The following is a 72,089-nucleotide window of genomic DNA, read 5'->3' on the forward strand; positions in this document are numbered from 1 at the left end:
TAACTTATCTGGATTCAGGTCACATTTAAAAACCAGGTGTAAATGGGGTGTTAGTGTAAAAACTAATCAAACGAGGGTCTTTAAGCCACTAAATCTGGACTGCTCTGTATTTATTTTCTCAGAACTGGAATGCGTGTTCCATCATCAGATTCACTCCCAGATTGCGTTCTGGCCCCATGAGACCCAGTTAGCCTAGATAGGGCGGTCTGCCGGGAAGTCTCCGGGTAGTCCCGATCAGGTCCCAAAGGCCAGTCTCTCCCTGATAGTGCGATATGTAGGCTACATTATTTTAAATGATGGCTGTTATAAACATCACAAACCATGCATCCCATTGAAAGAGAAAACCTTTCCACAAGCATCAACTGGACCAGATCGTTCCAGTAAACAGGTTTTCTCTTCCCTCACAAAATGCTTGAACTGGACAATCCCCCCCCGCCCTTTTTTTATCAAAGGTTAATTTTGGTTTAATTTAATTTTTAATTTTCATATGGACTGGGAGCCAGTTGCACCTAACCTGACCAAGGTTAGGTTGCTGGACTTAAAAAAGGTAGGAAATTGGCAGGGGCTTGGGGCAAAATTCCCATGAAAAAAATCTAAAATTGCTCTTTGAGTTGGGATGAAGGGGGCTTTTAAGTATTAAAGGGTTTAATACTTTCTGTATTTTAATGTTTTTCTATATTTGCAAAGTACAACTTGAAAATGGCCAGCTAGGCAATCGGTACCTGCACAACCACCGCCCCCTCCTCCTGCTAGCATTATTTACCTCAGTGACAGACAGCGTAAGCTAGCTGGCCAGCTTAACCTCGCGTCACCAGGCTCTGGTACCCATTACCTAAGGTGCTTCATCTGGTGGTCTTTCTGCTTTGCCCCCTAAGGATGGTTTCATATGGTAGTTCATTGTATTTTTGTAGCTACATGGTATATGGTAGTTCATTGTATTTTTGTAGCTACATAGCTACAGTAGATAACGCGCATCACATTTATTTATGTTACTATGACGCCCTGTTTTCAGAGCAGAATTGTTTTTTGGACTCATCGTTGTTGTTGTGAGAAACATGGCAGTGCCATTGCCAGTTAATACTCTCAATTACTCCAGGCCAGAGCAATTTAGAGAGAGAGTGGCGTCAGCGGAGGACCAAAATGTGTGACTCATTAGCCAATGAACAGCCAGGAAGGGGTCTCGCGCTACTTTTGAATGCTAAAATAAAGCTGATCATGTACAATTTGATTTAAAAAAAAAACTTTCAAAGTACAACGCAAACTGTCCATTTTGCTGCAACTCGACAGTGCTGCTTAATCCAGAACCTTACTTCCTGGAACTCTTGAGAGTAAAAAACTGGTCCATTGGAGGGAATGGAGATGTCGCGACTCTTCTATATACATGGCTCTGCTCCAGGCATTTTGGTAACACAGTACCACAGCCCAACTCTCCTCAACATGTAATGCATAGTGAAGTGACATCTATTCTGTCTGTGTTATCTGTTGCAGGCAGCTGGGGTGGTTGGCCTCCTGGTGTTTCAAAACCCAACCCGTCCATACCCGATTCTGAATCAGTAGTAGCAGCCCTATGGCCCTATTCAGGGGGACAATCAGGGATTTTCCTGGCGCTGATCCACAGAAAGATGCACAGGTCCTGAGGAAGGCCATGAAGGGCATTGGTCAGTGCTTTGAAATACATCTGAAAACACACAGAAGTTCATCAGTCTTTGCTATTTGTTAGGTCAAAGCAGAATGAACTGCATGCACTTCACTTTCTGCACCGGAGTTATCTCAATGAAATTAACACTGCACTGGACGTAGTCTAAGTGGGAACATGTGTTGTTTTTCAGGTTGTATGTCTGTGTAACTTAAGGGTATTTGGTGATATTTTTATAAGCAATGGGAAATGAGGGCTTATTTTTGATCTATGAACCATCATGTTTGATATTGTGCAGGAACGGATGAACAAGCCATCCTTGACTTACTGGGGAGTCGCTCCAACAAGCAGCGTTTGCAGATAATCAGTTCCTTCAATACCGCCTATGGGAGGGTAAGAATCACCATCATGCTTATTGCTAAGTTTATGCTGCCGTGTGTGTGTGTGTGTGTGTGTGTGTGTGTGTGTGTGTGTGTGTGTGTGTGTGTGTGTGTGTGTGTCTGTCTGTCTGTCTGTCTGTCTGTCTGTCTGTCTGTCTATCTAGTCTTCTAGCTATAAAAGGGAGCATCTGTGCAAAGTTTCAATTTTTGTCCAACTGATCAGTGATGTCATAAGGGAACACACACACACACACACACACACACACACACACACACACACACACACACACACACACACACACACAAGGAGGCATTGTGACATCACTGATGATGTCATCAGTGATGTCATAAGACTGATGATGTCATCAGTGATGTCATATGGGGCACACACACACACATACACTGATGATGTCATCAGTGGTGTCATATGGGGGCACACGCACACACAAGGAGGCAAGCAGACGAGCTGCGGGCGAGGCCGCACAGCGGCTGAGCTCCGTATGCGAGTTCGGTGAGCGAGCCCGCGTAGTGGGCGAGCCTAGGTCCTAGTATTATAGTTCCGGCCGAGCAATTTGATTGGACAAGAGGGATCCTAGCCGTGCTGATATTCGTAAGCTTACTCTGGAGTTACTTCCAGTGTTGTTGCTACGCAACGCGAGGGATACGAGGCTCGCTCTCTTATGGGTTACGCCCACTGACGCCAAACTCAAAAAACCTGAAAAAAGAAAATGTGTATTTCTTTAAAAATTATTCTTACAATCGTGGGCGCCATGTTGAAATGACGTCAAATGACGCGCTGGGAGCAACTGGGGGTTGAGAAATCATACATTATTTGAATGGTAAATGGTAAATGGCCTGCATTTACAGTATATAGCGCTTTTATCCAAAGCGCTTTACAATCAGTAGGTACATTCACCCATTCATACACGGATGCTGTTTGGCCTTTACTTGCTCCCACTGGGTCTGCTCATTAGTAGTTTTAATATCACTTACCATCTGTATGCGGATGACATCCAGCTCCACTTCTCATTTAAACCCAAGGAGGCGAAACAACTATCTCGCCTCCTAGATTGCATTAGCGCCATTAGTGCCTGGTTGGCGGAAAATTTCTTACAGCTAAATGCTGACAAAACCGAGGTCCTGATCATCGCCCCAGATAATGTTGTCCCTGTGATCCTTCAGAGCATTGGCACTCTCTCATCTTCAGTCCGGTCGAATCTGCGTAACTTAGGTGTAATTTTTGATCAATCTATGTCATTTGACCATCATATAAAACAACTCTCAAAATCATGTTTCTTCCACTTACGTAGTATAAGTAAACTCCGATCTTTAGTCTCCACGACAGAACTGGAGATGCTTATTCATGCATTTATTTCATCACGTATAGACTATTGTAATGCCCTGTTCACCTCACTTAGTAAATCTGCCCTCGGCCGCTTGCAAGCAATTCAGAATGCTTCAGCAAGACTCCTCACAAGATCGAATAAATACTCTCACATTACACCCCTTCTGAAATCACTCCACTGGCTCCCTGTTCCATTTAGGTATCAGTTCAAAATTCTCACACTCACCTACAGAGCACTCCATGGTCAGGCTCCAGCTTACCTGGCTGATCTACTCATTCCCCACTCTTCTGTTCGCTCCCTCAGGTCAATTAATCTTCACCTCCTGTCTGTCCCACACACCCGCCTCGTGACCCGTGGTGACAGAGCTTTTGCCGCTGTTGCCCCTAAATTGTGGAACTCTCTGCCGCCTGCTATTAGGTCTGCCCACTCTGTTGACTCTTTCAAGGCCCAGATTAAAACTTACCTGTTCAAACAGGCCTTCACCTGACTCCCTGCGTAGTGCACACCCTGTCGTGCACTTATGTGTACTTTCGCCCCATGCACTAAGCACTTATTACTGTATTTTGATTATTGTGTTCTTGCCATATCTTGTTTGCATTATTTTTAGCTGTGTATTGCTTTCCATTTGTGTGGCTTAGTGCCTTTTTACTCTTATTTTTTATGTCTATCTATGCACATGTAAAGCACTTTGTGACTTTTGTCTGTGAAAAGCGCTGTATAAATAAATTTACTATGGCGGCAGGCTACCACGCAGGGTGCTTACACACCATCGGGAGCAATTTGGGGTTCAGTATCTTGCCCAAGGACACTTCGACATGCAGACTGGAGGAGGCGGGAATCGAACCACCGACCTCTTTCATCCAAAGCGATTAGTGGACAACCCGCTCTACCTCCTCCGCCAAAGCTGGGGCACAATAGTCTGCCCAGGGGGGGGAAGAAAGGAGAAGAGGGGGAAGAAGGGGGAGAAGAAAAAAAGAGAGAAAGGGAGGGGAAAAGAGATGAGAAAACACTTCTGTATTGCCAATTTTCACTCCTCTGGCTTTTTTAAAGTCTTTATATAGGTTTTGTATTTTCGTTGAGAAAGATTTTTTTTTTCATGTCTGCATTGTTTTGCATTTCTTTGCTTTTATGCAGTTTTTGGTGGCCAAAACTTTTGTTGAATAATTGTTTATAATTATAAACTATATATATATATATATATATATATATATATATATATATATATATATATATATATATATATATATATATATATATATATATATATATATATAATGTGTGTGTAATTAATTTAAAACTAATGAATTTAAAACTAACCATAAAAATGTACATGAATTGAAACAGTATTGTTGACTTTTTAGATAGTTAATTAAGAGAAAACAATATTTGATTTCCTCAAATTGCCACAACAATAAGCAGGACGCTGTAGGGATTTGAACCCCATTCCTGGTAAAACCAGGCGTGCCAACCACCAGTGTCTTTGTGCTAAGCTGGGCTTTTTGAGGATATACTGTATGGCCGGTAAAGCAAAACCTGCATAAGCAACATTGACCAGGTAGAACACGGCACTGGAGTCAGAGAAGAGGAGAGAGAACACCATTACTTCAAATTACATTTAATTTGTGCTATATGAAGTAAATATTTCTCTATTTAAAATGGGTACTGATATAATGCTGCACTGGAGTCAGAAGAGGAGAGAGAGGAAGCCACATACACACAACTTTCAAGTTGCCTGTCCCTCTCGTCTTGGGATGGCGGTGGAGGTCACAGAGCCGGATGAAGATGGTCTCAATCACACAGCAGCAATCTGGCCACTGGGGAAGCGGGGCAGTAGTTGTGAGTGCCTCTGCACACTCTCCACCCCTGGAGTGAACTCCTTCCTCTTTACCTGAACCTCCCCATGCCCAGCCTGGGAGGAGACAGAGAAGCTCGGCTGGACACAGTATCTTCCTCCAAGCCGTCATCCACATCCCTCTGAGTCAGGGTTCACGTTCAGCGGCTCCAGGCTGACTCAGCAGGTAGTCAACACCAAGCAGCTCTCCTATGAAAAAGGAACACAGACAGACAGACAGACAGACAGAGGTGTTATTAGTTCTATTTAAAGCATTCTAGATCATGGCTGACCAATTTGGGGCCCAGGGGCCAAACTTGGACGACGCTCAGTTTGTTTTGGCCCTCCATGGTTTTGAAATGGGAAGAAAACATGGTGATACTTTCACCATATGAAACTAGAAGACCTATTTTAGACTTAGAATGTAGATTGTCTATAAAATAAAAATGTAATGTAATTTCAGATAACGTCAACATTTATTTTTTAGCCCACGGCCCATCCATCCAATTACTTTTGGCGCTTAATAGGGAAGAATTTGGGCACCTCTGTTCTCGATTGTTTAATTTTAAATATGAGAGTTGTATATGGATCATGTTATGAGTGTATGTTTTGCTTTGGCCATGGGAATGATACAAATGAAGCCTCGTTGAACTTAAGTTAGAACACTGAAAACACACAAACCGAAAGTGTATGCTGCCAATATCAATTAGACATACCAGTATATTTGGCAGGTGGCTTGAAGGTTGATCCAAATGCCCAGCTGGCCAAACACCTTCAGGCTGTTGGTGTTGACACAGTGGGCCACATCTAAGGAGTAGGTGAGGGATGATGGCTTGCTGGTCACAGTGGAGTCCCTGATCGTCTATATGACTGGTTGAAGGCTCAGGACTGACTATGCCTGACTGATCCTGGACACAGACTGGAGAGAGAGAGGAGAGAGAGAGACACACACACACACACACACACACACACACACACACACACACACACACACACACACACACACACACACACACACACACACACACACAGGTAAGGTGAGAGAGACAGGTCAGGAGACAGAGCGACATGTAGTTTTAATATCATGTAGCTTTAATATGTCACTGTAAATATTAGATTTAGTGAAATAATTTGCAGAGGTGCAGTGCAGCGCACTGACATATTATCTTTGAGTTAAACTGAATATAGTCATTTAAAAAGCCCAACTGGCAACCGTGTGATGATAAGGATACATGTGGTTATCTGAAATAACCCAGGTTAGCTAATGATCCTCAGTCCCTGAAGCCAAGCAGCTGGAGTCACTTATTAGTCATAATGTACTACTACTACTGTCCCATTTTTGGGTGAAGTAAATATGCAAGCAAGAGTCACACATGCCACACTTGACATGTCACTGTTTTAGTGTTGATAGCACAGGGTGTTTAGCCTTTGCTGGTGGGGAGACAGGCATACATATACTTATGCAGGCATCATAGTAATGTAGGCTACTGAATGTGATAATGCATTGAGCTGTGACAATGCAGCACCACATTTATCAATAGCAATCATAATAACGTTAATGTCACGTTACCTTCGGCAGCTTGTTGACTTTGAACCGTAGTTGGGAAGAACTATTAGCTAGCCTGGGTTGTTTAGCTACTGTAACTAGCCTTTAGCCACAGCCGCCCCTTGTTTGCTGTCAAAAGGGTGTAACTGCACATACGCCCTTTTGACACCTAGCAAAACCCCACTTTTGACACTGACCAAGCCTTGTGGGTAGAGGATTCTAACAGCACTTAGCTCAGCTCAAAATGCATGCTGACATACAGTAATTAATGCTAGCATGATGGCAGCATGATCACATAATTGCCTACTATCCTATATTCTAATTTGATTTTTGTTAGTAGCAACTGTCAATTTGCCACTTCCCAGTTATAAACGAATGCAGCATTAGACAACAGCATCACTCCCTCTCTTGTGATATTGCTTAATTATATAATAGCAGTAAACTTAATACAGTAACTTAATGACTTTGAACCAAGTGTGTAGAATGGCCCATGTTGTGTGAGTGTGTTTAGTGTGAGACTGCTCTGGTGGACTCAAGACAGACAGTTGTGTCATCTGAACAGAAGAGTGACTGACGACCGTCGTGTAGTGTGATTGTAGAGCTCACTGCAAAGACAGTAAAAGTAGAGTTTGTTTGCTGTCAAAAGGGTGTAACTGCACGTACGCCCTTTTGACACCTAGCAAAACCCCACTTTTGACACTGACCAAGCCTTGTGGGTAGAGGATTCTAACAGCACTTAGGTCAGCTCAAAATGCATGCTGACATAAGTAATGCTAGCATCCTATAGCTATAGCTATCCTATATTCTAATTCATATTCTAGGTCAATATTAGATGAATGTATGGGGCGTCCGGGTAGTGCCGTGGTAGATTCCCTGCCTACCAACATGAGGGCCTCTCTGTTACCTCCGGCTTGCTCGGGCGTCCATACCAGTGGCGTAGCCAGAAATGAAATCGCAGATGGCTGAATAAAAGTGGATGGGCCACACAATTGATTCCATAATTGACATAATTATTGCTGTTGCCTCACAGCAAGAAGGTTCCCGGGTTCGAACCCCGGTCCGTCCCAGGTCCTTCCTGTGTGGAGTTTGCATGTTCTCCCCGTGTTCGTGTTCGTGTGGGTTTTCTCCGGGTGCTCCGGTTTCCTCCCACCATCAAAAGACATGTATGTTAGGGTTAATACTCCTGTCAGTGCTCCTGACCAAGGCAATGGCAAAGGAACTGGAGTTGGTCCCCGGGCGCTGCATTGCGGCTGCCCACTGCTCCTAGTTCTAGGAAGGTTCCCAGTAGAGGATGGGTCAAATGCAGAGGATGAATTTCCCCATGGGGATAAATAAAGGATAACTTAACTTAACTTAATAATTGACATTACTTACGTCAAATGCACGAGCGTGTGCAGAATAAGGTGAGAGTCCAACCAAAGAAAGTGATTGAAATCAGTGTTTACATTACACAATTTTACACGTGTTAACCCACCCACCCCTCCTATACCAGACACCAACTCTTGTCTTTTTTAGGACAGGGGATCTTTAGGATGAGAGAGCAGGTCAACAGTATATGCCATATCGAAGTAGTAAATGTCATCTGAAAGCTGGGAACCTGAATTTCTTTTAAAGGGCCCATATTTTGCTAATATAATGTATTATTATTTTATTGTTGGCCTCCAGTAGAGTAACTTATTGCATCAGTCATAGTTTAAAAAACTCATTGTTTATCTTGTACTGGCTCTCACTGCCCCCTTCAGTTCACCCTCTGTCTGAAACGCTCTGTTTTTAGGTCCTGTCCCTGAACCCCCACCCTCCGGAAAATACTCCAGGTGGGCAGCGCGAGGAGTTTTTGCGTTTGCAAACTTCTGCCCAGAGAGCTATCGCTGTAGAAGCGACTGTCTGTCTGTCTGACTATCTATCTATCTATCTATCTATCTATCTATCTATCTATCTATCTATCTATCTATCTATCTATCTATCTATCTAGATTAGATAAGATAGATAGATAGATAGATAGATAGATAGATAGATAGATAGATAGATAGATAGATAGATAGATAGATAGTCATGCATAACAGAAACAGACAGGCGATCTCTGCTATGGCTACCAAATTTGGTAGTTGTAAACAATTATATCAATTATAAAGTATATTTAACATGTACTTTTATAAAGTGTACTTCAGAAAAGATGCCATTAAGGTCAATTTAAATGTACTAAAAATAAATATACTCATTTTTCCAATACTTAAAGTGGTATTTTAGTTTACTTTTAAAAAGCGTACTTTCTTGCAAGTGTATTATAAATTGTACCTAAGTATACTTTTAAAATAGTATACGAAATTGTAAATACTTAAAGTGGTCATATATTGTACTTATAAAAAGTATACTTATTTTTAAGTAAATTTTAATAAAGTATTAGTATACTTTATCATAGTACACTTTAATTGCTATTATTTACACGTGCATTTAAGTGTACTTTAAAAAAGTGCACTTTAATATAAGTTCATTCTAAGCTGTATTTTAGTGTACTTTTAAAAAATATACTAATTTGCAACTACGTAAAGTGGTAATTTAGTATACTTATGAAAAGTACACTTATTTTCAAGTCCATTGTAATACACTATTAGTATACCTTATTCTCATACACTTTAAGTGGAATTATTTATAAGTGTATTTAAGTGTAATTGCAAATAGTACACTTTAATATAAGCTCATTCTAAGCTGTATTTTAGTGTACTTTTAAAAAGTATACTAAATTGCAACTACGTAAGACCCTATAGTTTTTAGACAGTGGGGACAAAAGTTGCTCCAAAATCATTTATTTTTTTATTTCCTACATTGAAGTAAAAAGTAATTATATTACAGTTAGTAATCCAAGTAATTTCAAGTTACTGCATTACTTTCTCCAGCGCTGGCATAGTGTTGAAATGAAAAGTGGAGATAGGTCTGGCTTTGCAAGACTAGTGTTGCCAGATCATGATTTGTTTTTGTCCTATATAGGCAAATAAATAAAATGTATGACGTTTGGCTGATTGTTGACGTAACAAGTACTTTTGAAACCAAGTAATAAGTAAAGTAATTGTATTACTTTTTAAATGAATAATCAATAATAAGTAACTAATTATACTTCCCAAACACTAATTCTGAGAATGTTTGTAAAGCTAGCTGGCTCACATTAAAATAACATGTCTGTGTGTCTGTGTGTCTGTGTGTCTGTGTGTCTGTCTGTCTGTCTGTCTGTCTGTCTCCGTCCGTCCGTCCGCCTGCCTGTCTGTCTATCCGTGTGAGAAGGTAGCAAGGTGACATTGACATTTAGGATCTTAAAATTTACTTTTTCTCTCTCTCAGCACTGATCCCTATTTGTCTGAAATATTCAGCTCTTCAAATAAGATCAGTAAGATCAAAATTAGCCTGCCCTGCACAAACACAATCATGTGTCTCAGACTCAGTGATCAAATTCAAGTATCAGCTCCATGTAGCCTACTGTATTCAGTTCTCAGATAAAATAGATACCACTAAGCAAATAAAACAAGGGTAAACAATAAAATAAGTAGTGAAGTTATTAATAGCCCATACAATTTTTTTTTAAGACATGTGTGGTATATGGCCCATTGACCCTTTAATAGTTTATATTATCTTATATTTTATCATTAAGAGAGGAGTGCAGTTATGAAGTGTAGTGTTAACTAAATCAGTGTTAACTAAAGGGAGTTGAGGCTAGTGAGGCAGGGGCAGGCAGGCTCCTCTTTGAAGCATTGGAATGGAGCAATAAATAGACAGCTGAAGACACACACAGGAGTTTTAACAAAAGGATTAGATAGCATCTCAGGGGGTGACTAGGAGAGTGACACACAAAAGTACAGTTTAGGGGGTTACGCACACACAGAAGAAACAGAGGCTTGTTTATGAGAGGATGAGCGCACCTGCTCAAAGGCACTCAAGCAGTGACATGCAGCATTCTGTTGTGACACTAGATAGTGGCTTTGTTTGTGAGAGGACAGGAGAAGGGGGAAATAACCCTGCAAGCCATCGTAAACACAGATAACACCATTTGGTGGGGCCATCTAAGCAGGAAAGAGCAAGAAGCTGTGTAGGCCCTTTCAAAGATGAAAGAGACAGCTGTCAGATGGGGGTTTGATTGATAGGTGACACACTATAGTGGTTCGACAGACAGCACATACACATCTAAGCAGGGAGATGATTGGATGATAAAGCATTAAAAGTGGGAGTTGCCCTGAGTGGAGGAAGTTTTCATATACAGAGGACGAAGGTTGAAAGGGCAGAGAAGGCACTCAGAGAACACACCCAAGACCCTCTCTCCATGGCTTCAGCCATGCCAAACACCACAACTTGCTCTGCAAATAAAAAGACTCTTCAAATAGACTTCATCATGTTTCTCCATTGTTTCCTGTGGTTCATCTCTTCTTCTCTCGATGCATTTGAAACACGACACATGAAAGCGAGGTACTCCCGGTTCTGCCTATAAACGCAAAGAAGAAGAAGAAGAAGAAGAAGAAGAAGAAGAAGAAGAAGAAGAAGAAGACACTATTATGTTTTTGAGCACTTTGGGTGGACATCGTTTTTGTTTTTCCCACACTGTGAATAATATTGTGTAACTGCTAAAATTCAGAAGGTGGCGGTATTGCACAAAATGCTGTTTGCCAACCGCCATTAAATATCAGAAGAAGAAGAAGAAGGTACTTCCGGAAGTGATCAGGGCCAGCCAACATGTTTCGTTTGAAATTCGAGCGGGCGTCCTGCCGCCCGGGATACGGTAATATTGACAAAACTAGTTGCTTATCATGTATTTAAAACTGTATGTCTTGTATAAGCAGACGGTACCAAAGTATTTTGGTGTACCCCGAAACGCAACATTATGTGCGTTTTTCTATTAGCTTGCATACGTTAGCTAACGCTAAAGCAGATTAGCTTGCGTTAGCGCTTATTCTCTGTATAGACTGCTTTACACAACGTTACCAGCGTTAGTTAACGCTAGGTTAGTCTGTGAGACTGATGTAACGTTAATGTTACGGCAACAGTTGAATCGTTTTTAGACTTATTTGTGAATTACATTTACTCAAAGGGTGAACAGTATGCTACAAAACAATGCTAGCTGACGTTAGTGTGGGGAGTCTGCTTAGCTAGCTAGCAGCCAGAGACAATCAAGTACTGTATAACGTTAGCTGCTAACTCGATGCTAGTTACAACTCTCTCCTGTTCACATTGGTAGGCAGTCATGTCGGGAGGATTTTGTCTGTCTTGAAGGGGTGATCATGAAAGGCAACGACAGAAGGTAAGAGGAATAAGGTTACTGTTCTTCCTCACACACCCTAAAATAGTAAATGGTCATGGTAACCTGTCTATTTTGTCATGGTTTATCACAGAACAGATATTATTTTCTTATATATATATTGCAGGGGATTCATCCCCCGGGGAGCAGAGTGAGAACTGCAAATTCCACACAGAAACTCCTTTTTGATGAACACCCACCTGGGCAGTAGGCAGTGAGGACATGGGGACAGTTAGCCCCATAATGTGACACTGCTACTGTACTCCGATAATATTCTCGTACAGCAGTCATCGTCACACAGCGTTTGAATCCTCACTAGGTAGAAAACGGTTACACCCTGCCTTTTCGAAACCCCCCCACTCCGAAGATCGACCTCCATTCTTCGTAATGGAGGGGTTTTCCCATTTTTTTAAAGGCACCCCTATTCCGAATGGGGACATCCCCTCCATTTCGAAACCCCCCCACTCCGAAATTGATTTTCAAGTCCATATTTCTCAGAGTTTCCTGCATCAAACACTGCAACTCATTGTTTTTTATTGAAAATATGCATAGGCGGCGCTAGACCATCGGGAATGGGGAAGCTAAATTTCCTCCGATTTTCATAAAACAAAATCAATTCAACCCGACTGGCATTCACAAATAAGAACGTCCACATCTTGCTAATATGACTCAATGAACCTTATTCAACTGTGAGCATTTGACTCAAAGTTACAATTATTTTTTTTCAAACACTTGTCAGGGTATGAATGTGGGCGTGTGTAACAGCTCACCTTTAGATGTGTAGAAAACATCATTTATGATTAGATCCTGTCGGCGTAAAAATAATCAGTTGAATATGCTGCTGTGGAACAGATCCTTGCGCTCTCGGATTACGCATTTGACAAATTTAACAAACTGTATGGCAAGACAACATAAATTAACAATGTTTAGTGATTGTAGAGAGATATCTCTGTGCACCTGCAGAAAACTGCGAGCCAGGAATGCGCAAGACCACACCTGGTAGGCTATTTAGACCAGCAGAGTGGAAAGTCTGTGTGCCAAAAAATAAAAACACAGCTCCGGGCCCGATATGCGGTTAACTAGAGTGTGCGTTGTCAAGGTGTAGCCTATTTCTTTGCGGAGTGGGGGAGAAAGCAAGCAGGACAGCTGTGCCCAGTCCCTGAGCAGCGGCTCGCACGATTCTGAACAACACAGAGTGCAAACAATGTCTGTGATCCACAGCTGATTTTAGGATGTATCCAACATTCACATTCCTGTATCTATCTGAATGCAGCAGGCTCGTGTTTACTGCTATAGCGAAATTATATGAAGACAGTGACATATAATAAAAAAAAACAATGAGTTGAAACATTTATTTCAAGCTGCAGGAATGCAGGAAACTCGGAGAAATATGGACTTGAAAATCAATTTCGGAGTGGGGGGGTTAAATCTATTTCAATTTCGGAGTGGGGGGGTTTCTGAGTGGGGGTGTGTCGGAACGATGGTGTTTCGGAATGGAAGGCGGTCCCCGCTGAAAACGCTGTTAAAAAAGCTCTCCTACCCGTATCCGACCTCCGATTGCAGATCCGAAGATATGATAGTCCGCCTAGTGAAGCCAGTAATTTAACCGGCGCTGTTAAAATGATACTGCTTGCATGAAACACCCGTTTAGAAGCAGTCTTTGCACAGCCTGTGCCGTATTGAGGACAGGAGAAGCCGACAGGAACCTATTTCATGACATGTTTTGCTTCCCAGGTGCGCTGGATTTGCGTTGATCACTGACAGCCGCCGTCTCCGTGTGACTGCATGTGTTGTTTGCTCGCCATGTGCAAGCGGTGCACCAAGATAGTGAGATCAAACACACCCTGCTGTAAATTCAGCGCAGGCTGTACAAAGACTGCTTCTAAACGGTTGTTTCACGCAAGCAGTATCATTTTAACAGCGCCGGCTAAATTACTGGCTTCACTAGGCGGACTATCATATCTTCGGATCTGCAATCGGAGGTGGGATACGGGTAGGAGAGCTTTTTTAACAGCGTTTTCCACCTATTGAGGATTCGAACGCTGTGTGACGATGACTGCTGTACGAGAATATTATCGGAGTACAGTAGCAGCGTCACGTTATGGGGCTAGGGGACAGTCAGCTTCTTAGTGTATGTAAAATTCTGACACACTGGAATAGTGAATTACAAGTGAAATAATAGACTGTAAACTCTCAATTTCATGGACCCTCTCTTAATGCAAGTGTGTGTGTAGAGAGAGCTATCTCACTCTCTTTCTCCCTGCAGAATCATATTAGCTTCCCCGCGGCGTGGCAGCAAATGCTTTATGGACCGGGGCCCGGTGGGTGGGAACCACTGGTGTAGAGGTAAAAGCACTTGCCTACCACCGCGGAGTCCCAGGTTCAACTCCTGCCAGAGGTACCTCTGGCTTGGTCAGACATTCCTAAAGATTGGCCGTGTCTGCGGGTGGGAAGCCGGTAGGGTATGAGTCCTGGTCGCTGCACCAGCGCCTCATCTGGTTGGCCGGGCAACCTGTTTCGGGGAATGGGCACTGGGGGGAATGGCATGATCCTCCCATGCGCTACGTCCTGCTGGTGAAACCCCTCTGACCCGCGCAACGACCGTTATAATGGGGAATTGGCCAAGTACATTTGGGGAGAAAATGTGAGAAAAATCCACAAAAAGAGATTCTCCAGAAGATGCTGAAAAAAAATTACACTCATGAGTACTACAGATAGAAAATGAAGTTTTCTCACTGCAATCTTATCTGACTTTGTTGTCCAGCTTAAGGCAGTGTGTCCAGAGGCTGCTCTGTGTGCGCTGCATCTTCACTACCCATCTACTCCTCGTAGAAACTCGACATCACTCCATCGACAACAGATACAGCTGCCCAGAGGTATGACAGTACAACTGTATTTTTTTTTTTTTTAAAGCTGAGGGACCTGGTGCTTGCATGTGGTTGGAATACAGTATATATAATATGTTCCTGTTTGTGATTCCCAGAGCGGTCGTGTCACCTGTCAAGGGCCTGTACCAGCCACCCACCCTCTGCTGGGATACCAGCCATCCAGCCGCTGCTCAGCGCTGCCCTGTGTAGAGCATCCTGCCCACTCTCAGCAGACTTTCCCCAAGTAGGGCTGAAATAGGAAGAGACTAAGGTAGAGTCCTGCTCTGGATGTCTGTTTTTATTTGCACAGCTCCCCATGTCTTATCTTAATCATGGAATATTTCAAATGTGATACAGTTGCCATACTCTTCAGGTGCTTCTAAAAGCTGTTGGGAGTAATTGTTGGTGTGGGTGTGTGTTTCTAGATGTGCCCTCTGGTGTCTTTGCTCCAACCTCATCTTCACTGAACATCAGATCATCCTCAGTCTGACTGACCTCACTCAGCCTCAACGGAAAGCACACGCCACTAACGGACTCGTCAACATCAGTAGGTGGGTTATCCCTTTTTATATTACGGTATTATTTTTTCTCATTTCCCCCAATTGTACTTGGCCAATTTCCCTCTGCTGCCGCTCTCGCTGCTCCACCCCCTCTGTCGATCACATTTGCCAGCTGCTTTTCACCTGATAGCGGGGAGCTTCAGTCGCTGGAAGTAGCATGTGGGAGGATCACGCTATTCCCACAGTCCCCTTCCGCCCCGAACAGGCGCCCTGACTGACCAGAGGAGGCGGTCGTACAGCGACCAGGACTCATGCCCTTAATCTGGCTTCCCGCCCGCAAACACAGCCAATCGTGTCTGTATAGACGCCCGACCAAGCCGGTGGTAACACGGGGGCACGGACCTGCGACCCTCATCTTGGTAGGCAGGGAATCTACCGCTACACTACCCGGACACCCAGTAGGAGGAAATATTAAGCAGGAAGTACAGTATATGCTCATTTATTTGTCTGCTCATAGTCATCTAATTCCAGGGCTGGCCCGAATAAAAACATTTGGGCTCCGGATATTCGGTGGTAGGTCAACAGTGAATATTTGGATATTTGAGATGCAACACGCATCTTGGTCTCCTTTCGGTTTTGCGTTTCTCCCCCAGACCATGCTGCCGCTGGGGAAGAAACGCGCACACACAGTGGTTATCCTATAGAAAATGACTGAAAGATTATGTAAATATATTAGGCTATACGCTGTGTTGTGTTCTGTGTGCTGTGAACATGACTCTGGAAGGAATTAACTGCAGCCACACCGATCCATCAGAAAGGATAGATTTCTGTTGTTTTGGAATGTCAACGCCATTTAAAAATAAAATAGAAAATGCCTCTAATTTGCGGTGACAAATCTGTCCATCCAGAAAGAAGATGTGGCCTGTGTGTTTCAGTAGCAAGCAGACTACTGTCTCTTCACACCCAGCACGTTCTCATTCTCATCCTAGTTTGAGGTATAGTCAGGATCCCATGGCCCACTACCGATGTTAACAGTTCCATTCCTCCGCCGTTAAGAACTAAAGTAAACACGTGGGCCTCTATCTTCCGACAGGCGCTTTCCCTAAATAGCGCTTTGCGCACTGTTTGCGCGTGCATTAAGGCACGGACGATAGCGTTCCGCCTTGCCTCCCCCACCGAGCAGCAAAAAAAAAACATCCCCACCTCACGGGAGCTACTGGTAATGATTTATACAGAAATTTTACTGTTTCAAAGTGATATAATTGTCTGGTAGACGTGACCTCCCTGATTTCTAAGTTAAAACAGCCCCGAAATATGTTGGGGATGCAATTCTCGGCGGGCATGCGGAAACAATTCTGCCAAAAATCATCTGCGCCCCAAAATGGTAACTGTCTGCCTTTCCGAAGCTCTGCCACTCCGAACGTTAACTTCCAGTATTCGGACTGGCGGTCGTTCACCTTAGAAGCCGCAATGCCGACCTTAGGTTTAGGCGTGGGGGTGGGAGAGGTTAGGTTTTGGGTTAGGGTCTGGGGGAGGTTAGGTTTGGCGTGGGGGCTGGGAGAGGTTAGTGAAAAACGGGGAATATAGAACCTTTTCTGAGTGCCGATATTTTGGAGTGGCAGAACGTCGGAGTGGCAGCATGTAACCCCCCAAAATGCCCGCGCAAACGGGATTTGGGCGGTCTTAACTACCAGAATTATTCACAGGCGTGACCGGGCAAGGCTGGCATACGTCAATCAAAACCAATCAGATTCCCGTCTCACAATGGTTGTTTGCGTGAGGTTGCCTCACCGAGGCATGCAATATGCTGTAATTATCTCCATGCGTAATAGAGTGTACTCACTCCTGCGAGGACAGAGAGAGCTTATTGACAGATCGTCTGTGGTGCCGACCCTTCGGGTTATGAAGGTAAATAGCCTATGTCCATTGTCCCACAAGTGTTCTCAATTTATTTCCCTCTTTGCGATGTGATAAAAGTTTCTCAGTGAGTTATAGTTGATTGCCTCACTGAATTATCTGCTGCTAATACCCAAATATATATAAATATATATAAATATCCAAAAGTAATTCCACTTTCCACTCCGCAAATACCTCTCTGCGCTCGGAGCGCAGCCGTAATCTCTGTGCAGAGCGCAGAGGTCCTTTTCATAGCTCTTAGCGCAAAGTAATTGCGCGCTGCTGACGATAGGATAACGCCATCTATCCCACATTTTAGCGCTGAAACGCCTGCTTTGGCTTGTGGCAGCCAATGCCCAGTACACTTATCTCACAGTCATGCGGTTGTGTCCGCCCCCAATTTGCATTGCGCATGGCGTTAAACGAGCGGAAAATTAGCGCTTTTGGGAAGATAGAGGCTAGGGCTGCACAATATGAGGAAAAGCTGCGATGTGCGATAACTGTTCAATATTGTGATGACGATATGACCTGCGATAAATAAAAAAATGCTATAAAAAAATATTAATGGGTAGGGGTGCTCCGATCCGGCTAAGCCACGATCCGATCCGATTCCTATTCCTGGCGTCACGATCCGATTCCAGAATCGATTCTCGATTCCAACGATTCTCGATTCCAGAATCTAGAATCGATTCTCAATTATGTAGTTTGATATTGCAATAACACACAAAGGTAAATCTAAGACAAAAAATGACAAATGTATTAATGCTGAACTTCAAATTCAACTTCTGAAGTATTACAGTGAGGGCCTAAATTCATTTTGCAATACGAGTATGTTAATTTAAGCATATGTATCAGTAAGTGGCACGGGATTCTCAAAGCCTGTGTTGAGGGTCATACGAACAAAAATGCACTCTTGAAGCTAAAAAAAATCCAAAACCAACAAGTTAATTATTTACATTTTTACTTCAATGTAGAACAGTCATTTCTTACACATGAGATTACTTTTAGTCATAACGATTATTGAAAGATATTCCATATTCCAGACTGAAATGTTATAACAGAAGTGGAGTATTGGCCAGAATGACATGAACATTTGGACACTTATTCAGCCGGTATCTTGCATGTTGCGTTCATGTGCACTGTATTTTTTTTTTTTTTTTGCGATAACACGTGACTTTTGCGATGTGTTCATCGCGCATTTTCATATCGCGATGGCGATGAAAATACGATAAATCGTGCAGCCCTAATAGAGGCCGTGTAGTGCCGTTGGTTAGGTTTAGGCAACAAAGCCACATTGTTAAATTTCTACCTCTTCTCTTACAGTTCCTTGACCTCTGCGTTCACTATAAAAGCTTGTCTTGCATTAATTTGTCTTTTTCTTTTCTCATCCCCTCAGCCTTGTCGGCGGACAGGTCTTCCACTCCGGTGCAGAAGGACAGCAGCCTATGGGAGCAGATCACAGCCTGCGTTGTCAACCAGCCTGCCTTCAGGACTGTGGCTTCATGGTTTAACATTTTGGTTATTTGGCTCATCGGACTTACTTATGTCTACTACCCCTCCTGGGGTATAGGCCACCAACAAGGGCTTTCCAGCCATCGGCTCATCGGACTGATACCGATATATTCAAGATCAAACATCAGCTGATAGCCATATGATTGCTGATATATTGTGCATCGCTACTGGTAACTGTTTTAATTTCTTACATACATTTGTATTACCATAATATTTTAATGTAAATAAAATGTGTTTTTCTCATAATTGAAGTGCAATTGGTCATTGAACAAAACGGCACATTTGGAGTGTACTAAAATGGCACCATGTGAAGTGTAATAGTGATGTATTGTGAGTATACTTCAGGAACATTTAATACAGTACTTAAAGTATAACAATGTTCTATTTAAAATACACTTTTATCCTGACGCATAAGCAATGATGGAATACACTTCAGATACACTTTTAGTCAATTATAGTACACTTTAAGTACATGTCTTTATTATGCTTAAATTGTGATAGAACTTCACTATAAATACATTTCTTATTAACAATAGCACACTTTAAATGTACTAATTAAAATCAAAAAGTGCATTTGAAGTTTATTTGAAATATTACTGAGGCATGCTAGAAGAATATTAATAGTATGATAACTGTATTTAAAGTATACTTGTAGACTACATCAATTGATCTATAATGCCTTTTTAAGTATACTTTCAACACACTGGTGATATAATACAATTGTACTGAAAGTGTGTTTTGAATGCTCACGAATCATGCTTTTCACTGGTGTACTTCAGTACACTTAAAGTTTATAAAAAGTTGTTCCAAAAAAGCATACAAATTACACTTAAAAGGTGCTCAAGGAGTCCATAAGTACTACTAAATGACTACTTAAGTACACTTAAGTATAACTTAAGGGTGCCAAATTAACATATGCTAACTGAAAGTGTACTTAGTACATACTGTGAAAAGTATAATTTAAGTATAATACTTTTTCACCTGGGTAGGCTACGCTATTTTATGGAGGTTCCTCTCGTGGCTCAGGCTGATCGAGTGATTGATGCTTGGTGCTCACGGGTAAACTCAAATTGACAGTAGCCTAAAAGAGCCCATGTGTTTACCCAATCTGTCATCCGCTGCATGTATCTTTGGGATTTGCCCCTGGTAATCCGAAATAGGCTAAAAGCGCACTGTGAGCGTGCTATTTGTTTGACAGCCTGACCTGCAACATGTTCTCATATCAGACACCATTGTAGCTGGGCCACTGTCAAGGTAACCACGAGAAAACATATTGTTTCCGGCCAAGACTTTCAGAATAAAAGTCGAAATTCATGTTGTAACCAGCTACGCAGTACTGAGCTCTGCGTGCTTTTATTTTTGATGGCAGGCTGAGGCAACGGAAGTAATTGTTTGTGTGCCATGTCTTTCTTGACACTTATCCTCGTGGTCGAGAGCAACTAGCTGGGTTGCACAAGGTGGTGTTCGTTTTGCAAATATCAACAGCTGCCTCCGTGTTCTTATTCTACAAAGAGTACAAACTGCAAAGCCAGAGTCGGTCACAGTGGTGGTGGCAGTGTCGAATGGATACCAATCGCAAGAGGAACGAGCGGGTTTGTTAGAGTTTCAGGTAGCTAGCCGTAGCAATTTAGCTAGCTTGTGGCAGCTAGCTTGTTTGTTGTGTGTGCGTGCATGGTGGAGACCTGTCGCTACAGTCACGTTGGTTCGGGAAGTGAAGAGCAACACAAGTGAAAAAGGACGAGAGCTGGACCCGCCGGAGAGATCGAGCAACGCGGGCCGTGGGGAGGAGAGGGGAGAGGCCAGACTGTTTCCCCCAGCTGATACAGACAAGGGGCACTGGAGAGCGAGTCCTTGCTCCAGGGCAGACTTTGGGGGGACATGTTCACAAACTTGATAAATAAATGTGCTTTTATAACTCCAATGATGGTCTTCACTGATTACCTATATATTTTGAATTGTTCTCATGACTATACTGTATAAAAGTGATTTCATGATCAGCATCAGCTAATGATTTGTGAGGATATCATTATGTCGTGACTTTACAATATGTGGCACAAAACTATTAATTAATACATAAGTATGTCGTGACTTTGCTATTTGTGGCACATAACTATTAATTCATACATAATGATATAGGCACTTGTGAGGCACAACACTTAACTCATACATATATATGTGGTTCTTGGCATATAGAGCCTACAAGACATACATCCAGTGTTTGATGTCTGTTGGAGATGCACAGTGGATACAACGTCAGAGAATGTGTTGGAGTTGGTCTGGTTCGGGGCTACTACACGCATAGCCTATATCAGAGCAGCAACATCGGAATGATAGCTACTACAGCTGCTGAAATAGCCGTACCCGGCTAAGAGGTTCTGAAGGGGTCTCGGCCGGAGGTGTGGGACCCAGGCAAGGTGAGGGGCAGGGCGGGTAGGGGTTGGGTGGTGGTAGCCTGGGTAAACCCAGCCCCCAGTGACCTCGACCTGCTCTCAGACAGACCCTGGGCTGCCCTGGGTGTCGGGCCGGGAGAGAGGCTCTTAGCCTGGGGGTGGCTGGCCTGCTGGGTCGTGCATTTAGACACCCGGTAAGATAGGCACAAAACACCGGCCACATGTTCTGTGGACCAAGCTTCGAAGAGGAAGGAATGCCCATGATGACCTGCTGAAAAAACCAGCATAGACCAGCATGAATTTCTTGCTGGTCTATGCTGGTTAGTGCTGGTCTGATGCTGGTCAATGCTGGTTAGTGCTGGTCTGATGCTGGTGCCACCAGCTAATGCTTGCTGGTGAAGCTGGTAAACTACCATGGCCTTGCTGGTGAAGTTGCTGGACCAGCATGGTGAAGCTGGTGGACCAGCATGGTGAAGCTGGTGGACCAGCATGGTGAAGCTGGTGAAGCTGGTGGACCAGCATGGTCATGCTGATGAAGCTGGTGGACCAGCATGGTGAAGCGGGTGGACCAGCATGGTGAAGCTGGTGAAGCTGGTGGACCTGCATGGTGAAGCGGGTGGACCAGCATGGTGAAGCTGGTGAAGCTGGTGGACCTGCATGGTGAAGCTGGTGGACCAGCATGGTCATGCTGATGAAGCTGGTGGACCAGCATGGTGAAGCGGGTGGACCAGCATGATGAAGCTGGTGAAGTTGGTGGACCAGCATGGTCATGCTGATGAAGCTGGTGGACCAGCATGGTGAAGCTGGTGAAGTTGCTGGACCAGCATGGTGAAGCTGGTGGACCAACATGGTTGTGCTGGGGATTGCTTGACCAGCATGGTCATGCTGGTGGAGGAGATTGTGAAGTGCTCCACAATGGAAATGACCTCCTCTGTACCCTGCTGGTCCATGGCATGGATTTAATTTTAACTTTCGTGTCCAGGCCAAGCCCAGGTCCCTTTTTGGGGTGTTTTACAAAAGTTAATTGTGTTAGTGTGTGTTAGAGAAGCAAATGAAAATGTAATTAATGTAATGAGAATATAATTAGGCCTATCAAAATCTTGGGGACAATTTTTGCCCCTTGATCATGTTTTTTTGGTGCATTCTGAGATTTATTAGAGCATATTTGGCCTTGCCCCTGGCTAATTTCCTACACTGGATCATACCATGAAAACATACAGTAAGGGGTAGACATCACCTTTTCTGTCATCATGTTTGGTTCAGGAGATTTGATGCAAAAATAATTATGTTATAGTGGAAAGTAAAATGGTTGCCATGGCAACCATGAGGAAAACATCTAAAAGCAAAAGTTTTATTGGATGGGGGACCCTGGCACAAAATTGGGGGTCTGTGGTCTAGTTTAGGGGACCTTGATGTGAAAAAGTTTGGGAAACAATCTGGCCCATCACCCATCCCCTATGGGTTATAGGGTGGGTTATATTAGCCTGGGTAAACCCAGCCTCCACGTGACCTGCTCTCAGACCTGCTCTCAGTCACTACGAGAGCAGAGCAGGTCTGAGAGCAGGTCACGTGGAGGCTGGGTTTACCCAGGCTAGGGTTATATGCCTTCTTTTTTATATTTTGTATCGTCTTCTGGCCTCCATTGACAGCTTGCCAGATAAAATAAATGGTACAGGGCCAAGTTATAACATAAGCTCAAATAACGCAACACACAAGAAAAAAGTTTTAACCATGCCCAACAAAACACCTTACAGGGTAACAGGCTAATATAACACAATACAAGAGGCTAATGCAATTCTATATCAAGCATAGTCCTTTAAAATAACATTACACATGAATGTATTATTATTATTATTATTATTATTATTGTTGTTGTTGTTGTTGTTGTTGTCATTATTATTACTATTATTACTTTCAAGCTATGTTATGTTTTCTACTGTAACAGAGGCTTTAATTAAACTCTAGGTGGCCGTGGGTCAGACTCATTTCTGAGGCCAGTTTTCCCATATAGAGGGTATGCACGTGATGTCACAGGCAGAAGTCACTGCATGGTCACGCCCACTGAGTGACAGCCAGACTGATTTTGAATGCAGTAATCAGCCTAGATTAATGACACCTACTGCTCCAAACAACAGAGAACCTGCTGAATGTTTTGCCCATAGGTTTTAGGTTTTGCCAGTCCCGATTGAGGGGGCATGTTCCAGTGGGAAAGTGACGTCCGTGCTGCATACCCTCCATTCAATTGGAACTATTTTATGGAACTGAGTATCACTACGCCTCTGATATGCTGCGCGAGACCATCTCCAAACTTTCGCGCGGCTGGACCTGTCTGCACCATTTGTCAATTGTCAGTACAGCACTCACTGCTCCGGTCTACAAATAAACTCCAGAAACAACGAACCGGCGGCTTGAAGCAGATTATTTGTGGAGGTGAGTGAAGTAGGCTTAACTTGTGTGTTATTTACTACGACAGAAAGAGGTCAATTACTTGTAAGAAGGAGAGGGGCCGCAGGGGGGAACACTTTTTTACGGATAGAGCGCTGCTCTCACCTTCAGCTCTGTGTGTGTGTGTGTGTGTGTGTGCGTGTGTGTGTGTGTGCGCGCGCGCGCGCGCGCGCCTGTGGTGGCGTGGCTGGGTGATAATTCTATATTGTAACAGGTTAGTATTTTGGTTTAGTATTTAGTTTAGTATTTTAGTTCAGCTGTCAATCAAATCTTCATTACAGGATCATTTTCTCTTCCAAATGAAGGCGAAAATGGCACCTAGTGCCTGTCATCTGGCAGAGTTTCTAGCCCATAAACTAACTACTAACTTGAGCAATTATGCAAACTAAATCAAACGGTAATGTCTAAGAATGCAAAGAAATGTAACTGGCTCGTTAAAACACGCATTCCAGGAATATTATTTACATTTATAACGATAATGGCGCGCGCCTCCGAGCCTGACAGCCTCCCTGGCTGTCAGGGGTCGTCTCTCGGAGATTCCAGGCGGGCGGGCAGCACCTATGAATCGGATTGTCCGCTCGCTCCGCACGAAGCAGCTGGCTCCCTGGTACTCTGCGGATCCCACTCGTGTAGCATGACAACAGGCTGAATCCCACTGGATTTGGGGGTGGAACACGCCAGGATTGGCCAATGCCAAAGCCAGTCCTCAGAATTGTCAAATCAAATCATCGACACGTATATGGTCCGCCTCTCAATTCGTTTTCAGTGTCTGACGCTCGCGCTGGTGCATTCCGTTCCGGTTCACTTCGACTTTAATGGTGGAGCTGATTTAATTACCGTATAAATATGAAAACAGGGCCGGGGAAAGCTCTACCTTACCTGGTATTTGTGATGTGTAAAGTAAAGCTAGAGAAACTGACCCAGACCTTTTTTTTTGGGTTTCACTTTTCAATTGTGCAAATATTACACTCACTAAACTGTTTCCCTGTAGGCCTGCTCTGTAGATCTTGGATGTGCATGAGAAGCCTGGTGATGCCTCCTAAAGCAGACTGGACAGAGTGCTACAACATCAACTTCTCTATACAGAACCAGCTGCAGCTGACCGTGGCCTCACCCACTGCCACATGTCTGTATGTTAACTACAAGACTTTATCCACTATCTTTCTCCTACTAATACTGTCTCCTACCACTACACCATTCCACTCCCCTCTCTATCCCTCCATTTTTCTCTCTCATTGTTCTCTCTCCCATTGTAGATGATAACGGAACGCTGAACTGCCAGCATTACTATGGCATTGGCCAGGAGGCCATGCTGGACAAGAAGGTGGGTGCTGTCATCCACGCCGTCAACCTCAGGAAGCTCCTGGGAGCCAAGTGCAGGACGATACGGGAGGAGATGAGAGCGAGGAGGTCAGTGGCATGTGTGGAAACATACACATGAGCAAAGTGCACACAGACATACAGTACAGACAGACTGGATACTTGGTGAAAGAAGAGTGGCCAACTAAGAATCTTTCCCACTTCATACAACTGCTAATTTTTTTTACCTTTATTTATCCAGGGTAACCATAATGAGATTTCCATCTCTTTTTCAAGTGGGCCCTGCTCGCACTCACACACACATTAAGGGGTTAAGGGCCTTGCTCAAGGGCACCTCAGTGGTGGTAATGAGGGAGGGGCAAGTGCTGCTTTTCACACATGCTTTTCTAATGGACACTGTCTCTTTGTCTATATACTGTGTGTGTGCAGGTTTTCGATATCATACATTGAGGGAGAAACAGCCAGTGGAGGACACACATTAATCTGTTAAGTAAGTTGAGAACTTTTCTTTTCCCCAAAAACCTATTCCTGTGGTCCTCTAGGCCTACTTGCTTTTTATCCTTTCTGGAAAGGATTTTATTTTATTTTATTTTATTTTTATTTTTTGTGTGTGCTTTGAGCACCACAACATGGCCGGTGTCTCCAAAACTCAGCAACTCACACCAAAATGATCTAGATGGACATATCCTGTGGGTGGCTGTAGTTTTAATTAAAGGTGACTGGCTTGTTAAATAAATGATTTGTGCACATAGCTGATGCCATGATCCCATGGAACCTAATGCATGTGTCACTGCATTTGGACTCTTATTTACCAAATTGTAATGTGTCTGGAATGGATGAGCTGTTTTACCAGGTTCCAAGGTGGATCAGAAAGGTGCGATTTAACTTACAGTATCTGACTTATCAACTTCAAGATGAATTTTAAAATGTGTTGCGAACTTGGGACCAATCGGGCTGTGAGCCAGAAAGGTCTTTGTACAGCTAGACCCTGGGCAGACAGTACAGTGAAATAATTTTTAAAGTAGCTCATGCGTCATGCGTCACTTTTCTGTAGCACGTTTTCAAACAGCAGTTGAAATATTGACCAAAGAACAGTGTTACTCTGCCACTAATTTATCTCTGTTTGCTTTTCAGTTTGATACAAAGAATGGCTCCAGAACCAAAACCTGGGTGAAGCAGATGTGGAAGCTCGAGTGGGGAAGCCTGGATGCTACATCACAGAGAAAATAATGGACATAAACAAACAAGCAAAGAATAGCACTTGAAGGGACACTCCACCGAAAAACAATGCTGATTTATTTTGCACATAATCTCACACATATCCAAAAACTGTAAACCGTTTTGCAGGCATTCATTTAGTTTGACAGTTATTGAGAGTTGATTTAAGTTGTGATTTGTGAATGACATCACTGGTCCACGACTGAACTCAAATCAACTCTCAATAACTGAAATTAATTAATTACGGTAAATGAATGCCTGCAAAACATTGTTTTTTTCCATAAAGTTTTTAGGATTGTGAGATTTTGTGCAAAATAAATCTGCATTGTTTTTCAGTGGAATTCTCTACTTCTGATTTGACTTAAGGCCTTTGCTCCTCAAGGGAGCATAGGCCATTGACAAAATGTCGGTGGTTGGCGGTTCTTCCCTGTTCTCCCCAATTGAGCCTGCTCCCAGACATTTCTGCCTGCACACTTCTTCTCCAGCTGTTCCTGGGGTGACCTCTTTTCTTGTCAGGTGATGTTGCCTGTTTGTTGTGTTATTGTTAATTAGTCAGTAGTTTTATTATTTAATTGAGTTTAATTGTAATGAGTCTTTAATTGCCTTCAGCACATTAATTGAGTTGAGTCACACTTTTACTTTTAATACTTTTGACATAAAGACAGGTACAGGCTGACTGTTCAGGTGCACTGCTGTATGTGCGGTTCTCTCTCCCACTCCCTCTCTGTGTTGCTTTTATTTAATAAATAATTATATTGTTATGTAAACCTGAAATAGTCTTCATTTAACTAGTTCAAGAAAGATTACTTTTGTGATGTTTATCTGGTCTGACTACTCTCAGCATGGGGTGCTGGTTAACAAGCATTCAACCATAGACCAGCATGTTGTGTTTTGACACCAGAATAGCTGGTGTATGCTGGTCACACCAGCATCTACACCAGCATAGGTGTACTGGTGTATGCTTCCCATGCTGGTCACAAGACCAGCATGTGACCAGCACACCACCAGCATACCAGCATCATCGCATGCTGGTCACACCACCAGCATCCCATGCTGGTGGTGTGACCAGCATGGGATGCTGGTCACACCACCAGCATACCAGCATCATCGCATGCTGGTCACACCACCAGCATCCCATGCTGGTGGTGTGACCAGCATGGGATGCTGGTCACACCACCAGCATACCAGCATCATCGCATGCTGGTCACACCACCAGCATCCCATGCTGGTCACACCACCAGCATCCCAGCATCCCATGCTGGGATGCTGGTACACCAGCATAACTTGTTGTGTTTTCAAAACACAACAAATTTACCAGCATCCCAGCATGCGATGCTGGGATGCTGGTACACCAGCATAAAAAGCTATGCTGGTGCATGCTGGTTTTTTCAGCAGGGAGAGGTTAGATCCAGCCGGTCCCTGACACGCTGCACACCGCCTCGCTCAGCTGGTTCGGATTGTGGGCTATCGGCATTGCGGTCTGGTAACGCTAAAGTTCCGGTTGCAGGGAGCCAGATGTCGATAGTGGTAATTAACACATGAATTACGGTATTATTGAACACAGTGTGTTAATGTATGTGTTGATGAGGAATTAACTATGATGATATAGGCATAGCCTACTTAATTAATAGTAATTCATATATGACTAGGTGTGTTCATCAAACATACCTTTCATTAGTTGATGATGCGGTAAGCATCAATTAATGGCTTAATTCATCATGAGTTAAGCATGCATTCATGCACATGTTTGCACCAGTATTGTAAAGTGTTACCGAGAACAACATGTATTGGAGCGTAGGCTACAGAACAATGAAATCGTACAACAATATTGGAATCATTACATTGAATATTGAGTTAAAGTCTATCACATTTCGGGTTAAAAACATTTTCATTGACCACAAGTCCATAACAAAATATTCCTCCCTAATTATATTATATATTTGTAATGCATTATTTTCACTTTTATAGGAGCCTGTGTAAAACGGAGATAGTGTGGCAAGCAAGACGACGGACTAGGGATTACTCAAAAATGTTTCAACACAGTCATCCAAGGGCGTTTTATTTTGAAAATTTAAACCGGAACATCCATTATGAATTTGGCTGACTTGACACTGGCCACTTTTTGAGCAGACAGACTGTACACTGGGAAACCACGCAGAAATAACCTGATTTTGCATAGATATACGATTGCGTCCCGTAAGTTTAATCTACTTTATAACTATAAATCAATATAAACTATAGACATCAGTGTACTCCGATTTTCTTTTATTTTCCTCCTGATAGAGTGATTTTTCCAGGAACGCCCTAAACAGGCAGAACTAGTGAATTTTAAGCCGAGGAAGCGCACATCGGAAGTGTCCATCATGTCTGGCGAAGAGGCAGCAGCTGATCAACCACAACAAAATCAACAACAGCAAACCGAGCTAGCACAGGAGAAGAAAGCAGACGATGTGGAAGAGTCTCTCCCTGGCTGCCGGGCTCTGGTCCTCACGGGGTATGGGGGCTACGACAAGGTGAAGCTGCAGGTGAAGACCCAACAGAGCAAGCTGCAGGGCGGGGAGCTCCTGGTGCGCCTCAAGGCGTGCGGGCTCAACTTCGCCGAGCTGCTGGCCAGGCAGGGGCTGTACGAGCTGCTGCCCTCCCCGCCTGTCACCATGGGCATGGAGGGCTCCGGGGTGGTGGAAGCCGTCGGGGAGGATGTGAAGGAGAGAAAAGTGAGTAAGCCATATATGCTCTATCAGACCAGGGGGATCCCCCCTAAGCCCAGAATCAGAGGTGTCCAATCATGTGCCAGGGAGGGCCCAAGAGTATGATGCTTTCACTGGAAGCTATCATTCCAACAAAACATTACAATTCACCCAATAGCTTCTGCCTCTTGTTAGAGTTGGGCTAAGTGAAAACTGGTTGGATCTGCTGCATGCATACTACGCCTCCATTGAACCACTGACATCACACACACCACTGGCTGTTCTGCCTCACAAGTCTTATCAATAAGTCCCATAATTCCAGGCTGTATTTTAAAGTTGGGTGTTACCTCTTGTCATAAACTAAATAATATTGAAAAATTGAGAAATGTTGTCTGACCCAATAAAATTCCCCAGGTCCGCCTGTCAATATCTGCTATGGTTTGTGAGCTTTTATTGATTGTTTTTATGGCATTTCTGCTTTAGGCTATTGGACAGTATTCGACTAGAGTGCAGAGTGGCACTGTGACAGGCAGGGTGAGGAGAGATGAGTCAGACTAGCTCAACCTGATGTTAGTGGTGAGAAGTGCACTTTAAAATCCAATGAACCATAGATTGGGCCATTTGGAGCCTTCTTGTTGCCTGCAGCTATAACGAAGCCATATAGACGATAAAACCACAGGAGCATTATTGCAAACAACATCCATTAGCTCATGTCACAAAACTGTGCTGAACGAATGTTAATAAAGAGTTAAGACACGTGACTGAAAGAAATAAAATAAAATAAAATAAACAAAAACTAAAAATTTGAGATGTCAAGAGATATCATCTCCAGACAGTGTTACAATTTGACATGGCCATAGTATTACCATCAGACAAATAGTTATGCATTTCAGTAGCTTCTATATCTTTAAGAAAGACTCAGAAACTGTTTAGTTAATTTTTCTTAGTTTATATTTATCTCATCTAATATTTTGCTTATGGTAGCTAGTTTTCATTCTGATGTTTTCAGATGTGGGTGGATTGACACTGTCAGTGCTAAGAATCAAAGCAACGCATCTTAGAGGACTCAAATGCCTCCTTAACCAACCTGCTGGCCAGTTTGTGACTGAATAGTGAAATGAGATGACATATTGACAGGCCTCCTCACTGGAGAGCGATAACGCCGTCATGACAAGAGCCAGTCTGCTTGATCCACAGACCTGACCTTTGAATCAGCCATCTTTCCAGCATGCGCGTTTCCCTATGTGGAAATCCACCTCCTCCCTGTCCCTCAGTGTCAGTCTGGAATTTCCCTCCTCCTCCTCCTCCTCTTCCTCTTCTTTCTCCTCTCCACGCTCCCAAGAACAAGAATCCTATAGGGGGGAGTGGTGCATTCCAGCACCTCATTTTTGGAAGGGAGCAGCAAGGCCACAAGACACCAGACCGCAGTAACACCAGGAGCAGCAGCAGAAAGCCAAGCCCTGTGAGAGAGAGAGAGAGAGAGTGAGGGGGGAGTGCTGAGCGTGCTTTCCTTGGGCCTGTCTGTGGCTGAAACAGTGGGGCTTTTCCAGACCACTCAAAGAGTAGGGCTTAATTAATTAATCAATCAACCAACCAACCAACCCAGTGGAGTAGTCTACGTGATACGCAGGTATACGGCGTATACACTGCGAAATGACTCAGATTTGCGTATGCGCACTGGGAAATGCGCTATGATACGTATCGTTTTCACTTTCCATTCATAAAATTCACCCTGTGCGCTCTATGTGTTACAAAGCGCAGTCAATGAGGGCCGTGTACACAGGGCGCCTCAACGTGAACCTTGCGTGTACCCACGCCTCGCCTGAGCTGTGTCGATTTTATTGTTTTTAGGCGTGAGTTCTATTTTCAAGCCGACGAGGCGCGTGAAGGCAGACTTTTTCTGTCAAGCCATGAAGGAAAAACGCGACAATATCCGTGGGAAATGGCAAAGTCAACTGAATTTAAAAATAAAATGGTGTTACAGCATTGAGCAGAGAGAGAGAGAGAGAGAGAGAGAGAGAGAGAGAGAGAGAGAGAGAGAGAGAGAGAGAGAGAGAGAGATTGACGGGTGGCTATCACGTGGGGCTTTCTCCACGTCAGTAAACAAATCTTCAGGCGAGAGAATAGCGAAGAAGCAAGATGAAGCTGATAGCTGATAGCTGTAAATTTGGGGAGGAACAACAACAACAAAAAATGGGCCGAATCTCCGCCCACTTCCGGCCGAAACCACGCCCACTTCCGGTTAACACACCCCCCCCCCCCCCCCCCTCGGGTCAGAGTCAGTATACCCTCTGAAAAAAGGTAGACTACACCACTGAACCAATCAATCAATTAATAATTCCCCAATGCATGCATTCATGAACTCCTTAAAACAAGCCACCGAGTCCATGGGCATCTGAGTCTTGGGCTTGGTCGAGTGTTCTGTTTTTGCCGCAGGTTCAGGCTTTATTGGCTGGGCTGTGAGCAAGAGTCGTCCAATTAAAACACTTCAGCAGGGAAGGATTTATGGACATCACTGAGTGATGATGTCACAATATCTAGGACATCACCAGTGGGTCTGACATCATCAGTGACTTATGACATCACTGATGATGTCACAATGTCTATGACATCATCAATGCCCATGTCTAGATGTGAAACTTTTCTCGAATGATTTCTTCTGTGATCGTATGTTGTCATTTCCTCAGCTTGTGGCTATATTGTTCAGCTACAGTATATCCCTGTCTCTAATAATATAGATATTATATCCTTGATTTGTTGGTTATACACTTTTTCTATTGCTGTGGTATTTATTGTTATTTAATATTACCACCTTTTTAGAGTAGCAGAGAAGTGTACCTAGGCTACTTTGTCCTTCCAAAATATGTTTCCTCTTGATATTGCATTGCATTATGATGGTCCATAGGTTCTTCTCTACCTACTTGTATATTTTCTCTCAAGTGTGCTTTATCATGCATTTTTATCTCCACTAGGCAATGTTAAAAGCGTTTGAAATAAATAATCATTCATTCATTCATCGTAGTCTTGATAGTGATATTGGTTTTAAGTCATATCGCCCAGCCCTTGGCTGAAGCCGTTTGCTATAAGAAGTATGTGATGTTGAGACCCAGAGCAGATGTGAAGAGATCAAACTTCCACAGTCTATTGCTGATTCATCCTCATGATACCCCGATGGAAACAGCCATTTCTGTCCTTCATTCAACCAGCTTTCTTGAAAGAAATACACACAAGCATTTAGGCAAATACGCATTTTTGATGGGCTTGTTTCATCCCTGTTTAAGATGCTGCTACACTACTGGTCCATTTTACATGTTGCTGTGAAACCCTCCAAAATCTCCAAAATGTCAACTTTCCAGGAGCTGAGAAAGACAGACTTGTTGCTTTTGACCACCATGCATTTGATCCTTATTTATAAGACCAAGGGTTGCACAATTTTCTCAACCCATAGAAGAATGGAAAGCATGAAAACTATTATTATTATTATTATTATTATTATTACTACTACTACTACAGGAGCAGTCATATGCAAAATGTGTGTGACCTTGTGTATTGATATAGTGTTTTAATATGGTGTGTGTGCATGTCTTTATGTGTAAATATTTCTTTGTGAGTGTGTGTGTGTGTATGTGTGATCTGTCTATTGTCACGGGTGTGTGTGTGTGTGTGTGTGTGTGTGTGTGTGTGTGTGTGTGTGTGTGTGTGCGCAGCAGGAAGGGGGCGTGGCCTAGTGATCTTGAAGCCGTGTTAACAGGAAGCGCTGCAGCACTCACGGTCGGATTAGACCTCTTTCCTCTGTGCCCTTTGTTTTTATGCCTCCGCCGGCGAAGCCAGGCCGAAGGCATTATGGATCCGGGTTGTCCGTCCGTACGGCCGGCCGTCCGTACGTACGTCCGTACGGATGTTTGTTAACGCCATATCTGAGGAACGCCTTGACGGAATTTCATCAGATTCGCCTTAAACATTCACTTAGGCCCAAGGATGATCTGATTAGATTTTGGTGGTCCAAGGTCAAAGGTCAAGGTCACTGTGACCTCTCGAACGCCATTTTCAAGCTTGTTAACGCGATATCTGAGGAACAACTTGACGAAATTTCATCAGATTCGCCTTAAACATTCACTTAGGCCCAAGGATGATCTGATTAGATTTTGGTGGTCCAAGGTCAAAGGTCAAGGTCACTGTGACCTCTCGAACGCCATTTTCAAGCTTGTTAACGCGATATCTGAGGAACAACTTGACGAAATTTCATCAGATTCGCCTTAAACATTCACTTAGGCCCAAGGATGATCTGATTAGATTTTGGTGGTCCAAGGTCAAAGGTCAAGGTCACTGTGACCTCTCGAACGCCATTTTCAAGCTTGTTAACGCGATATCTGAGGAACAACTTGACGAAATTTCATCAGATTCGCCTTAAACATTCACTTAGGCCCAAGGATGATCTGATTAGATTTTGGTGGTCCAAGGTCAAAGGTCAAGGTCACTGTGACCTCTCGAACGCCATTTTCGAGCTTGTTAACGCAATATCTGAGGAACAACTTGACAAAATTTCATCAGATTCGCCTTAAACATTCACTTAGGCCCAAGGATGATCTGATTACATTTTGGTGGTCAAAGGTCAAGGTCACTGTGACCTCTCAAACGCCATTTTCCTGCTTGTTAATGCGATATCTCACGAATGCCTTGACGGAATTTCATCAAATTTGCCTCAAACATCGCCTTAGACTCAAGGATGATCTGATTAGAGTTTGGTGGTCAAAGGTCAAAGGTCAAGGTGAGCTCTCAAACGCCATTTTCAAGCTTGTTAACGCGATATCTCAGGAATGCCTTGACGCAATTTAATCTAACTTGTCTCAAACATCGACTTCGACTCAAGGATGAACTGATTACATTTTGGTGGTCAAAGGTCAAGGTCACTGTGACCTCTCACACACCCAATTTCCAAGCTCTGTAACGCAACATCACAAGAGCGCCTTGACGGAATTTCTTCCAATTTGCCTCAAATGGCGATTTGGACTCAAGAATTAACTAATGGCGGAGGCATAAGTCCGCGTTGCGGTCGTTCTAGTTTTGTTTTTGTCTGTGTGCATGTTTTCCAGCACCAGTGAACTGTTGACAGTGCAGTCAGTCAGTGATGAGTCAGTGCTACTGTATAAGCCCCCTGTCCCGACTCGTACAGCGGAGAGCAACTAAGAAAGTTTCACTATCTGTCCAGAGCAAGGCATAAAAAAATCTAGGTTGTCTGAATTGTATGTAGAGTTCTTACACAATAAATAATGCTGTGTCCAAGTTGCAAGTGCACCCGGTAGAATGCAGATCTCCACCAGGCACTGCTACACCTAACAAGGAAAATAACTAACGTGCACATTTAGAGAAAAAACATCAGTCAACAACATGACGTCATATGTTGTCTTTAATCTGGCCGAAGCATTTTTCAATCAAAGGTGAAATAACACAGATATGATGGTTTATAGTGGGACTCTTTTGTGAATTAGGCTCCACCCACCAAACCAAGTTGAAGATGGTGTGGACATAAAAGAAAATGTGACAGAGGTTTTGTGCAGAACAGTCCAGACATGCTGTGTGTGTCATGGTTTGGTGAATATTGGACCAAATTTGTAGGAGGATTAGCGAAAAAGTCATTTTGGACCAAATTCTACATGGCGGCAAACCTCGAGGACGGAAATGGGCGGGGCCTTCATGGATAGATGCCATTCGCCTCCCTTCCTTCACTTCTGTGCCTTCTCTCCCTCCCTCTCTCCTCACTAACGTGCTTGTCTCCCTCCCTCTCTCCTCACTAACGTGCTTGTCTCTCTCCCTCCCTCTCTCCTCACTAACATGGTCGTCTCTCTCTCTCCCTCCCTCTCTCCTCACTAACGTGGTTGTCTCTCTCCCTCCCTCTCTCCTCACTAACGTGGTTGTCTCTCTCTCTCCCTCCCTCTCTCCTCACTAACATGGTCGTCTCTCTCCCTCCCTCTCTCCTCACTAACATGGTTGTCTCTCTCCCTCCCTCTCTCCTCACTAACGTGGTTGTCTCTCTCCCTCCCTCTCTCCTCACTAACGTGGTTGTCTCTCTCTCTCCCTCCCTCTCTCCTCACTAACATGTTCGTCTCTCTCCCTCCCTCTCTCCTCACTAACGTGGTTGTCTCTCTCCCTCCCTCTCTCCTCACTAACGTGGTTGTCTCTCTCCCTCCCTCCCTCTCTCCTCACTAACGTGGTTGTCTCTCTCCCTCCCTCTCTCCTCACTAACGTGGTTGTCTCTCTCCCTCCCTCTCTCCTCACTAACGTGGTTGTCTCTCTCCCTCCCTCTCTCCTCACTAACGTGGTTGTCTCTCTCCCTCCCTCTCTCCTCACTAACGTGGTTGTCTCTCTCCCTCCCTCTCTCCTCACTAACGTGGTTGTCTCTCTCCCTCCCTCTCTCCTCACTAACGCGGTTGTCTCTCTCCCTCCCTCTCTCCTCACTAACGTGGTTGTCTCTCTCCCTCCCTCTCTCCTCACTAACGTGGTTGTCTCTCTCCCTCCCTCTCTCCTCACTAACGCGGTTGTCTCTCTCCCTCCCTCTCTCCTCACTAACGCGGTTGTCTCTCTCCCTCCCTCTCTCCTCACTAACGCGGTTGTCTCTCTCCCTCCCTCTCTCCTCACTAACGTGGTTGTCTCTCTCCCTCCCTCTCTCCTCACTAACGTGGTTGTCTCTCTCCCTCCCTCTCTCCTCACTAACGTGGTTGTCTCTCTCCCTCCCTCTCTCCTCACTAACGTGGTTGTCTCTCTCCCTCCCTCTCTCCTCACTAACGTGGTTGTCTCTCTCCCTCCCTCTCTCCTCACTAACGTGGTTGTCTCTCTCCCTCCCTCTCTCCTCACTAACGTGCTTGTCTCTCTCCCTCCCTCTCTCCTCACTAACGTGCTTGTCTCTCTCCCTCCCTCTCTCCTCACTAACGTGCTTGTCTCCCTCCCTCTCTCCCCACTAACGTGGTTGTCTCTCTCCCTCCCTCTCCTCACTAACGTGCTTGTCTCTCTCCCTCCCTCCCTCTCTCCCCACTAACGTGGTTGTCTCTCTCCCTCCCTCCCTCTCTCCTCACTAACGTGGTTGTCTCTCTCCCTCCCTCCCTCTCTCCTCACTAACGTGGTTGTCTCTCTCCCTCCCTCCCTCTCTCCTCACTAACGTGGTTGTCTCTCTCCCTCCCTCTCTCCTCACTAACGTGCTTGTCTCTCTCCCTCCCTCTCTCCTCACTAACGTGCTTGTCTCTCTCCCTCCCTCTCTCCTCACTAACGTGGTTGTCTCTCTCCCTCCCTCTCTCCTCACTAACGCGGTTGTCTCTCCCCCTCCCTCCCTCTCTCCTCACTAACGTGGTTGTCTCTCTCCCTCCCTCTCTCCTCACTAACGTGGTTGTCTCTCTCCCTCCCTCTCTCCTCACTAACGTGGTTGTCTCTCTCCCTCCCTCTCTCCTCACTAACGTGGTTGTCTCTCTCCCTCCCTCTCTCCTCACTAACGTGGTTGTCTCTCTCCCTCCCTCTCTCCTCACTAACGTGGTTGTCTCTCTCCCTCCCTCTCTCCTCACTAACGCGGTTGTCTCTCTCCCTCCCTCTCTCCTCACTAACGTGGTTGTCTCTCTCCCTCCCTCTCTCCTCACTAACGTGGTTGTCTCTCTCCCTCCCTCTCTCCTCACTAACGTGGTTGTCTCTCTCCCTCCCTCTCTCCTCACTAACGTGGTTGTCTCTCTCCCTCCCTCTCTCCTCACTAACGCGGTTGTCTCTCTCCCTCCCTCTCTCCTCACTAACGTGGTTGTCTCTCTCCCTCCCTCTCTCCTCACTAACGCGGTTGTCTCTCTCCCTCCCTCTCTCCTCACTAACGTGGTTGTCTCTCTCCCTCCCTCTCTCCTCACTAACGTGCTTGTCTCTCTCCCTCCCTCTCTCCTCACTAACGTGGTTGTCTCTCTCCCTCCCTCTCTCCTCACTAACGTGGTTGTCTCTCTCCCTCCCTCTCTCCTCACTAACGTGGTTGTCTCTCTCCCTCCCTCTCTCCTCACTAACGCGGTTGTCTCTCTCCCTCCCTCTCTCCTCACTAACGTGGTTGTCTCTCTCCCTCCCTCTCTCCTCACTAACGTGGTTGTCTCTCTCCCTCCCTCTCTCCTCACTAACGTGGTTGTCTCTCTCCCTCCCTCTCTCCTCACTAACGTGGTTGTCTCTCTCCCTCCCTCTCTCCTCACTAACGTGGTTGTCTCTCTCCCTCCCTCTCTCCTCACTAACGTGGTTGTCTCTCTCCCTCCCTCTCTCCTCACTAACGTGGTTGTGTCTCTCCCTCCCCTCCCTCCCTCTCTCCTCACTAACGTGGTTGTCTCTCTCCCTCCCTCTCTCCTCACTAACGTGGTTGTCTCTCTCCCTCCCTCTCTCCTCACTAACGTGGTTGTCTCTCTCCCTCCCTCCCTCTCTCCTCACTAACGTGGTTGTCTCTCCCCCTCCCTCCCTCTCTCCTCACTAACGTGGTTGTCTCTCTCCCTCCCTCTCGTCTCACTAACGCGGTTGTCTCTCTCCCTCCCTCTCTCCTCACTAACGTGGTTGTCTCTCTCCCTCCCTCCCTCTCTCCTCACTAACGTGGTTGTCTCTCCCCCTCCCTCCCTCTCTCCTCACTAACGTGGTTGTCTCTCTCCCTCCCTCTCTCCTCACTAACGTGCTTGTCTCTCTCCCTCCCTCTCTCCTCACTAACGTGCTTGTCTCTCTCCCTCCCTCTCCTCACTAACGTGGTTGTCTCTCTCCCTCCCTCCCTCTCTCCCCACTAACGTGGTTGTCTCTCTCCCTCCCTCTCCTCACTAACGTGGTTGTCTCTCTCCCTCCCTCCCTCTCTCCCCACTAACGTGGTTGTCTCTCTCCCTCCCTCTCCTCACTAACGTGGTTGTCTCTCTCCCTCCCTCTCTCCTCACTAACGTGGTTGTCTCTCTCCCTCCCTCCCTCTCTCCTCACTAACGTGGTTGTCTCTCCCCCTCCCTCCCTCTCTCCTCACTAACGTGGTTGTCTCTCTCCCTCCCTCCCTCTCTCCTCACTAACGTGGTTGTCTCTCTCCCTCCCTCTCTCCTCACTAACGTGCTTGTCTCTCTCCCTCCCTCTCTCCTCACTAACGTGCTTGTCTCTCTCCCTCCCTCTCTCCTCACTAACGTGGTTGTCTCTCTCCCTCCCTCCCTCTCTCCTCACTAACGTGGTTGTCTCTCTCCCTCCCTCTCTCCTCACTAACGTGGTTGTCTCTCTCCCTCCCTCTCTCCTCACTAACGCGGTTGTCTCTCTCTCTCCCTCCCTCTCTCCTCACTAACGTGCTTGTCTCTCTCCCTCCCTCTCTCCTCACTAACGTGGTTGTCTCTCTCCCTCCCTCTCTCCTCACTAACGTGCTTGTCTCTCTCCTCCCTCTCTCCTCACTAACGTGGTTGTCTCTCTCCCTCCCTCTCTCCTCACTAACGTGCTTGTCTCTCTCCCTCCCTCTCTCCTCACTAACGTGGTTGTCTCTCTCCCTCCCTCTCTCCTCACTAACGCGGTTGTCTCTCTCCCTCCCTCCCTCTCTCCTCACTAACGTGCTTGTCTCTCTCCCTCCCTCTCTCCTCACTAACGTGGTTGTCTCTCTCCCTCCCTCTCTCCCCACTAACGTGGTTGTCTCTCTCCCTCCCTTGCCACTCAGCTGTGTCAGACTGTGCCGGATGTGACCGTTTTTGGCACGGCATCAGCCTCCAACACGAGACCATTGTCCAGGGCGGAGTCACTCACGCCATCGACTACCGCACCAAGGACTATGTGGAGGAAATCCGCAAAATAAGCCCTAAGGGTGAGATCAGCAACTCATGTACTACATATTTTAACGTGTTTAGGCAAAAATATGAAACATCAGTTTAATACAATTTGCTAAACTGTTGGTTTAATACCATAAACAGACAGGCCAAGTTGTTTTTTCTTTCATTTCATTGCACTGGTACAGTTTGTTTTTTATTTTACACTTTATTTTCAAGTTGACACAAAGAACTGTTTCTCACCCTCATTCTTATCTCCACCCCATTCTCTCTCTCTCTCGCTCGCTCTCTCTCTCTCTCTCCTCTCTCTCTCTCTCTCTCTCTCTCTCTCTCTCTCTCTCACCCTCTCTCCCTCCCCCCCTCCCCCCAGGAGTGGATATAGTCCTGGACCACTTGGTGCTCCGACACCCAAAAAGGCTACAATTTGTTCAAACCTATGGGCACACTTATAGTGTTTGGTAAGGCATGTAGACAGACATTCTTTGAGTTGAGAGAAATATTATATTGAGAAATATTGTTAATTTAACTTGAGGTTTACCTGAGTTCCGAATGATCTCATTCTGGATGGTAACAGTTTGACATTTTGGCATACAAATCAGTTTTCCATTCAAGAGGACTCGCAGGATAGCCAACACCCACCACACACACACACACACACACACACACACACACACACACACACACACACACACACACACACACACACACACACACACACACACACACACCACACATCTGGTGTGAGACTTGACGTACTACCTCACACTCACACTCTCCTACCTGCTAAAGGAATCTGACTCAAAATGAAAACGGCTGCCAAAATAATATTCATTCATTCCTCCCTTAGGATTTAGCTCTATCATCAATATGAATCTGATAATAATAACAATAATGAAATATTTCTATTCTATTCTATTCTATTCTATTCTAACTCTCATTCCAGGTGCAGCCAATTGCGTGACGGGCCAGAAGAAGAACCTGCTGGCCATGGCGAAGACCTGGTACAACCAGCTGTCCATCACCACGCTGAAGCTAATGCAGGCCAACAAGGCGGTGTGTGGCTTCCACCTGGGGCACATGAGCGACGAGCAGCTCATCGTCCGGACCATGGCCACGCTGATGGAGCTCTACGGCCAGGGGAAGATCAAGCCCCGCATTGACTCCACCTACCACTTTGAGGAGGTCAGTATAACAAGCCTCAACGTAGCATTTATCTGTCACATGTCAGATGAGTAGGCCTTTTAAGCATGCCGGTTTTAGAAGTCGTTATGTATATCTATGCAAGAGAATCTCGAGTATTCTGCAGTATGAATTTCATAATGTTGAAATTGTCAAATGCGGCATTTATTTTTTAACTGTTTTCAAGTGTTTTTTATATCTTGTCTCTCTACTGTTTCTATCAAACGAAGCACCCCCCCCGCCCCCTTCCAGTGGGTAGGCCAGCCCCAAGTTGTTGCAGCTTTAGCCCGACATAAGGCTTTAACCATCACACACTGGACTGAGAAACACTGTTGAAGCTCATCCGACATAAGGCTTTAACCATCACACACTGGACTGAGAAACACTTGTTGAAGCTCGTCCGACATAAGGCTTTAACCATCACACACTGGACTGAGAAACACTTGTTGAAGCTCATTGACATAAGACTTTAACCATCACACACTAGACTGAGAAACACTTGTTGAAGCTCATCCGACATAAGGCTTTAACCATCACACACTGGACTGAGAAACACTTGTTGAAGCTCGTCCGACATAAGGCTTTAACCATCACACACTGGACTGAGAAACACTTGTTGAAGCTCGTCCGACATAAGGCTTTAACCATCACACACTGGACTGAGAAACACTTGTTGAAGCTCGTCCGACATAAGGCTTTAACCATCACACACTGGACTGAGAAACACTTGTTGAAGCTCGTCCGACATAAGGCTTTAACCATCACACACTGGACTGAGAAACACTTGTTGAAGCTCGTCCGACATAAGGCTTTAACCATCACACACTGGACTGAGAAACACTTGTTGAAGCTCGTCCGACATAAGGCTTTAACCATCACACACTGGACTGAGAAACACTTGTTGAAGCTCATTGACATAAGGCTTTAACCATCACACACAGGACTGAGAAACACTTGTTGAAGCTCGTCCGACATAAGGCTTTAACCATCACACACTGGACTGAGAAACACTTGTTGAAGCTCGTCCGACATAAGGCTTTAACCATCACACACTGGACTGAGAAACACTGTTGAAGCTCATCGACATAAGGCTTTAACCATCACACACTGGACTGAGAAACACTTGTTGAAGCTCATTGACATAAGGCTTTAACCATCACACACTGGACTGAGAAACACTTGTTGAAGCTCATTGACATAAGGCTTTAACCATCACACACTGGACTGAGAAACACTTGTTGAAGCTCGTCCGACATAAGGCTTTAACCACCACACACTGGACTGAGAAACACTGTTGAAGCTCATTGACATAAGGCTTTAACCATCACACACTGGACTGAGAAACACTGTTGAAGCTCATTGACATAAGGCTTTAACCATCACACACTGGACTGAGAAACACTTGTTGAAGCTCGTCCGACATAAGGCTTTAACCATCACACACTGGACTGAGAAACACTTGTTGAAGCTCGTCCGACATAAGGCTTTAACCATCACACACTGGACTGAGAAACACTTGTTGAAGCTCGTCCGACATAAGACTTTAACCATCACACACTGGACTGAGAAACACTTGTTGAAGCTCGTCCGACATAATGCTTTAACCATCACACACTGGACTGAAAAAACACTTGTTGAAGCTCGTCCGACATAAGGCTTTAACCATCACACACTGGACTGAGAAACACTTGTTGAAGCTCATCGACATAAGGCTTTAACCATCACACACTGGACTGAGAAACACTGTTGAAGCTCATCGACATAAGGCTTTAACCATCACACACTGGACTGAGAAACACTTGTTGAAGCTCATCGACATAAGGCTTTAACCATCACACACTGGACTGAGAAACACTTGTTGAAGCTCATCCGACATAAGACTTTAACCATCACACACTGGACTGAGAAACACTTGTTGAAGCTCGTCCGACATAAGGCTTTAACCATCACACACTGGACTGAGAAACACTGTTGAAGCTCATCCGACATAAGGCTTTAACCATCACACACTGGACTGAGAAACACTGTTGAAGCTCATTGACATAAGGCTTTAACCACCACACACTGGACTGAGAAACACTTGTTGAAGCTCGTCCGACATAAGGCTTTAACCACCACACACTGGACTGAGAAACACTTGTTGAAGCTCGTCCGACATAAGGCTTTAACCATCACACACTGGACTGAGAAACACTTGTTGAAGCTCGTCCGACATAAGGCTTTAACCATCACACACTGGACTGAGAAACACTTGTTGAAGCTCGTCCGACATAAGGCTTTAACCATCACACACTGGACTGAGAAACACTTGTTGAAGCTCGTCCGACATAAGGCTTTAACCATCACACACTGGACTGAGAAACACTTGTTGAAGCTCATCGACATAAGGCTTTAACCATCACACACTGGACTGAGAAACACTTGTTGAAGCTCGTCCGACATAAGGCTTTAACCATCACACACTGGACTGAGAAACACTTGTTGAAGCTCGTCCGACATAAGGCTTTAACCATCACACACTGGACTGAGAAACACTTGTTGAAGCTCATCGACATAAGGCTTTAACCATCACACACTGGACTGAGAAACACTTGTTGAAGCTCGTCCGACATAAGGCTTTAACCATCACACACTGGACTGAGAAACACTTGTTGAAGCTCGTCCGACATAAGGCTTTAACCATCACACACTGGACTGAGAAACACTTGTTGAAGCTTGTCCGACATAAGGCTTTAACCATCACACACTGGACTGAGAAACACTTGTTGAAGCTCGTCCGACATAAGGCTTTAACCATCACACACTGGACTGAGAAACACTTGTTGAAGCTCGTCCGACATAAGGCTTTAACCATCACACACTGGACTGAGAAACACTTGTTGAAGCTCGTCCGACATAAGGCTTTAACCATCACACACTGGACTGAGAAACACTTGTTGAAGCTCGTCCGACATAAGGCTTTAACCATCACACACTGGACTGAGAAACACTTGTTGAAGCTCATCGACATAAGGCTTTAACCATCACACACTGGACTGAGAAACACTTGTTGAAGCTCGTCCGACATAAGGCTTTAACCATCACACACTGGACTGAGAAACACTTGTTGAAGCTCGTCCGACATAAGGCTTTAACCATCACACACTGGACTGAGAAACACTTGTTGAAGCTCGTCCGACATAAGGCTTTAACCATCACACACTGGACTGAGAAACACTTGTTGAAGCTCGTCCGACATAAGGCTTTAACCATCACACACTGGACTGAGAAACACTTGTTGAAGCTCGTCCGACATAAGGCTTTAACCATCACACACTGGACTGAGAAACACTTGTTGAAGCTTGTCCGACATAAGGCTTTAACCATCACACACTGGACTGAGAAACACTTGTTGAAGCTCGTCCGACATAAGGCTTTAACCATCACACACAGGACTGAGAAACACTTGTTGAAGCTCATCGACATAAGGCTTTAACCATCACACACTGGACTGAGGAACACTTGTTGAAGCTCGTCCGACATAAGGCTTTAACCATCACACACTGGACTGAGAAACACTTGTTGAAGCTCGTCCGACATAAGGCTTTAACCATCACACACTGGACTGAGAAACACTTGTTGAAGCTCGTCCGACATAAGGCTTTAACCATCACACACTGGACTGAGAAACACTTGTTGAAGCTCGTCCGACATAAGGCTTTAACCATCACACACTGGACTGAGAAACACTTGTTGAAGCTCGTCCGACATAAGGCTTTAACCATCACACACTGGACTGAGAAACACTTGTTGAAGCTCGTCCGACATAAGGCTTTAACCATCACACACTGGACTGAGAAACACTGTTGAAGCTCGTCCACTGTGTGAGTAAATGCAGGAAGTCCATTGATGCTTTCAGTGCGTCAGACACTGGAAGCTCCCAGCGGAGCGAGCCAACCTCTGTCACCCCATCGGATGAGACGGTCCTCAGCTGCTGTTGCTAGGTGATGGTGATGGTGATGTGATGTTGCCGTGGCATCAGACATTACGGTTTGAGTGTGTGACTCACTGGGTTCAGGAGTAGACAGGAGTCACTCAGAGAGGATGCTTCCATGTTGAGTGTGATTAGGGAGAATCCTGTCTGTGTGTTTGCACACAGGGGAGAGAGATTTACGAAAACAGCGCATTTCTATGATTTATAGAAATGCGTTGTTATGCCTCCGCCGGCGGAGAAAATGGTTGCGGAACTTACTTCAGCGTTAACGCGGTTCGCGGTCTTAAAGGGATACACACACAAATGCTGCATCAGGTATCAATGGGTTAAATAAGGGATTCCCTCTTTTTAAGGGGGGAACTGTCTAATCTGTACAATTGCTCCTCTGTCTTTTGCCAGGTGGGTGATGCAATGAGGCGCATGCACGATCGCCACAACATTGGGAAAATCATCCTTCTTCCCGAACCCAAAAAGGAGGAAGACAAGCCGAAATCCAGCCCTGAGCCGGGAGAAGCGGAGCCGGGAGAAGCGGAGCCGGGAGAAGCGGCGGACAAAACGGAAGCCAGCGTCAACGAAGAGAAGATAGAGGTGGCCAACACAGAGGAAGTCAAGGCCGAGGAGAATTGAGTAAGAGTTTATTTGAATGGTATTTTCAAGCACTTCCACAATGATGTTCTCTGATGTTCTCTGATGTTCTCTGTTGTTCAGCTGTCCAAAAAAGAAAAACCAAGATGCCATTAATTCTTTGACTTCGTCAGTATTTTCCAGAGTATTTCTGAAGATTTGTTGTGCAATATGTATAGTGTATTTCAGGGTTGCTTAGTAACGGTGTTGATACAAAGAAAATAATAATAACTGTATTATGTTATGTTACCTAAAACAATAATGTATTCTGATTACAGATCCTTGTGGGAAATTTAGATGATTGTTATTGGGAATACCTAAAAAAAAAAAAGGAGGGGGGGGGGGGGGCAGAAGGCCATTTATAAATTTTAAAATAAGACACAGAAGAAAATGTGTGTCTGTATGCAAACTTGAAATTAACTTCCTGAACTAATTTTTCACCTTTTCCTATGTGTACCTTGTACCTCAGGTAAATAATCAGAATACATTACTGAGTTTGGTTAAGCGTGACCATTTTGATGAAGTAGGCTAACTGTAATGGAATACATTTTCAAAGTAACCCAGCCAACCCCACGTATTGTCCTCCAGTATTGATGTAAGAAGACCTGTTGGTGATAGTCTAATTTCATGGATTGTGATCCACTACTAATTTTGCGTAACGATGAGACAACACCACTACGTATTTTCATGTACCGTACTCCCTTTTTCGATTAATGATGTAGCCTAGCTTAGCTTTTTTTTTTTTTGGCTAATATGAATTGGCCTCTCTAGAGGAAGCTTTCAAAAGCAGCCTCGTGCGATTGTTTTGTTGATGATATACAGTAGCTGTTTAATATTAACACAAGGCCATTATCTTGGTGTGCTTTTGTTTGATTGCTCGTTATATATTTTCCAACCCGAGTGTAACAAATCAAAAGCCAACTGTCTCCACTGGCGTCAAACCAACTGTGAATCACAATGAGAGTGGGACTTCCCTGCCTTGGCAAAGATTACGAGGTTATTTTCCTCCAAACAATTGTCTTGCTGAGCTGGAGCTCGAACAGTTTGGCACACTGTGAAGGCTGCAGCTTCCTCTCTAGGCCTAGGGCTTCTACTGTGATCCATGGCCTTCATAACTCATGCAGTGCCTCTTCAGAATCACAACGCCTTGTGCCAGGTTTACAGAACTAGCTTTTTATCTCAAGGATTCCTCTTCCAAATAGGCGAAAACCTTTTTTGGAGAAAAATTGGGATGATGCTTAATTGCTTGTATGTCAAAACTGTATGTTTTCCTAAGCGTTTTGTATTACGTGTCAGTGGCATGCCAAAGCTCTTATATAATGATGGCTTATTAGCCTTTCATGTTATTCATTTTCATTGCTTTGCATATCTGCTTAATGACCTTAGTGGCTGAGTGTGCAGAGGATACAGATGTTTTCGCCAGATGTGGATGTAATTCAATGCGATGAGCCGATGACGCACAATACAGAGACAAAAAGGAGAGAGAGAGAGAGAGAGAGAGAGAGAGAGAGAGAGAGAGAGAGAGAGAGAGAGAGAGAGAGAGAGAGAGAGAGCGAGCACTTTCCTCCTCATCCTCCCCACACCAACTCAACCCCCCTCCTCTCCTCTCCTCCCCACTGGGGTTCAACTCTCTCTAAACTTGCTCCCCTCTTCAGCTCGCTTTTTCTTTTGATTTCTAGAAAAAGGACTAATAACAAAATGTCTCTGATAATTTGTTATTTACATTTGTGACATTTCTCTCGGTGACCTGGAAAACTATTGTTAAGTTTGGCTATAGTTTTCCTCCTCTAAGTATGAAGTAAAACCCGGTGTGGATTTGGAATGGGAATTGGAGTCTCTTTCTTGCTCACTTGTGGTCCTATCGGAAGTATTGCCACTCACCATATGAAGTTATACTGACTGAGTACCGTATTGCCAATGTGAGCATTCTAAATGTGTGTAGGGGTTGTTCATGCATCGACACTCAGTATTGACCCCACAAGCCTTATGCCTGACAGCACCATTGATGCAGATGTTATGTTACCAACCTAGTTTCCTGAAATGCACACTCATAAATTAGCCAATAAAAAATAGCATTTTCACCAGAGGAATTTAACTGTGTTCATCTCTGATATATGGACACCATAAGCAGGAAAGGGGACACAATAACATTTACTTTATTTTTAGATTAGAATAGAAGATGATGATCAGATGACAAGCCATTAGATTCTGTTGACAGTAGCCTTCACTTCACACATTTTAAGGAACAATTGGTGAAGAGATATTTTATAACCGGTCATTGGAGTCTGTTCATTCTTGCGAGCAAATATTGAACAACTGCTAAATGGTTTGAGAGAAGGCATGCAATTGCATTCAAATACTCACATTAGGTCAACTGCAAGCTGTCCGGGAGATTGCGCCTAAATATTGCAATACATAATCATAAAACTGAATGTGTAAACTTCAATATTCAAGAAAGATGCCTTGCTTCTTTATTGCTTGCCAGCGGGGCAAGTATCTAGTATCTACATCTGGATCCATCTAAGTGACTGAAGTTGCTAAGCAACTGCATTTTTTAGGTCCTTGTTGAACTGAGCATAGGCCCTATGTCTGTGCTAGTTACCTTTCAGCCGTCTGATGGCTCCCATGTACGATTATGTTTATGGGTGTACGTCCTAATCATTCAAAACTATCATACAACTTAAAAGAAACAACTTAATTGAAAATTACTTAAACGTCAAAAAAAGCTCATTTAAATTGCAATGCCTAAACTTCAGTAATACAAACAACTCCATTATAACCTGCTGTCATACACTAATCTTATATATTGCCTAACCTCAACGCAACAACTCAAAACCAATAATAATTTTGCTATTCAAAACGAGCACGAACTACTACTCAGACTTGATACAGCCTCATCAAACCATCACATAATATGCACAATCGGCTACTAAAGTTATTTGTTTTATAATAAGCATTGACCCTTGCACACAGGCCCACACACTTTTTGTTCAACTGCACAATTATCATTACATTTCAATTGCAGTTACTGTATAAACTACCGGTAGATTCTAAATATTTTGTTGTTCTCTATCCAGAGTGTATTCATCTTGTCAAAAGTCATGATGTTATCCAAGACTGTAAACAATAACTTGTAAAAACGTTTGACTCCCTTTTGTCGTCTCAATAATTGGTGTGACTGATGTTTCTGCATCCATGACTGTCGTGTTGTAGTTGTTGCATTATTTGAGAGGTTCACGGCTGGCAAGCTTGTAATAATTATTATGTTTTTTTTATACACATATGCCTTCTTATCTAGCTATGTTGATGTGGCACTAACCTGTCTAAAGTGTTATTAAAGTGTTGTCAAATTATCTTCCTCCAAGGTTGTGAATTTTTGAACTGGTTCCATGGTGCTCAGAGCATGAAGAGTAACTTTGTCTTTCACTGATCTCTACTGGTGACCATAAGAACAGCATGGTCATGGTCATGGTTGGAACAAAGAAGGGAGGCATAGGAGGAGGGAGAAGTGCACCCATAGCCTTAACGATGCCACCCACCCACCAAGCTCCTGCAAGTCACAGAACCAGGAGAAGTGCACCCATGACGTGCGTGCCGATGTGCGTGCCGGCGTCCGAAGGGCGGCAGCGAAAAATTTGGGCTGTTTGAAGCCCAATTTGGGCCGTTTGAAGCCAGATTTGGGCTGTTTGAAGCCAGATTTGGGCCGTTTGAAGCCCGATTTGGGTCGTTTGAAGCCAGATTTGGGCCAGTTGAAGCCAGATTTGGGCCGGTTGAAGACAGATTTGGGCCGTTTGAAGCCCAATTTGGGCCGTTTGAAGCCAGATTTGTGCCGTTTTAAGCCCGATTTGGGGCGTTTGAAGCCAGATTTGGGCCGGTTGAAGACAGATTTGGGCCGTTTGAAGCCCAATTTGGGCCGTTTGAAGCCCAATTTGGGCCGAGTCCAATTTTACAATGAGATGCACCCACTTTAACCCTGAATAAAGTAATAAAACCACTAGTAAACCAGTAGGCGGCGCCTGGCCTGCTGTTCAGTGAGTGGCCTGACTGAGGGCACCAATTTTTTTATTTTTTTTTGGTGCCCTCAGTCACATGATGCCCTACGCAGTCTGCGTACTCTGCGTATAGGGTGCGGCGGCCCTGCCTTTACACAAACACACCCTACATGCTGTTAGCTGGACTGATTCATTAGAGCAACGTTTCATTTAGGGGTGTCATGATAATCGGTTCATAATTGGTTCACACTGCTCACTTTTGTACTCCGCTGTGTATTTTGGTGGAAGATTGTGGTAACAGACAAACCCATTATGAATGTTACAAATAATTGAACAAAGTGTTGAGTTGTGTCCTGATGTATGCTGAAGTCATTTAAATAAATACATGAACAATTAAATAAATAAATAAAAAGGCCCTAAGTTGTGTTTAATGAGGTGTCAAGCATTTCTCAATAAGCCAGACAAAGTTTAATTGTCAGATTTTTTTATGCACTCTGGCGTAATGATCCATCCAGAAGACAGTTTTCTCTCATTTTACCTCAAATACAAAGCACTGATTATCAACACTGAGAAGCCCAGGACAGACTCACTTGGAAAAGTCGCACTGCAGTTCACAAAAATAACTGAAAATCACGACAAACTTAAAAGATCATCCAAAGGCAAAACTAAACAATTTATCTCTGTATTAAAAGAGGAATATTTAACAAACTGGATGACATTGTAGCGCAAAACAAGCTTCAGTGCTATTCAATGCTCAACCATGAAATGAAATTGGCTAAATACCTCAAACATCAAAAAACGCAAAAGAAAAAAGAGTTCTATCTAAACTAAGACTCAGAGACCACACTGTGGAAATTGAGAGAGGATGACATAAGAAGTCTTGGCTTCTTGAGGAAATTAGGTTGTGTAAATGTTGTGAACTGCAAAAGACAAAAACTATTTACATGTTGTCAATTTAGAATAGAACTTTGTATCATAATAACTGACACAAACATATCACAATATGATTGTACTGAAAGACAATAAATGATAACGTTGAATTGTTGCCCACCCTGATATTAAAGGTTGGCGTTGCCGATTATCGACCCACTGTGTATCATTATAATGTTGTTAATATATGCAGATGGGCAGTGCTTACCTTCGCTATACGTTTTCCACAGAGAAATCTCCTCAATTTGCCCCGCTTGCAGAAACACTGCCCCTGCCAGCTGCAAGCCATTAAGGCTTGTTAAAGGGACAGCTCACCCTAAAATCCCAAATACATATTTTTCCTCTCACCTATAGTGCTATAGTGCTATAGTCCGTTTAGATTGTTTTGTGTTAGCAGTCTGTGTTTTGGAGGTATCAGCTGTAGAGATTTCTGCCTTCTCTCCAATACAATGGAACTGGATGGCACTCGGCTTGTGGTGCTCAAAGTGCCAAACAAATACAATTGAAAAACTCACAGCAGTGTCTCTTTCCAGAAATCATGACCCGGTTACTCAAGATAATCAGACTTTTTGTGAGCAGTTTTATGTACAGTAGGAACTATTTTCGACCAGACTACACCTGCTAGCTAGCTGCTGCTAGTTTCATGTAGGAACTAGCTAGCAGCTAGTGAGTGTAGTTTGGTCGAAAGCGTATTTTTTGGGCACTTTGAGCACCACAAGCCAAATGCCATCCGGTTCCATTGTATTGGAGAGAAGGCAGACATCTCTACAGCCAATATTTCCAAAACCCAGGCAACTATCCCAAAACAATCTAGATGGATAAATAGCACTACAGGTGAGAGGAAAAATATGTATTTTTGATTTCAGGGTGAGCTGTCCCTTTAAGGCTCTTGATGCATTCTGAACGGATTCCAGAGGATGAAATGGGAACTCTCCGTGTGGAAAACATGCGTATAGTGAAGGTAAACACTGCCCATCTGCTTATACGAACGACATTATAATGATAAAAAGTGGGTCGATAATCGGCAAAGCATCCTTTAAGTGAGCTGAAACTGAGTGAAATGAAAGTGACATGGGAATGTCAGTTTAATGTTCTGTTGCTGCTGAAAAGTTCTGCTCAACCAGAAGCTCTGCAGCTTCACCTGCTCTCACCACTAATTGTATGCTGTCTGAGATGTGACAGTCGACTAAAAGTTCTCCCACAAACTACAAACTTAAATGGTTACTCTCCTGTGTGGACTCTCATGTGTCTCTTCAAGTCTCTTTTCTGACTAGAACCTTTAGCACAAATGGAGCAACTATGGCTTCTCACCTGTGTGGACTCTCATGTGTTTCTTCAAGTTTTCTTTACGACCAAATGTTTTGCCACAATCTGAGCAACTAAAGGGCTTGTCGCCTGTGTGGACTCTCATGTGTCTCTTCAAGTCTCTTTTCTGACTAAAACCTTTAGCACAAATGGAGCAACTAAAGGGCTTGTCGCCTGTGTGGACTCTAATGTGTGTCTTCAAGCTTTCTTTACGACCAAATGTTTTGCCACAATCTGAGCAACTAAATAGCTTCTCGCCTGTGTGGACTCTCATGTGTCTCTTCAAGTCTCTTTTCTGACTAAAACCTTTAGCACAAATGGAGCAACTAAAGGGCTTGTCGCCTGTGTGGACTCTAATGTGTGTCTTCAAGCTTTCTTTACGACCAAATGTTTTGCCACAATCTGAGCAACTAAATAGCTTCTCGCCTGTGTGGACTCTCATGTGTTTCTTCAAGTCTTCTTTCTGACTAAAACCTTTAGGACAAACTAAGCAACTAAATGGCTTCTCGCCTGTGTGGACTCTCATGTGTGTCTTCAAGTGTCCTTTGTGACTACAACCTTTAGCACAAACTGAGCAACTAAATTGCTTCTCACCTGTGTGGACTCTCATGTGTATCTTCAAGCTTCCTTTCCGACTAAAACATTTGGCACAAACTGAGCAACTAAATTGCTTCTCACCTGTGTGGACTCTCATGTGTCTCTTCAAGTGTTCTTTACGACCAAATGTTTTGCCACAGTCTGAGCAACTAAATGGCTTATCACGTGTGTGGACTATCATGTGTCTGTTCAAGTCTCCTTTCTGACTAAAACATTTAGAACAAACTGAGCAACTAAATGGCTTCTTGCCTGTGTGGACTCTCATGTGTTTCTTCAAGTCTCTTTTCTGACTAAAATCTTTAGCACAAACTGAGCAACTAAATCTCTTCTCACCAGTGTGCACTTTCATGTCTCTCTTCAAATGTTGTTTCTGACCAAATGTTTTGCCACCGTCTGAACAACTAAAGCATTTATCACCAGGACAACATCTCTCATGACTTCTCAGGACTTCATTGTTTTTAAGTGAGTCTAAACCAGGCTGAGGTTCCACAGTCTGAGTCTCCTTATAATCAGCACTGTCTTCAGTCTCAGGTTCAGTAGAATCTGAAGTTTTGCCAGCACTGGTTGCTTGGAACTCACTGGCTGGATCTAAGTTCCTGGATGCTTCTGATACTCCACAGTCCTCTCCATCAGCTTCTGTTTTCATCTGTTCAGTTGAGCTGCTAGCTAGAGGCTCCGCCTCTCTGTTCTCCTCATTTTGGCTTTGATGAAGCTGTAAGGACTGAGGTTTCTCTTCATCATCTTCAGTCTTCACAGGGACAGGAGTGGATGGGAACTGGGCCTCTGGCCCTTGAAGCTGCTCTCCCTCCTGACTCATCCAGGCTTCCTCCTGTTCCTCTTTAATGTGTGGGGGCTCTGGGTCCCCCTGGTCCAGACTGGGGCTCCTCTCCTGCTGCTCAGAGGGAACCTCTAATTTAATGACCAACAGCTGCTGGTTGCCTGGAGGGAAAACTGAAAGACAGACATACACACATTAAGGAAAACTACCTAAACGTATTATCCATTACTTCATATTAATGTTAATGAGAAGTTATTGAGGGGTACCAAAGACTGTCACAGGATCAGGAGTGAATGTCCAGAGTCCCTCCTGTTCCACTTTAATGTTTGACGGCTCTGGGTCTTCCTGAAGATGCTCTCCCTCCTGATTGGTCAAGAGTTCCTCCCGCTCCTGTTTAATGTGTGGGAGCTCTGGGTCCTCTTGAAGATGCTCTCCCTCCTGATTGGTCAAGAGTTCCTCCTGTTCCTTTTTAATGTGTGTGGGCTCTGGGTCCTCCTGACTGGTGCAGAGATCCACCTGTTCCTTTTTAATGTGTGGGAGCTCTGGGGCCTCCTGGTCCAGAGTGGGGCTCCCCTCCTGCTGCTCAGGAGGAAGCTCCTCTTTCCAGATCAACTGCTGCTGGAGGTCTGGAGGGAAGACTGAAAGACAGAAACAAACACATTATGGAAGACAAGTTATGCACAACCAGGGCCTAAACTCCCACCTGTATGCTGACAATACTCAAATTTACATTCATACCAGACCTAACAGCTACTATGGCAACACTCAACTGTGTGCAGCGTGTCAAATCCTGGATGCAGAGCAGCTTTTTGAAACTAAACGCAGATGAAACAATGCCTCCCATGCCGCGTCCATTTGTATCGGCAACAAGGAATATCCCAGTTGAGTGACGTCACATCAGAGTTGACCGCATTGCAGTAAAAACAGGCAGGAAACCAGCCAGGGTTAGCTTTAGCCAGGCTAGTCATTGTTAGCAATAACAGTTGATAACAATGTATTACATGGTAATTTGCACATACAAACACCATAGCAATATGTCCACAGATAGAGGTTAGACCGTACTGTGTGTATGACTGATTTAATGAGACACAAATAAGACAGAAGTTTTAATAAATAGTATTTACTACAACTTTCACTGCTGTTGAAGAAGCATGGGACTGCCATCTTGGATTTCGAGGTCGGGGCTGGTGAGGCTCCCCCGAAATCTGGGTAGGAAACCATTATCTACCATACTGATTATCTTCATGCTCTTCAATCTTTGAAAATGCAAAGTGTTTTCTTTCTGTTTACACCTGCCAACACACGCGAGCTCTGAGGGGGGGGGGGGTGTTACATATTGGTCCTATGCTTGTTACTGGGGCTGGGCGATAATTCAATATCAAAGTCTTTCAGTGGAATCATATTGTGATCATATGGTGATTTGGGGATATTGTGACAATTCTGCTGTCTAAATTGAAGATAACAAGCTAATTGTACTCACTTTCCTTGACAAAATGAAGTATGAAACTTTTTAAGTGATATTAATATCTCTATTTTGTTTGACATCACACTCAACATTACCATTCAGTTCAATGGGATTTAACGAGATTTTACATGTGTGAGCCATATCGTGATATATAGATACCGTTTCTTTTTTCTTACCGTGGTATGGTATTTTAACCATATTGCCCAGCCCTACTTGTTGCCATTACTTCATAATGTTAACGACATCAATGATGCTAACTTTCCAGTGCCTCACAACAGAAATATCACGTGTGAGTAATGTGAAAATAATAGGGCTCTCATACGATTCATTTTCTTAATCGCGATTAATCTTGCGATTGGCTATAGTTAAGCGCGATTAATCGCATCTTTAAAATGCCATTATTTTTTATTTCAAAGCATTTTTAATTAGATATTAATAATTCTTACCAGTGTGTCGTGATTGGGAATCAAATGAATGCAAATAAATGTACTTCGTGATCTTGAATTTTAGATTTATTTTCAATTCAATAGAACTGCAATGTAGACAGGAGGTAACAATGTCTACAAAATATATCTTGAATAGAAAATAAATGCACAAATGCAGCAGTCGAAACCCAAAATGACACAGCCGAAGAAGGCTGTGTCTGAGCTAAAAACTTTGGCACTTCCATGTGAATAATGGCTCGGTATTGGAAACTGTGTATATTGATAACGTGTATATCGCGTGAAGCCATTGGAGCCGACCTCCCAGTGGTTAGAGGACCCGCGCATCCGAGACTCTGAAGGAAGAACGAGTGATGAGTCTCGCGCTAGCTAGCTGGCTGCTAGCTGGCCGCTAGCTGCTCCGGTATGCTTAGCTTTTAGGTGATAGCTCAAACTCGATGTACTTCGGTGATATTTGAATTCCGTTTTACACAAGGTGCAAACTACTGTTTGACTTGTCCACTGTGCCATTTGGGAGTTTTTTAAAGTAAAACGAGCCATTTAGAAGCGTATTACTGTCTTTATCCTCAATGCCTGCACAGGCAGGAGACAGGAAACGGCTGCGACCGGCTTGACTACAAGTACGGGTGCGACGAAGGGACAAAATAGCGGCATGCGATTAACGCGATAAAAAAAAGATAAAGCGTTATGGTCGGCCCTTATTCGCATCGCGATTAACGCGTTAACGCTGACAGCCCTAGAAAATAACATTCAAATGTCACTAACCTGCTCTGTGTAAGCGCACTTGAGGATTTAAAACAGCAAGCAGCTTTCGTAGTCGGTCGATCTCCTTTTTTGAACGAGACGCTTCCTCCTCGTACTCTGCCATCTTTCTTTCAAACAGTCCAAATATCTCTTCAGCAACTGCAGTCAGTCGCTGGTTCACCACCACTCTTAGCTTCTGGGCTTTAGACATTTTCACACAGCCTCTGAAACATAGAAGTGCAATTTACTTTGTGGGTGTTTCTCCCATTTGACAGTTATACACAGGGCTCCAGACTCACTTTTTCAAATGGTGGTGCAATCACAAACATTTGGTGTGGCGCAGCATTTTGCTGTGGCATCGCACATTTAAGATATTATTTTGCTATGAACTGCAGTGGCTTATTTGTTACAAAGTACATGAAAATGCTTTGAAAGCAAAAATAAGATGCAACCTTAATTTCATAATAACGTTATTCGTTCATAAGAACAAGTTAATGTGCAAACAGTATCAGAATCAGAAACAGAATAACTTTATTGATCCCCGGGGGGGGGGCGGGGGGGATTAGGTCATGCTACAGTTGCTCACACTCGGATAGGGAAGAATATAAACATAGACATTATACAAAGCATAGAATAGACCAAAAAAATAAAAATATAGAATATAATTTAGAAGTTAGGTAACCTATATACACGAAAGTGTCACCAGTGTGTGCCTCCTCCTGCAATCCTTGTCAAGTACCATTGAATAGAAGTGAATATGTGAGGTACATAATATTATCTTATATAGCCTACTGTACAGCAGTGTGAGTGATAGTAGTAGTAGTAGTAGTAGTAGTAATAAATTATAACAATAAACAGTAAGGAGCATTAGGTCCAGTCAGTAAAAGAACATTCCAGCAGGCTTTCAGCTAATCTATGTACAGGAGTGTTGCCATTTATCATTAGTAATAATACAATAGGAATAATAATATTTAAATCTTCGGATTACAGTGCACTGATATTATCTGGTTTCTAGTCATTCATGTTTTAGGTGCACTGGTCCTTTTTAAGAGGCAAGTGTGTGTGTTTTTTCTCCAAAGTTTTAGGTTTTATTTATTTGCACCATATGATATCAAACTTATAAAGAGAAAACATCGCATGGATGCAACTGGGACGTATCCTCAGTGATGTACCCTGGGGTCATAGGATGTTTCGGGTCTCGCATCATACACCCTCGCCCAGGTGACTCAGCCGGGGCTGGCCAAGCCCCAACTTACGTCCCAGTAGCTACCCACGGTCAGCCCTCTAGGAAGGGTCGAAGGTGGTCACGTGGTCACTGGTCAGGGCCACTCAATCCGCTGCTCCTGAACTACTCTGCCGGGACCAGGGGGGGGAGGGCTCTGCTACGTAAAGGGACTGGGCTCTGTGGGTTGCCACCCGGCCGGGCTCCTCCCTCGTCTCACCAGGTCTAGGACCTGTGCGCTGCACCAGACTCCCCCGCTCCAAACATCTCATTCCGACGTGATGGTATCTTGGTGGATACCATGCAGTACCAGTAATTGGTGGCACTGCAGACTCCACTTGCGGCTTGAATGGCCCTCCTAAAAGGCCTCTCGTGGATTGTTGGGCTTCTTCCTCACGGAAGACACAGGCTGGGGCGCTAACCCATACTGCTCCCGGGTGCCATTCCTGTTCCGGCTGTCAACTGTCTCTCCAGTGGTCACTAGTCTATTCCTATGAGTCACTGGCTAAGCCAGGCTAACTTATAAAGAGAAAACATTGCATGGATGCAACTGGGACGTATCCTCAGAGTAGACAATATACTAGTAGACAATAGTAGACAATAAGGAGAGCCAATATTTACAGTGCACTGCCACTTGGATAAATACACAATACAATAAATAGAATATACAACAAGTGTATTTTAAATTGTAATCCTGTTGAGTAATTAATTTTAACTGGGACGTATCCTCAGAGTAGACAATATAGTAGACAATAGTAGACAATAAGGAGAGCCAATATTTACAGTGCACTGCCACTTGGATAAATACACAATACAATAAATAGAATATACAATAAATGTATTTTAAATTGTAATCATGTTAAGTAAAAAATTTTTTTTACTAAATGTAACTCTTCCCATGCCTGACTTCACGAAGGGGAGACAATAAGACACAGAAGTGAGCTAAAGTTACAACCTACATAGCCTGACACACATGCATTAGTTCAAGAAATTGGAGGTCAACATCACAGATTTGCTAATAATGACTATATTTACCACTTGAGTCGTTCAAGTGTGCACTATATTTCTGATGTCACTGGTGATGACCTGTTTGCCTTTGTAGAGAAGCTCGGCGAGGTGCAGAACAAATGCATCTAATCAATATTAGACTTTTATAGTCGTTTCCAGCAATGTGTTGTTTTAAAGGCTGGAGATGAAGTGTCTAGCATGAAACAGTGACGCTAGAGTACAAAGGTTACATTTGTAAAAAAAAAACAAAAAACAAAACAGGTAACGTTCTAAACTGGATGTGTAGTATGGCGCCGCCATACTCTGGGTGGGTAATGGCGGCCGATTAGACATAATAATGGTGTAGGGTAGTGAGCGCCTTGTCTGAAGGAGTCTGTGTTAACGTTATAACGGGGCAAATCACAAGTAATGTAACGTAGCTTATGATTCCAACAAGCACACTTTACAAAATCAAAGGTGAATTTGAACGCACTGATTCTCCCACGTTACCACTCTGACTGTGACAGCCAGTTGGTGGCACTGCTAGCCTAGCAGCTAGCTAGCACCATGGCTAGCACCAGCTACTGTATCAGTTAACGTTAGCTAAGTGAAACACGCTTAGAGAGATGTAATGGAGATGTGAAAGCCGTGCAGAGAGTTCCCGCCCACACAGTCTCCTGCTGGTTGAGTCATTGTGTATATTATTACACCTGCACATTGTTCAAACTAAAGCTATACTTACGAAAGTTTGTTCAAGTCAGACGCCATATTGCCCGCTGCAGGTGCATTGGAGGTATGGAGGTCTGTCATACCGCCTCACGGTAGCCGATCTGGGCAGTGGGCACTGTACAGACTTCTTCTTCTGTTTGGTTTAACGGCGGGTGGCATCCAAAATGTTGCATTACCGCCTCCTTCTGGATTAATCCTTCCACTGTTTCCCTACTGTATTACAGTGTTGTGATTAGTCCAGACCAGTTTCTCTCAAAAAACGGATCAACAGTTTTCTTCCCTTCACAGTCTGCTCCCACACGACACATCCCATTATATCCTTCACCCTCACCTCCACTCAAGTCGTCCCAGTCTCTGCAGTCCAGTCATCATAGCCCTTCTCTCCACTTCATATCTCCTGCATGAGATCAGAACATGCTCTCAACCAATCCAACTTTCTTTTGTATTTCATGCAAATGTCTGCCTTTTGTTGCACTATCCCACTGCAGTTGCCACTGTTTGACTCTTTCCCTCCACACTCTGCGGTTCCCCTCTGATTTTGAAAGTTTGATGTCAATGTCCACCTGTTCTCTCCTGACCCCCTCCTTTGCTGCCTTGTCTGCTTTCTCATGGCCTGAGATTCCTGTGTGAGCTGGTACCCACACACACTTTATATCTAACAGATTGCTTTTCACTAGCGAAACCAGCATTTAAGTTAAACCAATCTTCATTCAGGACTCCATTTGATCAGTGAGCTAAGCCTATTTATGTCATGGTCAAATCCCCCCCCCTTCTCCTCCTCTCTCTGCCTCTTCCTCAGGAGCTGGACAGCAGCCTGGAGACTCTGACAGCAGCATTTGAGAGAGCCATCTCAGAGAAACTACGCTGTCAGGATGAGGTCAACCGCACCAACAAGACAATAGAGCTAGCCAATCGGCTGGTCAAAGGGCTGGAGGTGGGCAAGACATGTGACCATTAGGAAATCAGTTTGATTCATGTTTCGAAAAGGAGATTTCAAGCTACCACACTATGTTTTGTATACACATACAGTTTGCATTACCAACAGTATTTTGAGAGTAAGGTGGTGTCCCTAATGAACTGTCCACTGTGTCTGCCTATGTATATGTAGAGTGAGAATGTGCGCTGGGCCCACTCGGTGGCCCAGTACCATGAACAGGAGGAAACTCTCTGCGGTGACGTCCTGCTGACTGCAGCCTTCATCTCCTACGCCGGCTCCTTCTCCAAGAAGTACAGGGAGCATCTGGACAACCTCTGGATGCCCTTTCTGCGGAGCCAGAAGGTTAGACGCACCTTAAACACACTTAAAAATGCTCCCCAAATCATTCTAAAACTCCAGAAACACTACAATAAATCCATCCACCCTTCCCTCAGATCCCTATCCAGATGAGAGAGACTGATAAGATGAGCATAATAACCTCTCTCTTTCTGTTCCTCGTGACCTTCATGCACCCATGCCTCTCTCCATCATCTGTTCCACCCCTCCTCTAGGTGGCCATTCCTATGGCCGAGGGCTTGGATCCAGTGTCGATGCTGACTGATGATGCTACGGTGGCCCAGTGGAACAACGAGGGCTTGCCAGGGGACAAAATGTCCACTCAGAACGCGACCATCCTCACCAACTGTGAGTAGAGACTTTACATGTGCTTTGCCACCACAGTGATCTGCCTGTTGTTCCCTCCCTAGCCACAGAACTGCTCTCTGGAAACTCAATCCAGGAACAAGACAGTAATTATTATAAAAAAAGATTGGTGATTAATCATAAGGTGGTGGTAGCCTGGGTAAACCCAGCCCCCAGTGACCTCGACCTGCTCTCAGACAGACCCTGGGCTGCCCTGGGTGTCGGGCCGGGAGAGAGGCTCTTAGCCTGGGGGTGGCTGGCCTGCTGGGTCGTGCATTTAGACACCCGGTAAGATAGGCACAAAACACCGGCCACATGTTCTGTGGACCAAGCTTCGAAGAGGAAGGAATGCCCATGATGAACGAGGTAAAATGGCTGGGAGAGGTTAGATCCAGCCGGTCCCTGACACGCTGCACACCGCCTCGCTCAGCTGGTTCGGATTGTGGGCTATCGGCATTGCGGTCTGGTAACGCTAAAGTTCCGGTTGCAGGGAGCCAGATGTCGATAGTGGTAATTAACACATGAATTACGGTATTATTGAACACAGTGTGTTAATGTATGTGTTGATGAGGAATTAACTATGATGATATAGGCATAGCCTACTTAATTAATAGTAATTCATATATGACTAGGTGTGTTCATCAAACATACCTTTCATTAGTTGATGATGCGGTAAGCATCAATTAATGGCTTAATTCATCATGAGTTAAGCATGCATTCATGCACATGTTTGCACCAGTATTGTAAAGTGTTACCCGTTATCAACCAATAAAGGGGCTAAAGTAACACTCAAGCACTGCAATATGACCATTACTGGATTAAAGTGAAAAATGGGAATGTCCTTTCTCTGTAGGCAATTTTTTTTTTATATACTTTATTAAAAAAAATATATATAGAACAATATACGAAACAAGACAAACCGGCTCAGACACAGGAAAAGAAAGGAAAAAAAAGACACAGACTGACTGGGCTAATCTGAAAATGCTTGACTGAAAAAGGGCCGTTGCCTACCAACAAGGTCAAGATTAAAAGTCCATACTCTTAACAAAAACTAAAACTTCACTGAAAAGGGACATTGCACAACAGGGATTAGGACTAGACAGTCAGCTGAGTTCAAAGACAAGTTTCCTTTACTGTGTGCTGATGAAATTTAATAGCCTAGGATTCAGTTTTAATTTCAAAGTTAATTTCATTGTTTGTTTTGAGTTGACCTTTAAATTCAGCTCAAGCAACTAACCTTGCTAGCTTTGCATACAGAATACTATTTTATGTTAGGCTATAGTGCAACATTGTTTTTGGTTCATTATGAAAATGTGATGGGATGAACTGGACACCATATTCTCAGTAGCCTACCCTATTTAATGGGAAACCGCAAATCAGCAACTGTTGTTTACACACAAACATTGACTTTAATGACCTCAGAGATTACTTCTGTGTACTTATACTGTATATTATTCAACTCATCATGAGAAGACCTGTCATTCAAGCCTAATATGAAGGCTCTATGACGATTTTGAAAAAACTGCCTTTTAGAGCTCAAAATTGGCAGCCATCTTGTATTTGAAGGTCAAAAATAAGTCAAATCATTATATAAACACCAAATATGTATTCCTTGACCAGAATAAGCTCTGAAACCATGTATTGTGCATCATTGTAGGTCAAACCATTAAAAAGTTCATTTCCACGGCAGACATTTTGGATTTTGGTCTCTCAAATATTTTCCCCGCCTTTTTTAAAAATACACCCCGGCTAAATTTGTTTATTAACCCTCCTAGATGACAAATCCATTGAGAAACGGACCTTCGCTCTCCACGGTCACGGAAGTGCCACAGATGACCCTACTATACATACATCATTAACATTCAACAATACAACGTGCTATCAGCCGCATAAGGTGCTTATGTGTTTATAAAAGGTATCGTGTACCTGGGATCCCGCCTAAGGGGTCCATGGGATACCAACCGGGCGAGCCATCATCTCCAACCCCAGTCACTTATCATTCTTAATCTCGTCAAAGTAGGTCAAAAACGGCTCCCAGATATTTGAGAACCTTTTAAGTGCGTTGGTTCTCAGGGACCTGAGTCTCTCCATCTGTAGAACAGAAATCATGTCCATCAGCCACACCCGAAAAGAAGGCGAAGAGGAGGACTTCCACTCCTTCAGAATAAGCCTTTTGGCGACAGTTGTCCCCAGCGTCAGAGATTGTTGCACAGCCGAAGGGAAGTTCAGAGAGGATTCGGAGCAGCCAAAGATGGCGAGTTCTGCCTCCGGTTGTAGGGTCATTTTGTAAGCCTTGGAGTACCAGTCAAATATTTTGGCCCAGAATCCCGTTAATGAAGGGCAGAACCAAAAGGCATGAGATAGTGTGCCCTCTGACACCTGACCCCTGTCACACAGTGGCGAGACAGAAGGGAAGATCCTGTGCAGTTTATGCTTGGAGTAGTGAAGACGATGAGCGACCTTAAATTGGATCAGCTGGTGTCTGCTATTAACTGAGCAGAGTTGTACCAGAGACAGACTTATTTCCCTTTCTCTGTAGGCTATTATTTAGTTACCCCTATCTGCTTGCCCTTGCCACCCTTGGCCTAAATGCACACATAAAGAAATACAGTGGGAATTAAATTTTTTTTTTTTTTTTTAATGAACTTAACTCGCCTGCTTGGGTGCGACCCTCCCCGGGTCTGCGCTTGGGACCCGTCCAACTCCCCGGGGAAACGGCTTCGCTGGACAGCGTAGACAATAGCAGGATTCAATCGGTGTTGGCGTCAACGTCCGACTGCAAGAACCATATGGGAGCTATCTATGCAGCAACAGCACTCTCTAAACCGCGGCCCTGACTATACGCAGCAGACCTCCCCTCATAGCAGAAACCTGCGGGCTGCTGGCTATCTGTCTTCATCGCCGGCGGTCCTACCTGACGGCGGTCGACACCCTCCCCACGAAGCATCCGTCCAATTCTCAGGAATAATGGAATGCTTCAAATTTGGCTCAAACATCCACTGGACTCAAGGATGAACTGATTAGATTTTGGTGGTCAAAGGTCAAAGTTCAAGGTCGCTGTGACCTCACAATGCCATTTTCATACTCGTTAATGCGATATCTCAGGAACACTTTGATGGAATTTTTTCAAATTTGGCTCAAACATCCACTTTGACTCAAGGATGAACTGATTAGATTTTGTGGTCAAAGGTCAAAGTTTAAGGTCCCTGTGACCTCACGAATTCCTGTTTCATGTTTGTTAATGTGATATCTCAAGAACGCCATGACGGAATTTCTTCAAATTTAACATAAATTTGGACTCAACGATGAACTGATTTGATTTTGGTGGTCAAAGGTCAAAGTTCAAGGTCACTGTGACCTCACAACCACCTGCTTCATGCTTGTTAACGTGATCTCTCTGAGGGAATTTCTTCAAATTTGGCTCAAACATCCACTTGGACTCAAGGATGAACTGGTTAGATTTTGGCAGATAACGGTCAAGATTCAAGGTTACTGTGGCTGCATGTCTGTCTATTCCATCAAGGAATGGAGCAGGGCTAGGTAAAAGGGGCCATAGCTAGAGATAGGAAGGTCGTAGAGTTGAGATTTGAGGGGTGGGTAGGGGCAGTCGGTGGAGGAAAGGGGTGGAGCTAGTGAAAATGGGACGTAGCTAGGAATAGGAAGGTCGTAGAGTCGGAATTCAAGGGATTGTAGGGGGAGTGCCTATTGGATGTGGTGAGGGAAAGGGGCGGGTTAGCAAAAAGGGGCGATAGCTAGGGATAGGAAGTCGTAGAGTGTCAGGGTTTGAGGGGTGGCTAGGGGGATGTGGGTGTTGGGAGAGGGTGTGGGGGTCGAGGAAGCGTCATAGTTGGGATTTGAGGGATGGACCATTTTCCATGGAAGGAAAAAGTCTTCAGTGTGCTCGGAAGTCCAAAACTGGTGTGGTGAAGGTGCTCTTTGGTGAGGATCACAAAGATTAAAAAAAGAAAGGTCCAAGGCACTTTTCTGGCAGAAAATAAAAAGCCTTTATTTGGATGGCTATTTCATTATGAAAGGTTTAAAAACATAGCTAGTGCATGTTAAAAGAGCTGGGACATGACCCACGCGTAGCGGCACAAACAGCCTTCTTCAGGGTGTGGCCACCAGCACAAAGTTTCCCCCACTTAACATGAGATTATTACAAACACCTGAGCAGAAAGCCAGTGAACTCACAGAAATCAATCTCTTCATTCAGTGCTGGATATACTGTGGCCTGCATTTGGTATTTATAGAAAGTTTCTCTCTGCAATAACAATTTCAGTCGATCACCACCCCGAATGTTCTTTCGGATGGTTTCTTTCTAGGCCTTCCACCTTGAGGCCAACTGGATTACTGTTATGTACATGGAAGAAATGCTTAGCCATAGGGTAATCCAAATTGTCTCTTTGTCCGGCCTATGTAAAAGCAACCACAGGTACAGGATAAACAATACATAACAAACTAGTGTTACAGTTGATAAATGTTTTGATGTCATACACCTTATGCGACTTTAAGTCACTAGGAGGGGCAAGAAAAACGTCCCTAAGAATTGGGTCACTTTTGACAAGATCCCAATTTGAGTGTATTATCCTTTTTATAGGATTTGTTAGGGAACTATATCCTGTGACAAAGTAAACCTGCTCTTGTCCTGAATAATTAGTTTTCTTTTTCTTGAAGAGTTCAGATCTAGTAGTGGACCATTTTCCATGTTGAAAACGATTAAAAGTGCCATTAGGCTGAATGGCACACCACTGGCTGTGGGCTTCAAGGTATTTGTGCTTGTATGACTATGAGTCTGGACAGACGTGGACTGCTCACTTGTTGGCAGAGGCATACATCTGCGATGTGGTATTTCTAGTTTAATATTGCAATTTATTGGATACAGCTCATATGCTAACAGTCAGTACTCTTTGCAGCCCTTATACAGTACTGTATAACCAAAGTATTGATCTTCTTTTTATATGGAGTAATCCTCTGATGACTTTGCTATCAGTGTCTGATGCTGCGTTAAAATGCTTCATGTGAGTTCACACAACTTTGGAAGTGGTAAATACTAAATACCACTTGAAGCACATTCAGGTGGTTTTGGTCAGAAGTGATAACCTTTCCAGTCATATTTACCATGTTTGTTTGCACTCATTCCGTTCAACTCTTAATTCTGATACTTCGTACAGCACTTCAAAGCAGCATAGATGGTTGCTTTGGCTTATTTGACTGACGCAATTTGAAGCTTTCAGCTTCTTACTGTAGGACAGATAGGACTTTGATGAAAAGGTCAGGGAAGCTAGTGAGAGTTACTGTAATAAGCAGGAAACAAAGGAGGGACTGGAGCACACTGACTGGCATCTCCCACTCTCTTAATAGATGTGAAAGTCTGTTCAACCTATTATCCAATAAGGACTTCACACCTGGTTTAGGTTGACTATATAACCAGTTGCTTCATGTCTTTGTCCATTTTGACTCTGATGAAGACACAGTAGTGTCAAAACGTTAGTCACCGGTTTGCACTAATAAAAGCTGCAAATCTATCAGTGCTCTCCAGTCCCTCCTTTGTTCCCCGGAGGTTTGCTGTCCTCAAACTGAGATGCACCTGGTTCAGCTGCATTTTGCTGGATGATGCGTGGAGGACCCTTTTTCTACTAGACTATTATAATCATTTACTGCATATCACAATGTCCATGATCGGCCTGTGAACTTGAAGGCAACAAAGTCTTTGAGGTAGTCGTATCGCCCATCACTACTGGCCATAAATTTGGGTTTGGATTTACAGCTCATTTATTTTTAAATTTGAAAGAAGCCAGTGTCTGTACTTCAAGTCTGGACATCAGACGAAAAAGTGAAATGAAAGAAATGTATCTGTTGGTCTCGCAAGCTACATTGCATAAATTACCAAAATTGTGGAGATGAATTCATCAAGCTGAATTGTGAGTCACATGGTGAGGTCAAGCAAAGGTGCTGAGACAATATTCTGCTTATTTTCAGAGGATCCTGTACAGAGGATCATTGACCAAATGGAGCCACCGTGCGAAAGATGTCCATCTCCAAAGACTAATGGTAAGTATTGTTCTCTAAAAGGAGACGATGGCCCCCGCTTAACCTTACGTGCATTTTCATATTGAATGATCTCTAATATTTATAACTGTCTGTCGTCGGACCTATTGCAAATAGTTAATAGATCCCTTGTGACCGGCACTTTTCCTGAGTCCCTGAAAACTGCAGTTATTAAACCCCTACTAAAAAAGCGTAGCCTTGATGCATCGGTAATCAGTAACTACAGACCAATATCTAATCTCCCCTTTATAGCCAAAATAATTGAAAAGGTTGTTTACCTACAACTCAATAGATTGCTAACCTCAAATGATCTCCTAGATAAACTCCAATCAGGCTTTCGCCCCCATCACAGCACTGAAACCGCGCTTACTAAAGTCATAAATGACATCAGAATGAACACAGACTCAGGCAAAAATTCGATTCTAGTGCTACTGGATCTTAGCGCTGCATTTGACACTGTTGACCACTCAATTTTATTGGACAGACTGGAAAACTGGGTTGGGCTATCGGGTACGGTCCTCCAGTGGTTCAAGTCCTATCTTCAAGACAGGAAGTACTTCGTCTCCATTGGCAATTACACATCTGACCTAACTAGGATGACTTGTGGGGCCCGTTCTCTTCAACCTTTATATGCTCCCTCTAGGCCTAATTATGCAAAAAAACAAAGTAGCCTATCATAACTACGCAGACGACACTCAGTTGTATATAACTCTTTCCTCAGCTGACTATGCCCCCATAGAATCATTGTGCCAGTGCATTGATCAAATAAATAACTGGATGTGCCAGAATTTCCTACAGCTAAACAAAGACAAAACTGAGGTGATCGTGTTTGGCCCCAAAGAACAAAGGCTTAAAATCACTGTACGCCTTGAGTCTCTATCCCTGAAGCCTAAGGATCAAGTCAAAAATCTTGGAGTTATTATTGATTCCGATCTCAACTTTAACTCCCACATTAAGTCAATTAGAAAATCTGCTTTTTATCATCTTAAAAATATAGCAAGAATTAGGGGATACATGTCCAGACAGGATCTAGAAAAACTAATTCACGCCTTCATTTATAGTAGGTTAGACTACTGCAATAGTCTTTTTTCTGGTCTCTCCAAAAAAGAAAGTTGAAAGTTATACTTTATTTATCCCCTTGGGGAAATTCACCCTCTGCATTTGACCCATCCTCTACTAGGAACCTTCCTAGAACTAGGAGCAGTGGGCAGCCACTGTGCAGCGCCCGGGGACCAACTCCAGTTCTTTTTGCCAGTGCCTTGGCCAGGGGCACTGGCAGGAGTATTAACCCTAACATACATGTTTTTCTTGATTCTTTCTTGAAGAACTAATGCCTCCCACACACTAGAGGATAAAATGCCCGATTTAATGCCCGATTCCCCTCGGGGGGGCGTGGCCCGATTCGAGGCTAGTCTCAACCGATTTTTTGTCAAAATAATTGTCAAGTGTGTGGTGTCAATAAGATTATTGCAATGCTCCCGATTGAATCGGAGCCTGCCCGATCTCGAATCGGGAATATCAAACATGTTTGATATTTACGATGGCTGTCTCCCGACGGAACCCGCAATAGCCAATGAGAGCGCAGACCGAGACGCGTCGACGCGTCATACCCGGATGTTAATGCAGCACTCACAACAAACGAGTTGTGGCAACAGCAGTGCCATGTAGCTCCTCTCTCCCAGCATCCTCACAGCTTAAAACAGGGTGGAAAGCGACGGAGGCCTCTCCAAACATGTGCCGAGCGGAGCGGTTTGTTTGCTTCAAGGGAGTGGATATGCTGTAATATGAGCTCTCAGACAGGACGTTGTTTTAGCTCATTTTGCGAGGGTGTCCGCGCTGCTTGAAGTGGACCCGCCGCTCGGTGCATGTTTTGAGAGCCATCTGCTGTTGTCTGTGGGAAAAAAATGCGGTTTTGTGGGATATGAACTAGTCCAGTCTAGTTGCTGGAATCGCTGTGAGTCGGTACTTCAAACGGCTGGTGTGTGGTCTCGCAGTCTGGCCGAATCGTCTAGTGTGTGGGTTCAGGCGATTTTAATGTTAAAATCTGATGAAATTGTCCTTATGTCTGTGGTCTCTCATGTTTTTAAAATCGGTTAAGATTTGAAAATCCTCTAGTGTGTAGGCAGCATTAGGCAACTTCAACTCATTCAGAATGCTGCTGCTAGAGTTCTAACGAAGACTAAGAAAGCTGATCATATCACTCCAGTTCTTAAGTCCTTACACTGGTTGCCAGTGTGTCAGAGAATAGATTTTAAAATACTGTTATTAGTCTATAAATCACTTAATGGCCTAGGCCCAAAATACATAGCTGAATTGCTCCCACGCTACGAACCGTCTAGAACTCTTAGGTCAACAGGGTCCAGCTTATTAACTGTCCCTAGGATCAAATCAAATCACGGGAAGGCTGCATTTACCCACTATGCTTCTGCTAGCTGGAACAAATTGCCTGAAGACCTCAGATCTGCCCCAACCTTACTTACTTTTAAAAATAGACTAAAGACTTTTATGTTTACCATCGCTTTTAACTGCTGACAGCTACTATGCAAACCCAATGAGTCCTCTATAAGTTTTAGCTCTTTCTGCAACTGCTGCGCCTGTTGCTTATTGCACTTTTTATACTCTTTTTTTTAAGTTTTCTTGTGATGCTTTTAAATGTCCATTTTATTTCTTCTTTTTGTTTATTTTCCTGTCAACCATTTTATGTGAAGCACTTTGAATTGCCTCTGTGTATGAAATGTGCTATACAAATAAACTTGACTTGACTTGACTTGACTTAATAGGATTTGACAGGCCAAACATGTTATATTGCATTGTCACCCTTTGCATCTTCTGCCTGGCATTGACCTGGCTCTCTGTTTGAATGTTGCATCTTCTGCCTGGCATTGACCTGGCTATCTGTTTGAACACCAGGTCCTGAGGCTTCTGGCTGCTGCTGTCTGGGCCTGGAGACTAAGGTCAGAGCTGTTTTGATTGTTCTTTGACAAGATCTTTGAAATCCCTTTTAATATTCCAGATCAATAAAACATTTAAGGTTAGGTTTGATATCTAAAATAAAGCAGATGGTGTACAATTTGATTCCGGGAACTCTTGAGAGTAAAAAAAACTGGTCCATTGGAGTGAACGGAGATGACGCGACTCTTCTATATACAGTACATGTCTCTGGGCGAGGAGTGGTATGAGTCAAACTGTAGCCAGGATTGTATTATTCTAAGATTGGCTGCCCAGTAATAAAGCCTCATTGCCCCACCGCACCATACGCCGGCTGACCAATGGTCAAAGTCCTGGTTTATTGCTTTATTAACTACAAACGAGTGCGCGTGTGATTTTCTAGTTATTTTAAATATTTGTCAGAAAACCTGAAACCCAGAGGCGATGAAAGGATAACATTTGTTTTTTCCTTTTCTTTCACAGATTGATCAGCTGGAACAGTTGATTCAGATGCAACTTTCTGTCATCAAGGAAATGAAGGCAAATGCAACAGCCTTCCATTGTTAAAACCCATCATGGCAATCTTCTTTTTTCGACGCCTTATTTTGACCTCAGCCAAGTTCACTGGGAATGTGCCCTCGAGGTGTTGCCACCCAGCTCTTAATAGTTTTATCTCCTTAGTTCTGATCCTGCATTCCTGTTTAGGGCTTTTAAGTTTTTTTTTTTTTTTTTTTTTACAAAAGTTACATTTGTATGAGTGAATTTGTGCTCATTCAAAGATTACTGTAGTGTGAAGGGCTCAAAAGACTTTAAAACAGGCCAGTTATTTGTTTATAATTAGGATTTCTTTGTTTCCCTTTCAATATACAGTAGAAGAAAAATAAAGCACATTTGTAATTTGTTGTGTGATAATAGTCTCTCAAAGTGCAATAATAGATGTTCAAACCTGAACAGCTTCTATTCTGTACATTTGTTTAATAATGCATGCTGTAGTGCCATCTGTTTATTTGTTCACAACATCTGTTCAGGTGCGATGGCCTGTGTGATTGTGTTGTGTTTTTACATTAAAAGAATGATGCGGTCATGTGATTTGATTTCCAACATTCATTTTCCACTGTTAAATAGCCCAATCTCCTAATCAACCTATGGCAATTATCCATTGTGAACATTTAGCCTACAACATAACATTACATGCCCACACTTTAATGTGCATACACTTTTAAGCAGGTGTGCGATTTAGATTATTCAGCCTTGTCATCTTTAAATTAATTTGGCTGACTAAAAAGCAGCCGGATGACACGGATGTCACAAGCATCCCTGAAATGCACATTGTTGCAGTGATTAGTTACATTGGAGAGTAATTTCAGTGGTTTAACAGGAGCAGTGGTCACTTTTTCTTTCCAGCGCCCGGGGACCAACTTCGGATGTTGTCGTCACTGGTCGGATGACGATGACGATCTTCTGCATGTTTTTAGTGGGGGGGGTTATGTACGGAGGAACCCCCTGGGGAGCACGGGGAGAACATGCAAACTCCACACAGAAAGGCCCTTTCGACGAGATAGCCCACCTGGGCAGTAGGCACTGAAGATATGGGGGGGAACACAACTCCAGTGCCCACAGCGTCCCAGGCGAGAATCGAACTCAGGACCTTCTAGCTGTGAGGCGACAGCGCTACCGACTGCGCCGCCGTACCCACTAAGTCTCTGTTCACTCAGCTTTTTTATTTGGAGAATAGAGTTTACTCCTACAAAAGCGCTCGCTCTCGTCTTCTTTGTACAAGATCATGACATACAGCACTCATTTATTGATGAGAAAAATGTCTTGCTTGCCCTGACCCTTCACATCTGAGCAGATACCCTGGCTGTACTTGTTGTGAGCAGTGAGTAGCTGGACGTCGGTGTGGAGGTGGGACTGCGCCTGGCTGGTCATGGCAGCACAACACAAGTGCTCTTTGGCCACCAAAGAGCTGCGGGCAGTAAGGTGGGGCACAGACCCGAGCCAGGGTGCCACTGAGCATGGCATTTAGGCAGGTCCCACTTGCTGTATGGGTGTTGTTGTATTGAAAGGAAATGTTCACTTTTTTATTCAACTGTTGTGTTTGTACTGTTTGCTTGTAGAGGTTCAACAGGAGAAAGCTCTAGTAGTGAATTACGTGGGAATTAATTGATACATTTAGAACACAAGGTCCAGGTTGAACAAACCATTATCCACACTGTTTTCAAGCATCACTACTGTATGCATATAAAATAATGTTGGCTAAAACATTATCTTCATGTGTTGCATTTATGTTTGCCTTAGTTCTTCCCTTCCTCGTCATGTTTTCGGTTTGCAACTTTTGCGACCCTCTGCTGCCCCCTAGACGCGCCCTTGCGCAATGGCTCTGCTTTGACCTTTGACAACGTATTGCAATGCGCACGCGCAAATCATAACCTCGACGCCATCAACACATACACAGGTAAAAAAATCATGGTAAAAAAATTGCTATACTGTACAATTAGCTAGAATAAGAATACATAAAATGTCAATATTGTTATTATTTTAAAGTAGTTTTTATCTGTATTTGGTTGTATTTTCGTTGCGACCCATAGTTTATTTGAATTTGCTCTCTTAATTCTGCCTTTATTTAGCCAACATCAGCAGGAGGAGGCTAATTTTGTAGCGTTATTAGCTAATGGCTAGCATAACATTGACGTAGGTTAGCTAGCTACTGCTGGTATCGTTAACATCTCTTGTCATTTTAGCGGTCTTATCAGCGTCCACCGTCCGCCATGAATCGTTCATTTTCCCCATCCATGGTTCGACCCAACCCGCCTCTGAGGAGGCCTTCCTCCATGCCCGGGCCCGTGGTAGGCGGTGTGCCTGTCCGCATGGCTCCCCCGGCACGCTTTGGGGGCCCACGCCCAGCACTGCTGCCGACTCCGGTAGCTAACTCGGCACATGGTAACGTACCTGCTTCAATGCCTCCTTTATCGAACATGCTTCTCTGTTAATGTTGTCAATTTATACGAACGCAACTCCAAACAGTTAAGGATAACGATTTAATATGTAACGTTATTTCGGTCCGACATAATTCAGTCGACTCTTGCGTCTTGACATGTCTGTAGGATACACTTAGTGTTTAGCCAGTTTGGCCTGCTGCACACACAAGTGTCATAATGGCCTGTCTGTCACTGCTTTTTTTATGTATTTTGTTGAACCAGAGTTGAACGAACTAATAACGTTTTACACCTGTCGACTCCCGAGTGTAAATGTATCAGGTGGACTTGGTCACTAATCAACGTGAGAAGAAACCACAAGCGAACGTTAAGATACAGCAATGCAATTTCACCACTGCAATGCCCAAACGTCTGGGATGATTCAACTTAAAGATTTAAGATTAAGATTAATTTTAATAGCCATTGTGAGTAAGCATATTACAAATAAGGAATGTGAGGTAGTGCTATGCAGCACAGCAATGAAATCAATAGCAGAAGATGGAGCAAACAGAAAACAATCAAAGTCCTTTAAAGTGACATATAATAGGGGGGCGGGTAGGATAATTTCCATGTCAGTTAATTGGTAAAGTCAATAACATTCCTTAACTTTATATGTACTGTATTCATGTAATACATATACAAACATGCACAACTCCACTACTTCCTGAAATTAGTCCAGCTTCTTTATTTCCTGTCATCACTATTGGATGAAGTGATTAATGTCAGGTGTGCTGCAGTCACAACAATGATCAGGCACACCTGATTAATCAGTTCATCCAATAGTGTAGGACAGGAAATATAGAAGCTGGACTAATTTCAGGAAGTAAAGGAGTTGTGCATGTAGTCTATTAGATGGTAATCTGCATGAGAAATAAAGAAGAAGATAATAATAATAATGATCATCCGCTTATAGTGATCAATTTGTCCCCCGTCAAGGTGATCACT

At 43.9% G+C, this 72,089-nt stretch overlaps 1 long non-coding RNA gene and 1 pseudogene across 2 annotated transcripts; both read left to right on the forward strand.

Annotated features, from left to right (window-relative positions):
- Positions 1-11,461: 11,461 nt before the first annotated feature.
- LOC310774985 lies at positions 11,462-15,129 on the forward strand. Its single transcript, XR_014552623.1, has 4 exons — positions 11,462-11,498; positions 11,955-12,017; positions 14,779-14,890; positions 14,998-15,129. It is a non-coding gene; the product is annotated as an uncharacterized lncRNA (long non-coding RNA).
- Positions 15,130-28,379: 13,250 nt separating this feature from the next.
- Positions 28,380-44,386, forward strand: LOC310774986 (synaptic vesicle membrane protein VAT-1 homolog; annotated as a pseudogene). The gene is made up of 5 exons: positions 28,380-28,876; positions 38,490-38,645; positions 38,978-39,065; positions 39,551-39,789; positions 44,159-44,386. The product of its transcript is annotated as a synaptic vesicle membrane protein VAT-1 homolog (transcript).
- The last annotated feature ends 27,703 nt before the right edge of the window (positions 44,387-72,089 follow it).

This window comes from Poromitra crassiceps (genome assembly GCF_964638095.1).
Source record: "Poromitra crassiceps genome assembly, chromosome: 4".
Classification (NCBI taxonomy): Eukaryota; Metazoa; Chordata; class Actinopteri; order Beryciformes; family Melamphaidae; genus Poromitra; species Poromitra crassiceps.